Raw genomic sequence first — 72,089 nt, forward strand, 5'->3', positions numbered from 1 at the left:
CAGATATCCTTGGCCACGGAAGACCAGGAAAAAACTGCCTTTGTCACCCCAATTGGCAACTATCATTACAAGGTGATGCCTTTTGGCCTGAAGAATGCCGGTTCGACCTATCAAAGGATGATGACTAGGATGTTTGAACAACAGATGGGAAAAACTGTCGAGGTGTATATAGACGATATGGTAGTAAAAAGTAAATTGGTGACCGACCACATCAGGGACCTTGACGAGGTGTTTCACATTCTGAGAAGGTACAAGCTGCGACTGAACGCATCCAAGTGCTCATTTGGAGTGGGATCGGGGAAATTCCTTGGCTACATGGTAACCCATCGGGGGATCGAGGTTTACCCTGACCAAATAAGGGCCATTCATAGTATGCAACCTCCTCGGAATCCCAAAGAAGTCCAGAAGCTTACCGGCATGATAGCAACTTTGAACCGTTTCATCTCCCGCTCGGCGGACAGGTGCAGACCTTTTTTCCTCCTATTGCACAAGTGGAAGGGTTTCGAGTGGACTGAGGAGTGTGATGTAGCATTCCAACAGCTCAAGGAATACCTCGCCCGACCTCCGATCATGTCCAGTCCCGAGGCCGACGAGGTGCTTTATGCATACATCGCAGTCGCCGATCATGCGGTTAGCCTAGTACTGATCCGAGAGGACAACGGCACGCAACGGCCCGTGTATTACGTAAGCAAGTCGCTACAGGAGGCAGAGACCCGGTACCTCCCCCTCGAAAAGGCAATATTGGCTGTCGTGCAAGCTACAAAGAAGCTTCCCCACTATTTTCAGGCACATACAGTGGTTGTTCTAACCCAACTTCCATTGAAATCAGTCCTCCGTAGCGCTGACTACACTGGGAGAATAGCTAAATGGGGAACCATCTTGAGCGCCTTTGACATCAGATATATGCCACGCACTGCCATAAAAGGTCAAGTCCTCGCCGATCTGGTAGCTGAATTTGCGGAGCCAACCTTGGAAGGGGTGGAAGTGTCGGAATCACCGAATGACGATAGGAGATTGGTCAGCGCGATTTCTGTGCAAGAACACGATAAGTGGAGAGCATACATTGATGGTGCAGCAAACCAAAAGGGCTCCGGAGTGGGGCTCGTTCTAATCTCTCCCGAAGGTATAACCTTGGAGAAGTCGTTGAGACTGGGATTCCCAGCAACGAATAACGAAGCTGAGTATGAGGCACTGCTGGAGGGGATGTCCATGATCCGGAGGTTGGGTGGGAAATGCGCGAGCATATTCTCAGATTCGAGACTCATAGTGGGGCAAGTAAGCGGGGAATTAGAGGCGAAAGACGAAAGAATGCAACGGTATCTTGCCCGAGCTAAACGCCTACGTGCCCACTTCGACGACTTCCGTTTAACGCATATACCCAGAAGCGGGAATACTCACGCCGATTCTCTGGCAACACTGGCCACATCCTCGGCTCAGCCCCTTCCGCGGGTTATTTTGGTCGAAGACCTCTGCCGCCCCACGGAAGAGGAGGCTAACGGTATTCGGGTACACAACGTCGGTGAGGGACCAAGCTGGATGGACCCTCTTGTCCGATTCTTGAAGAACGATTCCTTACCGGACGACAAAGTCGAGGCCGACAAAATCCGGAGAAGAGCTCCTCGATTCTGGTTGTCCGAGGACTCCAAGCTCTACAGACGTTCATTCTCGGGGCCATACTTGCTGTGTGTGCACCCAGGTGCTACTGAACTCATTCTGGAGGAGTTGCACGAGGGGATTTGTGGAAGCCATACGGGGGGCCGGTCTCTCTCCCACAGGGCTATGACGTTGGGTTACTGGTGGCCGAGCATGCATAAGGAGGCTCTGGAATATGTGAAGAAGTGTGACCAATGCCAAAGGTTCGCTCCGAATATACATCAGCCGGGTGGGGTACTTAACCCATTGTCCAGCCCTTGGCCATTTGCACAATGGGGCCTTGACATATTAGGTCCGTTTCCCAAAGCTGCCGGGAACAAGAAGTTTCTTCTCATCGGCACTGATTACTTTACGAAGTGGGTCGAGGCTGAGGCGCTGGCAAACATTAGGGATGTTGATGTCAAGAAGTTTATCTGGAAAAACATTGTCACCCGGTTCGGTACCCCACACACCCTAATCTCGGACAATGGCCTGCAATTTGATAGCAAGGCCTTTAGGGAATATTGCAGTGAATTGGGGATTGTCAACAGGTACTCTACACCAGCCTATCCGCAGAGTAACGGACAAGCAGAGGCAATCAACAAAACCATAGTGAATGGGCTGAAGAGGAGGTTGGACGACGCGAAAGGGAGGTGGGTTGAAGAGCTCGCCCATGTTTTGTGGACGTATCGCACCACGCCCCGCCGATCCACGGGAGAAACCCCCTTTTCGTTGACCTACGGGGCCGAGGCCGTTATCCCATTAGAGATAAACTTTCCCTCCCAGAGGACTGCTACATTCGACCCCATTGTTAACAACGGGCTTCTAGAAAAAAGCCTAGACCTCCTTGAAGAAAGAAGGGATTGCGCGATGGTGCATCTAGCTCAGTATCAACAAAAGCTCAAGCAGGGCTATGATGCCAAGGTGAAGTCGAGACCCTTGACGCCTGGGGACCTGGTGCTGAGGAAAGTCCTGGGCAACGCGAGGAATCCTGCATGGGGAAAGCTCGGACCAAACTGGGAGGGTCCATACCGTATCACCTCTGTGGCTAGCATTGGAGCGTACTATTTGGAAGACTTGGACGAACGTGTAGTGCCACGTCCGTGGAATGTAAATAACCTGAAAAGGTACTTTTATTAATGAAAAACACTTTACTTGATGTCGTTTTACTATACAATTCTCCGCAAGTGTTAAACAGAACCCAAGTCCTGCATGGCTCCTCGGACCACAGACTTGGGGGAAATTAACCACGCAACAATTCTCAGTAAGTGTTAAACAGAACCCAAGTTCTGCATGGCTCCTCGGACCACAGACTTGGGGGAAATTAACCACGCAACAATTCTCAGTAAGTGTTAAACAGAACCCAAGTTCTGCATGGCTCCTCGGACCACAGACTTGGGGGAAATTAACCACGCAACAATTCTCAGTAAGTGTTAAACAGAACCCAAGTCCTGCATGGCTCCTCGGACCACAGTCTTGGGGGAAATTAACCACGCAACAATTCTCAGTAAGTGTTAAACAGAACCCAAGTCCTGCATGGCTCCTCAGACCACAGTCTTGGGGGAAATTAACCACGCAACAATTCTCAGTAAGTGTTAAACAGAACCCAAGTCCTGCATGGCTCCTCGGACCACAGACTTGGGGGAAATTAACCACGCAACAATTCTCAGTAAGTGTTAAACAGAACCCAAGTCCTGCATGGCTCCTCGGACCACAGACTTGGGGGAAATTAACCACGCAACAATTCTCAGTAAGTGTTAAACAGAACCCAAGTCCTGCATGGCTCCTCGGACCACAGTCTTGGGGGAAATTAACCACGCAACAATTCTCAGTAAGTGTTAAACAGAACCCAAGTCCTGCATGGCTCCTCGGACCACAGTCTTGGGGGAAATTAACCACGCAACAATTCTCAGTAAGTGTTAAACAGAACCCAAGTCCTGCATGGCTCCTCGGACCACAGACTTGGGGGAAATTAACCACGCAACAATTCTCAGTAAGTGTTAAACAGAACCCAAGTCCTGCATGGCTCCTCGGACCACAGTCTTGGGGGAAATTAACCACGCAACAATTCTCAGTAAGTGTTAAACAGAACCCAAGTCCTGCATGGCTCCTCGGACCACAGACTTGGGGGAAATTAACCACGCAACAATTCTCAGTAAGTGTTAAACAGAACCCAAGTCCTGCATGGCTCCTCGGACCACAGACTTGGGGGAAATTAACCACGCAACAATTCTCAGTAAGTGTTAAATAGAACCCAAGTCCTGCATGGCTCCTTGGACCACAGACTTGGGGGAAATTAACCACACAATTTTTTCATCAAGGGTTAACCGTTTTTTATTATCGAAAAGCGTTAAAGGGAGCCCAAGTCCTGCGCGGATTCTTAGCCACGGACTTGGGAGTAATCAGCATTGTAATCGTTGTTGCCCAATTACAAAGTGTCGCAATTCTAACGTATTCATTCATTACTGTTTGACTTTCAGCAGTAAAAGGGAAAAACCGATATCCATTCATGATGAAAACAAAATAGAATAAAGCAGCGATATATGTAACGAAATAACTTTTGTCATATAATGTTCAAAGTAATTCAGTTCGGAAATATTAGCATGGATCAAACAAAACGAAGTACAAAAGCGGGACAGACGAATTCCTATTCTACGTCCCTAAGGGCCCTGAGTTGGGGCAGGCTGATCTTCCGCTGCTGGGTTCTCCGGGGCGATCTCCTGGGCCTGGGCAAGGATCTCGCTGATGCGAAGACTGTCCTCGGGTAACTGACCCTGCACAGCTTGCTCCATGCCCCCAGTCTCGGGAATGGTGGAATCTGCTGGAAGAGGTTCAGTGGAGGCGACCTCACCAGGAATCTCACGTATCTCCGCAGGGTAAAAGATGTTCTCAGCTTTCCTGAGATCAGAATCTGCGGGGATGGCTGCCCGATCCATGGCCAATCCCCAGGTCGAGGTGACGTATTCCCTGCAGACGGTGGCAACTTCCTCGGCCAATCTCTCCTCAGTATCGTGAACCCCACGTTCATACGAAGCCGCCACAGCCTTCTCGGCAACCTCCCTGGACAAGCGAGCTTCCTCCTTGGCCCTTGCAAGGTCAGCCTTAAGTTCCGAAACCGCCTGTTGCTCCGCTGACAGTCTTTCCTCAGAGTGTCGGAGCTGCTTGCGCAGCTCTTCGGCTTGCTTTTCAGCATTCTTCAGGCCAGCCTCTGCACTCGCATTGGCCTTCTTCACCTCTTTTAGCTCATGATCCTGACGATCAAGATCTCGTTTGAGATCGCCCGCGGCCCTCTCAGCTGTAGCACGGGACTGAGCCTCCCTATGCGCATCCTCACGAGCTTTCTTAGCCCACTCCTCAGCAACATAAATTTGTTGGGTGACCTGCACTCAGACGGAAATGGAGACGATACCAAGATAAGACAATAAGAAGTTTCTCAACACAAAGATAAGATAGAAGATTCCACTTACCACAGCCATGTCCCTCTTCAGTGACATGAAAAGCTCTGGCTGACGAATCTTCCTGAGGCCTTCCATATCACGGGGTAAGAGAAGAGGCTGTTGCAACGCTTCAACCATGAACGAAGCTTGCTCACGCTGGGACTCCCATAGGGTCGCATCCCAGAGGATTGGAGCGCCATCTAGCTCGATCCGAGGAGACCATGTTCGTGGTCCCCTCTGAGTGACCGCCTCATCTCGGCTCTCAGTGGACCTGGTTCTTTTTTCTCGGGGCTCTTTCGTTTCCTTGCCCTTTTTTTTAGGCCCGGCTTTCTCACGGGCAACCTCTCCCTCCTCTGCCTCTTCTACAGGCCTTTTTCGCCTTAGGTTAGGCATAGGCTTCAGCGCCGCACCCGACGAGGGAGGGGGAGGAGGAGCGGGGGCTTTGGAGACGACCTGTCCTTTAGAGATTTCCTTAGAGGTCTGCCCTTTGGACCTGTTGGACAGAAGACCCCTAAGACCAGTCCTCGGCTGGAGGTCCATTCCTTCTTCTTCTTCTGTGTCCTCGCTGATATCAGGTTGTGCGATGACCAAACCAATACCAGGAGCCGCGGAGGCACAGTCTAAATCAGCGTCAGAGTCGGAGATCTCTACTACTCTGACCGAAGCCTCCCCTTCCTCAGTAAATTGGAACTGGTCTATCTGATCCTCTAAGGATGAATGTGAAGAGCCGGCCTCCTCCTCTGGGATAACTACTGGGGGAAAGACGCGTTGGGGAGGTAACTGAATAGGAGGCAAGTCTGTATCAGTGAGGAACCCTGGAATGGACACGTCAATCCGTGCTAATCTCGGACTACCGGCCCTTATAGCTTGTCCGGCTTCTACCTGGGCTCGAGTGAGCGGAGTGTAATCCAAAATCAAAGGAGCCGACCGTAGTTGTCCGTCCTCGCTAACAAAAATCTCGGACCTCAGGAGGTAATTTAGGGCCGGGATATTGACTAGGCTCAGCCGAGGAGTTGTTAGTCCCTTGTCTGCAAAGGCCGTTAAAAGATTTATGTTAGTCCGAGGAGACATGCAACCAAAACCAACAAGTTTAAAATAAATAAATAAAAAAAGGGAAAAGAGGTGGAGGAGCTTGAAACCAAAGTCCTCCCCACGGCATCTAGTTCTACGACACCCCACCTGGCTTTCCCGCCCTAGTCGGACAGTGAGGGCCGTCATACCATGGCCCGGAGACGATCAAATGGTCGTCCTTCAAGCCTTTGCTAGACTTCGAAAGGCAGGATATCAACCTCACTTCGTCAATCCTAGACTTTAGATAGTATGTGTCGTCGAGCTTATGGCATTCATAAAGATGAACCACGTCGTGCCATGAGAGGTCGAGGTTCATCTGATCGTTCAGGGTTTCGACACACCCCAGGATCCGGAACAGATTAGCGGTGCATTGATGGGGGGCCAACCTATGACCACGTAGGTAATCCCTAGTTATTCTCCCCATTGGAATAGTCATTCCTCCTTCCACGAAGGCTATCATTGGAATTGCGACTTCTCCTGTTCTCCGTTTGAGCAAAATGTCCTCCAGATGACAGTACTCTAAACCTACCTCCGGTGGGATACGATACTTCGCCCTGAAGCCCGCCATACCGGTCGGAGAATCTACCATTTTCTCAAGCCTACCCATCCCCTCTAATCCTAAAAACAACTTGAAGGCAGTATGATTAATGAAGAATAATGGAGAAGAAGCGCGCACTTACGGGTAAGAGGCTCGAAGGATTCTTCAAGAGAATGGCAGCGGAAATAAGAACGGACTGAAGGAATAAGCTCTGAGAAGTTCTGAATATTGGAAGGCTCGTCAAAAGTGAGGGACGAACGCCCTTAAAGCCTATTATACTCGGTAGAAGTTGAACAGACGCACTCGCGTCTAAGGCATGTGAAGCGTTGTCCACCGTAGATCCTGCCTCCAACCGTTGGATTGAGCGAGTGTAAAACCTCGAAAGCTGCGGTTACTTTCCCCTGGGTCATTAACTGCCCACAACATTAATGAGGCATGTAAAGGCGTGCCTTCCCCCCTACACGTGTGAAGCAGTGGTTCACCACGAACCGTCTAGTGAGCATCAAAATCCCGCCTTTTCTCCTCGGACCCAGAAAAAGGCCAGCATTTTGAGGGGCTATTGTGGGGGGTAAAATCTGCCAGCTGATGTTGGGCCGTAGTTCATGTACCAAGCCCAGCCACGATAAGAAGAAAAGGCATGGGCGTAGGATGTCCCATCCCAACCATGATGGGTCGGGCCTGCTTAGGGGCGTCCGAGGAGGAGTACCTCCTCGGACTCGCCAAGTAAGTGTCCAATTCGCACTCCATACCTGGCGAAAGGTCACCCAATACGAAGGAACAGTGCGTGACGTTCAGGAAGGGAGGCAACCACAACTGCCGCATTAAATGCCAAGGAACTACTTTTCCAGCCGCATTAATGTGGAAGGGACAGGAACGCAGAATCATCTTGGCCAGTGCAACTCACAGAAAAGAGGAAGGATAACCTATGGGACAGGCACTCAAGTGGAGGGTCAGATGGTTGACAAGTGTAGGGTCATGATCTTAGGAAGGATGCTATATAAGAGAAGGAGATCCCCATGGAAAGGGGATCGCAAGCAGAAAGAAGAAAAAGATAGAGAAAGAGAAAAGAGATAGAAGTAGAAGAAACAGCCCCAGGGACCGTTACTCCAAAGGTTTGAAGGAATATCCTTACGTCCAACTGGTTGCATGGCTTGGTCGTAACTACGTTTCCTCTGTCAAAGACCTAGTTCTGTAACCTACTCTCTACAAATTCATTGTTGAGGGACTTTTGGGCCAGAACCACCCGCCTGTTGGGCCTGAGCCCCAAAATCGTGCCCCTACAGTACTGTTGTATTTTTACATGGTTATTATAGCAATTAATCCTTGTATATTTACATGATTACTATAACAACAATCTAAATTTACACAAGTTTCCATGAATTGATGTGAGCGATTTTTTAAGTTGGATGTGCAAAATTTACCCCTTATGTTATTATACATTTATTAATTACTAGCTATTATTGATGAGCAAAAATATAATTTCAATGATATGTTCATATCAGAATTAACAACAGTTTACCACTTAGGATTTGTTGTTAAAATATTATAAACGTAGCAATTTTCTTATTATTACCATATATTTTTATCAAACCCGCTATGACATTGTTTTTCAACCATCACTATGGTCTACAAACATTTTACAAACTGCTGAGGTGGAGTATATGTGGCATACTCCACCTCAGCTTTTTAAAAACCAAAATACCACATCAGATATTAACAAAGAAAATTAATAAAAGAAAAAAGAAACCCAGATTTGTTTTGCTTCTAAACCCTCTCAAGCATCTATGTTTTTCAGTGACATAGACCATAGATGACATGTCAAATGGATGTAATTTCTTTTCTTTTTGAGAACGAAATGGATGTAATATCTCGTAGGGAATGGATGCGTTGATTCTAAATAATCTAAACAACTGTGAAATTCACACGTGGTGACCGAGAGGGAAATGCCAACATTCATTGAGTAATTAAAGATGATTATTGGAGGGATTGGGTTTGACTTAGTGGTTCTGATATTCATAAAATTTTGAATTTATAACATTTTATCTTTGTACGTGAATCAGGAACTTCCTGTTATCCAATAAATAAACACTTAAAAAGAGGTTAAAATTCTCTTAAAAAAAAAAAGTAATATTAGGGACACAATTCTTTCGCACACAATTTATTATATGAATAAATTATGATAAAAGTTGTAAGGAAAGTTATGTCATTAATCTTAAAAAAAAAAAAAAAAAAAAGATTATAAGTGGGGAGCAACATGACAGCTGTAATAAGCCCGTACTTTCTCCAACATTAGGGGTCCACATATATTCTTCTTATTTTTTATGATAAAATTAAAAGTGGTCCTTATATGATAAATGTATTATCATGAGCCACTTGGCGTTGATTCTAAATAATCTAAACAACTGTGAAATTCACACGTGGTGACCGAGACGGAATGCCAACATTCATTGAGTAATTAAAGATGATTATTGGAGGGATTGAGTTTGACTCAGTGGTTCTCAGCTATTTTTAAAATCTTGGGATATTCATAAAGTTTTGAATTTATAACATTTTATCAACATCCTGAGGTCACTTTAAAAGAATTCTTATCTTTGCATGTGGAACGGAAACTTCCTATTATTGAAGAAATAAATACTCAAAAGAGGTTTAAATGTCCTCTTAAAAAAAATGGATAAATATTAAGGATACAATTTTTACCATAATTTTTGTTTCAATTTACTCACATGATAAGTTGTGAGTGATAGAATTATGGATCCATCAGTACTGCTTATAACTTACCATATAAGCAAGTTGTGATAAAAATTGTGGTAAAATTCATGTTATGAGCATTTCTCTTAAAAAATTGATTATTGGTGGGAAGCATCATGACAACTGTAATAACTAATAAGCCTCTACTTTCTCCAACATTAGGGGTTCACATATATTCTTCTTATTTTACTAGGATAAAATTAAAAGTGGTCCATGTATGATAAATGTATTATCATGAGCCACTTTGCGTTGTAGTGGTGTCGACATATGATATCATATATGAGCACACTTTTGACTTGATCCTCCATTGTCTCTCGTCGCTTCCACGAAAAAGGTATGGATTCTGAAAGTAAAACCTACGAAACATTTATATGAGGGACAATTATCATTGTTTCCATCGTTGGATTGGTTCAAGGAATTAGGATCCTTTGGATAATTTGCTAATTTCCTATTGCTTATTTGCATAGTCAGGGCCGGCCAAGATAACTTGAGGGTTTAGGCGAAAATTTTAAAGGGGTTTTTTTATATCTAAGATTCTAAACGTCACTTAAATAATATTTAGTTTATTTTTTTATTATTTTTTTAAAATTTGAAATCTATTATTAATTCATACTTATTAATATGACTAATTCACTCAAAGTGAATTAATGATACTTACTATATAGGTTTTACAAACTAGCATATCACTAATAAAAAAAATTATCTAAACATTCATTTATTATATTGTTTAAGTGACACCGATTATATTACTGTTACATTAGTTTGTAAGTTTTTTGTTGTAAAATTTGAATTAGCTTTAGCATTTTTCATTCACTTAATGGAGATTAGGTTGCATTTCTATTAATTCATATTGGTTTTTTTTTTTTTTGGAGAAAATGCTAAACTTACTATAAATTTTATTACAAAAAGTTAACAAACTGATGTGATAATGAGATCACACTTCAACAAAAGAATAAATGAGTATTGAATTACTTCATGTGATTGGTGACATGTCAATTTATAGGACTTATGTAATAAAACTTGTGATATACTAGCATAGCTCTAATATTTTAGGCATTGGGAAAAAATGAACATCTAACTCACATTTTTCTTTAATTAAAAAAAAAAAAAAAAAACCTTACTGCCCCCATATTTGGGGGCCTTTCCATGTTAGGGAGCCTTAGGCCATGGTCTAAATGGCCTAGGCCTAGGGCCGGCCTGTGCATAGTATTTATAAATTAGTAAATGTTAACAAGCACCATACGGTGTTTGTTAAGGTTAAAATAATGTAGATCTCACTTAATAAAAAAAATTAAATAAATAGGAGAAATGGTATAAAACTGACTTTAAAACCTATAAAGCTAACAAAATACTGACATAAAACTAAGCAATTGACAAAAATTTTGACATAAAGTTGAGTGTAACCGAACCTCACAATGTTTGTTAACACAACTTATAAATCAAAGCTAATTTATTTTTAAAAAGATAAAAATTAAATTATTTGAAAAAAAAAAAATTCAGACAAAAAACTAAAAAAAAATAAAACTTTTTGCCTTTACCCAAAATGACACTTAAAAGCTAAAACTTTTTGCTGTTAGTTTTAGCATTACGAGACCAAAGAACTATGCAGTTTCTATGAATGAAGAAGCTACCTGTAGTGTGTTTGCAATGTATAGAACATAATTAAGGTAATGTTAGGGAGAAATTCAAGAGACAACCACCTTGGCATAGAGAATGTTCCATATATATAAGCCATATGCGATTAAGCTAATCTTTGACATGGAGGAGGAGAAATGGGAAGAAGAGAGGGATTGGTGCCATATATTGCGGGAATTTCTCTTTCTCCATTAAAACTTCTTAATTTTTTTTTTGAAAATTCTTAATTGCTACACATATTAAATACCCAATTGTGTATATTCAGTTAAAAAAAAAGTTTTTAAAACATGGTTTCAAACACTTTTTTTCATTGCATTATGACTTATGAGTACTCTAAACACAAATTTTTAATACACTTTAAAAATAAAATAAAATAAATAAAAAATTTCACATTGTTTTGAAAACAAAAATCCAATACTATTCGCATCAACAAAAAAAAAAAAAAAAAAAAAAAAAAAAAACCAATACTATTGCCACCAAACAGGCCCTAGCTAGCATCCAAGATCTGCCATACATTTGTCAAAATATGAATGATGGTTAGCCATCTGTATTGTGCCCAGTAAACAATTTTGGGTATTTAACTACTTCTCCATCCCTATCTTTAGGATAAGCATTTACCAACTGAGGCTTTCCTTTATATTTTTCTTGCTTTGCTGCTTGGTTTCTGCATTGTTGAAAGCTTTGAACTACCTGTCCATCAATTTATTACGCATTAGTAATGAATCTTGGCTTGATTCCTGCTTTTCCAGATGGCCCATAAATAAGAGCAATGGTGCTTACAAAGGAGGGTTAAAATGCCTGCTATTTTCAATATATTGCTACCAATACTTTAACCAGAAATAGAACAGATCTTAAATTTATGGCTGACCCCAGCCATAGAGCTTTGGCAAAGCAGCAGGAAAGGAAAGATGATCTATATTCTCTAATGCTGAATGGCACAAGACACATCCTTTGTCTGTGGCAATGTTCCTTCTCTCTAAACAAACTTTAGTTGAATGAGCATTTTTCAAATCTTCCACATTATCCACAGAAAGATAATGAATTTGAATGGAATTTTCAGTCCCGATAAATTCTTCCAGATCCCTTCACTATTTATTTCTTATTTGCATATTCTGTTGGGTGGCTTCTGCAAGAAGTTGACATCCCTTGTTGAAGGTGTGAAGGGGGTATTCTTATTTTTATTTAAACTAGCTTCTTTTTACACGTACTATCCTTGTGAAAAGGCTTTTCTTTTTCTTATAAAAAATATAACATTTTAAAATTGTAACAGCAAATTATAGTTGAAGTATATAATGTGTGTCCTAATATCTGGTTGGAGACAAATGCTTGCAAACATATTTATGCTAATCCTTGCTGGGAAAAAGATGGTACCATTCAAGCTATATCTGCTCGCACTTAGTGAGCCATGATCGGAGCTTGCAGCACTTCTTGTCCAAGCAAGAGCCTTTCTATGAAAAGAAAGATGGATATCCAATGCATGAGATGATGATTGCACATATTGACCAGCCAAAATGTCACAATAGCACTGTTTAATGAAATATATATCAATCTACTATTGTTTTGAAAATATGTAGAAATCTACCATTTTTTGGATACTTGAGTTTAGGGAACTCAAGTTTTCCATGGTACACAAATTCCATGGAAAAATTTTCCAACAATTTTTTTAAAGAACTTGACTTTATAAAACTAAAGTTACACGGCAAACTCGAGTTTCACAAACTCAAGTTTCAAAAAAGTGGTTGATCCCTATATATTTCGAAAACAATGGTAGATTAATATATGGGTGTGTTTGGATAGAACTTATTTTGCTGAAACTGAAAACTGAAAACACTGTAGCAAAATAATTTTTAAATGTGTGAATAGTATCGTGGGACCCACTTTTAATGAAAAAGTGGCTGAAAAGTGTAATTTGTGGGTCCATGAACAGTGCACAAATGCACTGTTCATGGACAAAAATTCAACAAGTGCGGCTAAAAAAAAAAAAAAAAACTGAAACGCAGGAAACGCAAAACGTAGACGCAAAAGCTCAATGCAAACACACACTATATTTCGATAAACAGTGGTATATGGCCATTTTAGCCCATATTGACCATCATATTATGTAACATAATAGTTAATCAGATTATACGTATTCCTTAAACCCTATGCTATTTTTCAAATTATGTAACATAATAGTTAATCAGATTATATGTATTCCTCAAACCCTATGCTATTTTTCTTGTTTTGCTTTTCCTTTACCCGCTTTGTGTTTGGAACCTGCAAGAATCTTGAAATTCTGACTAAAATCAAAACACATATAGAATTATATAAACCCTGAAACCATGCATTCCCACTATATGTATTTTGTTTAAAAGTAAATAAATATGGCATTTCTTGAGGCAATGATAAATTTGACAGATTTGCGTACAGAGGACTGCAAAGGCAGACATAGATAATGAAAACTGAAAGGATGGCAGGAAGAGTAGTGCTATTGAAATGCCTTCTTTCCCTTAGAAGGTTCAATGTGCATGACTCTCTTCAACGCATTAAGGGTGCATGGCTATCTAGCATGGAATGCAGCAACCAAGGTTTTGTCTGATATTCCATTAGTAATTAGATTCTGTATTGCCTTAAAAATCCAGCAACATTGAATAGAGGCATTCCTTTTTACTTTAATCAAATTTTGATTCAATGAAGTTCTTCTGGAGGCCGACGTATCTTCACACTATAATCGAAGGGCTGCAGGGATTTATGGTATTTTGTTGTTGATACACCTGCCTTTTACTACAAACTTTCCTATTAAAGAAATCCATATAGGGGCAGAAGTTTGGACCCAGCACTTAAGGCCAGGCTAGTAAACTGCACATTTCATTAATGAAAATTGAAAGGATTATCCATCAAAGTTGCAGCATACAACACCAGGTCACCAATTTAATGCAGCTGATTTTGGCAATCCATCCAAAAAATCATTCATAACCATTACTCCAAAAAGAAATTTTTTTTTATAGGATCCATTACTCAATTTAATTGTGCTCAGACTGTAAAATGAGCAAAAAAAACATTTGCAAATGATAAAAATTTGAGCTCAAACTATGTAAAAGTAAAAAGACGACAGTTGATAAATTGAGACAAGGTGGGAATTAATGCGAAAAAATGAAGCATGTATGATTGACCCACCATCAGCTGTCACTCACTTTTTGCCACTGATGATTCAAGTATTTTTAACCAGTTCACATATTGACCTTGCTCCTTTTTATGTAGGTGGTGGAGGAGGAAATTGGTCAGGCTTTCTCCTACTCCCCTTGCAACTAGGTACTCCTTGAGTGCATCTTGCAATTGAGGGTCCAAAGAGCTGTACACAGATGTAAAAGAGAGAACAATAACAAAGATGATTATGGTTTAGATTTTAGAGAATCCAAATCAGGGGGAAAAAATCTAAACAATTAACATAATGAACATGATGTGAATGGAACAAGCATTTGCACTAATGTGTTTGAAGAACAAAAATAATTATGAAAAGATTTATCAAAATTAAAGCATACAGAATGACTTTGGGATTGAGAAACCTCACATATCCAGTAAAACTAAGATGTAAATAGTAGTATTTCATCATAGTCCAAACTTTGATATCATAAGCTAAATGCTGGAGTAAATATGAGGTTTTTGGATTCTGATTTATTTTTCAAGGATGCAACACTATAGTGTAAAAAGTATGGATCATAAATTCATCAGATAAGTACCCAGACAATGTAGACAGTGAAAATAGCACTCTCACAATCACACAGCCAATGATTTACAGATAAAAAAGGATGTGCTCAACGTACAAAGCTTCCACTTTTGCAGGGTTTGGGAGAAGTATAATTAAAACCACAAAGAAAGTAAAACTGTGTCCTGTCCTGATTAATAACTTTATTAACATGTAACAAGATTAGTTAGACTAGTATAACTATGAAACAACCTCATTCCAGATAACACCCACAAGGAAATCACCATTTAGCATACCTATAGTTGTCCTTTAAGAGTTAAGAGGGTCAACATCAAGCACAAAAGTATAAAATGTTTCTCCTCCCAAAACTCCAGACTTCCTCTCCTTTCAGATACCCAAACAGTAATAACAGAAGATATCAACATCCTAGAAGCAGTTAGATAAAAGGCAGAAGAAGAGAAAATTAAATATGAAAACCAATAAAGGAAAGGTGATTTACTGACCCCTTAGGATTAAAAGAAAACTAAACTACCATGTTGACAATGCACAGTGGAATATCCTATCCAATATGAGCCAAGGGAGGCCAACGAGTTCTAGCTCAAATGACACCTCCTTTCCATATAAGAGCAAGATGGAAGGGGAGATCATGGGTTTGAAACCCATCAGGTGCATGTGTAATTACTAATCAGAAGGGAGAAAAGGGAAGGGGGAGAGAGGGGGGGGGGGGGGGGGGGTGGACAGAACCTCAGTGAGTCAAATTATCCTAGATAAGGAAATTACGTCTGTAATAAGGAAAAGGAAGAAAATTAACAATTCAGTAATTGTTTAGATACCGTGTACATCTACCCCTCCGTTCTTTGGAGCAACACTAGAGAGCAACCTCAGTAGAATGGGGGCATCCATAATTTCCATATAAAGAAAATAAAATACAAGTTTCTCCTGAGCAGAGGGATCATAAATTAAGTTTCGCCTCGAGGCTTCCTCTTGGAAATACATGGAATTCTATCCAAAGGAGCTCAATTGACACTAAAAATCAAACGAAGGACATACATGGACCAACCTTACAGCTGCCATTTTAATTTCTCTCCCACAGGGAGAATACTTTTCAAATGGCTAAGTAAAGACACACCATCCCTGTGTAACTTATCAATTGTCCATGTATAAGTAGAGCAGCCTGCTTAAGAGAATCCAACTCAAAGCAAAACATGAAATGTAACTCTTTTAAAAGGCTCACTTTAAATAAGAAATAGGACACATCAAACTACATATATCTGGTTATTGTTGCTGCTATTTACTTTAGATCAAAGATTATATCTGACAGGAATATTTGCTATTTGATGGATTAAGATAAAAGTAGTAATATTGAAAAGTGAGCAACTTTCTTCAATAAAAACGTATGAGTATAAAATCTTACCTGAATAAGGGGCCTCTGTAGTCTGAAGGGCTCACACAAGTAGGTGATTGGATATAATAGGCATTATGGATGTCAAACTGAGACCCTTCATTACCTCCCTCAAAAACACCACAATCAAACTGCAACATTGAGCTCAGGCCAGGCTTTTTCAAACATACTTTCATCAAAACATCCCTTGGAAACACACCCTCTTTTCCGTAAGTCACTGGACCAAGCACCGCTGAGACTGCAACCTCCTCCCCCGACTCACAATTTCTTCGTAAAACCACATCTTGGGACTGTGGTGAGTCCCATTCCACCACAAAATCCCCCGGAGAACGACTTTGGTCATCCTATATCCATGTCAATACACATATAATTCAATAGGGAGCTAATCCTTTTACTTTTACAATACTAGGTACACAAGTGACATAGATTTTTGAAAAAGATGTTTAAATTTTACAGTCAAATGTAGCTATATGTTAATACCAGCTTTGGTCTGCATGTATGAATCATAATTCCTAGAGGGTGTAACACCAAAACAGGATGGTATAACAATTCCCAAAATAAAAGGAATAAATTTTTGTCAAGTTGGGCATGACAAAGAGTCATAATTTCATTAAAAAAAGCTCTTAACCTTGTCAATCTATAGCTTATACAAAAACCCCAAAACTCTGAGCTGAAAACTTAACAAATTTCCACATTCCACTTTTGTTTTTGAAGGGATAAATATTTACACCCAGTAATTTTACACTTAGTACAGATGAGCCACGAAGCCGCTGATCAATCTTTCACATTCACACACACTAGTCTAGTCCCATAAAACATTCCCACCACTAAACTTTAATGTTTTTGTTTTCTACATTTTTTTTTTTTTGGGTCTCTAGTGGATTTGAGCAAATGGGTTAGTGATGGTTTAGCTATTTGTGGTGAAAGTCATGCATTTCGATTACATTACATCCCAATTTTCAAAGCAAAGAAATATTCGACTATGTCAACAGGAGAGGCATGGAGGCGAGAGAGAGAGAGAGAGGACCTGAAAGGGAGTGGAGGAGAGCTCGTGTGTGATCTCAGACTGCAAGGCCTTGACCAAATCCGAATCTTGAAGAGCTTTACGAGCTTTGCGCAAAATCGGTGTCACCCTCGGCATTCTTCCACTTCTATAGGCTCTTTTTCCTCTAGCGGAACTGTGGAAACACAACAAGTGCTCAAATAGAACAATCCAATTTTCTCTCACTTTTTGTTGCTCCCTTGTATTTTTTTTTTTCGATTAGGTGTCTCTATAATAATTTCATGAATAATTTGCAATTTACACTATAGAAATTTGGGACCATTTCAATTTTTTCCCTCTAACGTTGAATACTATTTTGATATGTCTTTCAAAAAAAAAATAAATAAAAATACTATTTTGATATGAGCCATTCCAACTATGCCATGTATTTGTCAAGTTACATCATCTCTAAAAAATATTTATATATATTATGATATGATATAATGTATATTTTATTGATTAATTTTTTGTGGGAATATATTTGAATTTCAAATCTCTTTTTTCAAAAAATAATAAATAAAAATTTATCACTTGAGCTCAAGATACTGATTAAATTTTTGTGGATATGATTTGAATTTCAAATCTTTTACTTAAAACTTTATCAGTTAACTTAATTGAAACCTACAACGAATATAATTTTTAATAAACTATAATTGCATCATTTTATCCGGTAGAAAATAAAATGTAATTTACTTTGGTATTAATCATTTCCCCTTTCCTTCTCAACAAAAATTATTCCCCTTTTCTCAAAAACAATTATTTCCCCTTTTTTCTATGCTATTTTTTTCCATTCCTCTCTCTCTCTCTCTCTCTCTCTCTCTCTCTCTCTCTCTCTCTCTCTCTCTCTCTCTCTCTCTCTCTCTCTCTCTCTCTCTCTCCATGAAATCCCCATTAGACACATGCAATTTTACTCCATTCAAAATCCCTTTATAACCAAACCCCAAAAACCAATTTATTCTATTCTACCGCGCACGATGGCCTAGCCCTCCAATCTCCTTGGTAGACATCCCAAAATCCCAACTCCCACTAACACTTTCAATTGGTTAAAAGCCTAACCAAAATTCAAGATTTCAAATACTAAAACACAGCCACTACACATGATGGTTAAAAGAGTATCATTCACTTAGGCCTCACAACCCAACCACCCAAATTTCACCCCATGAGCTTGCCAATACTTGTGACTAATGAGCCCATGAACACACATAAAACCTATTACCCAGCCCCCATATGCCACCATATGTAGTGCCCCAAATCAAACCACAACCAAAATCTATCTTACCTTGATAATCGCTTCTCCAACAAAAACCCAACCTCCTTAAATCAACCACACCAAACCAAAATCCATTATCCCCATTGCTAATTTTTACATAGCCTTCAAAAGTAAAATTATAGATTGTAAAACCAAATTAGCTTCTACGATAATTTTTTTATGATAACTCTATATAAAATCATGAAATAAGTGATTTATATTTTTACCATGACATCATTATTTAAAATTTTGTGGATTAGAAATTTAGAATGAACTTAAGTGAATAATTTAGTCATTTGATTATTGGTAAAGTTTAATGTTGTCTCTCAAATGTTAATTGTGTCAATTTTAGACTCTTATTTTTTAAAATCAAATTAATTTTATCATTAAATCTTTTTTCAGTTATAATTTTAACAAAGTTAAATATGTAAAATGATCGATTTGTTAAAAGATTAGTATGAAAAGTGTATGGGCACAAATTGGGTAATAAGCCCAAAAGGTAAAATGATATAGGCCCAAAGAGCCCAATACAATGAATTTGTAGAGGATAGGTTGAAAAATTAGGCTCTAACGAGTTGGGTAACAATTATAGGGGATTCAAATAACAATGGGTCCGTTTGGATTGAACTTATTGTTGCTGAAACTGTAAACTGGAAACTGAAAACTAAAAACACTGTAGCAAAATAATTTTTAAATGTGTGAATAGTGTCGTGGGATCCATTTTTAATATTTTTTAGTACGTGAAAAGTGATGAACAGTGCTTGAACAGTAATTTTTGTCTCCTGCACAGTGAACCCATGTGAGGTTACTGTTCACGCGCAGGAAAAAAAAAGCTGGAAAACATAAAATGTGGATGCAGGATTCAGTTGAATCCAAATGGGCACAATAAAGTAAAGATAGACTGGTTTTATCTAAAGAAAATCGTCCTCGACGTAATCCGAGGAGATTAGTTCTTGTATAGATTTCTTAAATTTGATTACAAGTACAGTTCTTAGTGCTACAGTATTCTTCTCTCAATTCTCCGATCCTCTTTCCATGGATGGTCTTTTACATTATATAGCTCCCTGTAAATGATCTTGGTCCTCCATTTGTTGATCGTCCAAGTCACTACTTGAATGTTTGTCCCATTGGACATCCTCACAAGCCCACATAAATGCAACCAGAGAGTTAGTTGCAGAGTATTTAATGCGGTGGTAGCAGTTTTCTCTTAGATATATTATAATTCCCCTTTGTCCTTTACCTTCATGATACATATCTTTATCAATAGGACTTTCTAGAATGTTGCCCTAGATGGCAGACCATGCCTTCGGATCTCTGCTTTACTCCTCAAACCACCTTCTTAAACTCTTATGACCAAACCCCCTTTCTTCATTCATTAATGCGGACTTCTATGATATCGTTTAACCTTCCTTGGATTACTAGGCATCCTCAAACTGGGCTCCCAGCCCAATATATACTACTGGGCCTATTATCCCTACAAAAAATATACAAAATTTCAAAATAAAGTAAAAGTCTAATTATTAATTTTGTTAAAATTTAAACTAAAAGGAGACTGAAGGATCAAATTAAGTTGAAGGTTGAAGGATAAATAATTAATAGCTTTTTGAAAAACTATTATTGGAGAACCAAACTAATGTAACCTTATATACTAATTATTTTGAGTCGAGAGCTTGAATTCAAACCTGAACCCAACCCAACAAATTCAAGCATAGTAGCTCCACCAACATGATTATAGGAACACCTTTTATTGTGATTATTTAAACAAGTATTGATTATAATTTTTTTATTTTTGAGAATCTAGACCAAGCGGCCAAGTTTTATTTCGAGAAAAAGAATTACAATGCATCCCTCGTTGCAAGAGGAGCTAGTATTGATTAGAATTAAGTTCAATGATTAATATAGTTGTTTAATTATTGGTAAAGTTTATTTGGTCTCTCAAATACAGAGTATTAATTGTGTCAATTTAATCTATTACTTTTTAAAATCAAGTCAATTTTATCACTAGATATTTTTTCTATTGTAATTTTTTAAGATAATTATGTAGTTACAATTAGGAGTGAGATTTAAACAATTTATTTCTACACTGGAAATATTAAAAAAATGTCATTTGAGTAACAATCATCTTGATTTTTTTATTATAAATTTATGGAAATTAACTAACATGTAAGATGATACATTTGTTAAATAATTGTTATGAAAAATGTAAAAATTTCAAGATCAATTTTTTTTTTGAGAAACAATCGCACACACAAGAAGAGGGAAAAATGTTCTAACACAAATGTACATCACAACTTTACTCAAAATAAAAATTGAATGTAATTAATAATATTGTTAAGGTTTTAAAAGGATAAAATTGAGTTTGAATAGTTAATAGTCTGTTTGGTAATGTTGTTTAAATAACACAACATGTATTTTCAAAACATTTTTTCATTCATGCATATTTTCACATTATTTAAACAACATTACTAGAAATTTCTTCGGTCTTAAATGACCAAATCATTGTTGTAGAACCAAATTAATCTAACTTTATAATTACCTTGGGCTAACCAAGAGATCGGATCCGACCCGACCCAACAGACCCGGGCATCGTAGTAGCTCCAGCAAGCAATACAAGTATAGGATAGGAGCACCTTTTTCAAATTGTTATTAGGGCTTTTAAAAAGCTTCTAAAACCCTTTCCCTCTCTCTCTCTCTCTCTCTCAGTAGCCATAGTAGAAGTAGAAGAAGCAATGGCGACCGATCAAGACATGAGCGGTTGGACCGATCTGCTTCACTCTTCCACCAAGCTACTCGAACAAGCGGCGCCTTCCGCTCAGTTCCCTCCTCTTCAGGTCTTTAACCAAACCCTACTCTCTCTCTCTCTCTCTCTCTCTCTCTCTACATTTCCATTTGGTTTCCGAGAAAACAAAAAAAGTTTGGAAAATTTCTAAGATGTGTGGATTTTTTTCGCGAGGATAAAAGCAAAGAAGTAAATAGGAAATTTGATTGTTTCTGTTATTTAGTGGCTTTATAGATTTGGTTTCTGTGAGAGAAATTGGTAAGGGAAAGTTTAAGGAATCAAAACCTAGAAAAAGTTTTGTAATAACTTCGAGATTCAAGAATATAGGTTTAGGACTAGCTTTTATTTTTATTTCTATTTTTTTGTGTTCAGTTTCAGTTTGTTTTCTGAGAAAATGTAGGGGAAGAAAAGAAAATTAAAGAATATATATGTTAAATTTGTGCTCGCGTGGGTATATAGTGCAAACTACTTAGGTTCATCTCTCACTTCCAAGTTTGGTGAGATGCTTTGCTAATAAAATATAATGAGGAAAATTTTTAATAACGTAAAGTAATTTCTTGAAATGTTTGGATTTTTGAAGAGAGAGAGAGAGAGAGAGGAAAAAAAAAAGAAGGAAAGAGGGAAATTGTTCTTTTGTGTTATTTAGTGCTCCATTTTGTTTTCTGAGGAAATATGATTGGCTGAGGCTTTATGGATTTGGTTGCTGTGAGAGAAATGGTAAGGGAAAGTTCAAGTAATTGAAACCTAGAAAAAGTTTATAATGGCTTTGAGATTTGAAAATACAGGTTTAGGACCTAGTTTATTTTGGTGTTCAGTTTCAGTTTGTTTTCCGAGAAAATTTAGGGGAAGAAAAGAAAATTAAAGAATGTATATTTAAAAAATAATTGTGCTTACATGAGCATAGCACAAGGTAATTAGGTTAGTCTCTCATTTCCACTTTTGCTCTGGCGCTTTGCTAATAGAGTGTAATGAGAGGAAACTGAATTACATTTTGAATTAATTTTGACTATTGTTGTCTATGAACCTGATTAAAAAAAAAAAAAAAAATCAATCGAGCTGAATATGACTTTTTGTCTTAGCTGAAAATAAGTTTTAGTTCAAATCACAGCTCATCTCATCCCCTTGTAAAAGCAAGGTCAATGGTGAAGCCCAAGAGGTAGTACAAATGTACAGTTGGTTGGGGATCACGCCACTTGAAATGGAGGTCACTAGTTTTTATCTCATATTCCTCTTCCTTTGGGTGCTAAAACTTACGCATCATAAAAAGAAAAAAGAAAAACAAAAAGGGGAAGGTGAAGGATGAGTTCGTGGGTTCTAGACACATTGGTTGTGCATGTAATTTACGAATAAAAAAAATTGTGACTCTTTGTCTTTGACTAGTTGTGTATATTAGTTTTCAGAAAGGAGTCAGTATTGTGATCAAGATTCATTTGTCTTCCTTTGTTTCTATTTTTGTGAAATTTCTTGGCAACCAGTCAGTATTGGACAAATGATCCTCTGTTTGTTGCTGATAAAGCTGACTACTTACTCACCAATTAATAATCTAAGTTTGAGTCTTATGTTTTGTTCGATGAACATATTTTTGTATGAACTAGGTGAAATAGTAGTATAACAGTCAACTAGTTCAGGAAATAATTTTTATTTAATTAGTTAGTAACGCCTAAGGCCGAGCGCTTCCCTCTTGAGGAAGGGGTGGCGTGGTATTTCCACGAGAGAGGTTTTTGTAAAATCGTGGCGCACTATTTTTATAATGGTGCGATAGGCGCACATTATTTTGGGACACCATGGCTGCTCTACTGCACTAGTCTTTGCAATTTGAGCGAGAGGTTGTCCCTACATTTCTCTTTACCACCATTATATTTACTTATGATTTTTTTTTTTAATTTTTTTTAATTAAATTAATCTAAACAGAAGTGAAGCGTTCCTTCTTGCTCTTGGAATTAATTAGTTTTAGAAAAAATATTAGATGATATTTCTAAAAGAAATTACAAATTAGGAATTCTTATCATTAGAGAACATATTAGTTGATATTCCTAGGAAAAAAAAAAAACTCAAGTCTGCACATGGATCTATACGGTGTGCTTTTTCTTGTCTCTGAGTTAAATCATGTGTTTATTTCAGAGAAACTTAGATCAGTTAGAGGCATTATCAAAGAAGCTCAAAGCTAAAACCCTGCGAACTGAGGCTCCTTCTCAATCTATTGCTGCCACAAGGTACCTCTATGAATCCTATTGTTGGATTTCTTATGAATTTCATATGTATTATTAGTTATATCCATAGTTTCTTTTCAAGAAAAAGATATGGTGATATCTACTTTTATTTGTTTTATTCTCTTCTGTTGGATTTACAGGCTACTTGCGCGTGAGGGAATAAATGCGGAGCAACTTGCACGGGATCTGAAGTCTTTTGAATTGAAGGTGGAATATTATTTGCATTCTACTTAATAAAGTATACTAACCTAGCCTTATTGTCTTCAGGCTTTAAGTTATATTTAAATGTGCCTTGAATGGCTTTAGATATGAAGTTTTCAATATATTCTTCCTCACTTAACTTAATTTATGTAGGCTGTTGAACACATTGTATAAATATGAATAGAAAGAAAACTAATAGGTAAAAATATGTAAAATTTGAATGATTTATAAATAAATATCCTTTTTTTTTTTAATGTTGAATTTGATTAAATTCTAATAGTTTTTTAATCTATATTTAATATCTTGGACACATAATTTGTTGCAGACGGCAACATATATTCAGATTCCACACTATATAGTGAAAACCTGCTTCCATACATGCATTTCACCAAGTCAATGCATGAATGTCACTATTCTGCAAGTGAATTTGACAATTTTTGTGCTTTTGCGTCCAATATATTAGTGCTAAGTGAGAGGATTGAAACATTATGGTTAGTGAAATGCTCCCCTCAAGTGCATACCACTGATGTAATTTAAGATGCAAATAATAAATTTTAATTGTTGCTCTTCCTATATGTATATATATTTGAAGTTACTGCTCTTCCTCATGCTTTCCTCCAAAAATTTGTCACCTCGTGCTATGTTCTTTGTAAGTCATGCTTCACTTGCTTTGACTCTCAATTTCAAGTGCTCGTTTGGTAGTGCGTTATCAAACCACACTTTTTTAAAGTACAACCTTTTTTAACTTCACTTTTTTCTAGGTACAACTTTTTGAAACAACACCATTCTCAAAAAGGTGAAAAATAAGCTGTATCAAACAGACAAAGAAACTCTATAAAATCCATATCCTAATGGCACATCATTCCCTCATTCTCTTGATTTAGTGTCTATAAAATTTACTGTTGCTCTAAAGTTGCTGTCATTTTTGATTTCATGGTCTACTTTACCTTTTCACAATGCTTTTGTTGCAATATTTTACATGATTTATTTTCTATGAATAATGTGTCTTTGCTCACTGTTCACTCTTTATTGTTTTTTGTTATATTTTTATGTGAAGACAACGTTTGAGGATGTTTTTCCTGCTGAGGCAACAAGTGTCGAAGAGTATTTGCAGCAGGTAGTTTTCTATCTTTAAAAGGGCCTACTAAGGATCTGACAGATTTTCACTATCACCATTAGGGCTACTATCATGTTTTAATTGCTTTAACTTAGATTACTTGAAATAGTTCAATGTGTTGATTTTCTTTAAATTATGTGGCATTATCTGAAATATATATTTATTTATTAAAAAAAAAATTATCTGAAATATATATTTGATTATTTGTTACTGATTTGAAATTATGAATTGGGTGTTGTGTAAAGATTTGGTACAAATTTTACAGAAAGAATGCAACGTATAAAACTATCCTAAGTTATGGTGCTTGTGGCACATTCTTTTGCATCTATTTAAATTTTTCTGTAACATGGTCTAAAAACCAAAATTTAACTGGTTGTCCATAGATCAATGACTTATTGGGGTAGCTGTTTCCTCCATAGGTACACTTAGATTTCTGTTAGTTCTTTGTACTCTCAAGTGCTGCCAATTTAAAAGAGTCAATGCTCGTCTGCATTCTTGCTTGACTTTCTCCGTTAAGTGAAACATGATATTTATATTCTATACTTTGGTTTAGCATTCAGATCATTTCTACTAAGTGTTAAATCTTGGAAGTGACTGAAGATAAACCCAAAGTTCAAGTTTAGATTAATTTTTGTTATTATGGGCTTAGTAGAGATTCTTGAAAATCTACCATTTGGCTGATAAATGTTATAGTTGCTGGTTTGGTTGGGGTGTTTTGACCTGCTCCATTAATGATCTGCATATATATATATATATATTTTAAAAAATTTTATTGTTAGTGTTCTGTTCCTATATATGTACTTTTTATTTTCTCTGCATCACATTTGTGAAGTTGGTTAGGTATGAGGACAAGTAAATCTTGTTATAAATAGTAGGTTCCCACTTAATGTTTAGTTAAAGGAGATGGGCATAACCTTCTTATTCCACACAGTTAAGTTTCCTTTATTACTACATCTAATTATCTTGTCTACCCTTTACCAGTTTATCTAAATTTTCTCTTTTAACTTTAAGCAATAAATTTTAATCTCTTATGAAGAAGGATTGTTCCCCTAACTGGCACTTTGTGCTCCGATTTGTTTAGGATACATAATGAAATTGGTTTCCTGTGAAGATTTTGAAGTCTGGGGTTAGTGATGAGCTTACTATAACTATATTAAGTTGTAAATGTATTTCAGCTGAGTGCTTTAAGTGCAAAATTTGTAGACGACTTAATACTCTGGTAGCAAAATTCCCTGAATAATCAGGCTTTTAGATTACTCAAATTATGTTTAGCAGCTACTAGATGAGGGACCGAGGAGACTGCATGAACTTCTACAAGTCCAACAGCAAGTGAGATCTCTAGGTGAGTCAGAGTGGACTGCTTTCTTGAAAATGGGGGAAAATTTAGATTCATTGTAAATTAGGAAGATTGCGGTAGAAGTCATAAGCTAATTGCTGGTAATGAGAAAAAAGGATGCCTCTTCTTTAGGACGATTATTTTTATTCAATCTGCACTGCCAATGTGCATGTACACTTAGGGTCCCTCTGGGTCACATAAACTTGGTCTGAATCGAAACTATTCGGAGTCGTGGAATAAAGTTCTGGGTTATCTTACTTATATGTTAAAAAGGTTCTGGGTTATCTTTGGTTTGAAAAGACTTCTTTAACTCTTCATTTACATATCCAAATCATCCTTCCAAGATCAGAAATGATCTACTTTCTGTATAGTGTATATTAACACTTTGTAATGCCCCATGCATCTCTTTATTTGCTATAGTATTAACACTTTGGACATGGTAAACCAATATGGAAGGATCTACTGAGATATATAGTTGAATCTCTATCAAATACGCTTTTTTAGTTCTCCCCAATCTTTCAGCATACGGCTTTACATAAACATGTATTAAATATCATTCTATTGATCTATCTACTCATATCTGGTTGAAATTGCTATAGCACTGGCGTATTTCGGATGCTTGAAGGCCCTGCTGACCCAAAGAGATTTAGAAAGATTCTTTTTTATCTTTATCAATGGTGATTGGTCATGGTATCCATAACGTTGCTTCTTTTTCGGCCAAATCCTAAATTTGTTTTGCTTCTCCTGGTCGTCAAGCCTGATCAACTTGACTCTTTTCAGTTTTCCCTGCCCCCCGTCCTCTCACTTCGTTTTGTTGTAATGTGTGGTTTCACCTTTCTGTCTACTTGCAAATGAGTGGAACTGTGATAACCAAGCTACTGCCCATCTCTTTCTGCCTATTCCAACTTCGTAGTGTCTTTCCCCTCCCTACTCAAACATGCAGTTTGATTGTGCAGCTGAATTACAGCTTCTTTATTTTGAGCAAGATTTTTATAATTTGGTTTCATGATTGGCTTTCTTTTAAGTTCCTCACAAAGTATTCGGCAACTTTTATTGATATTACATGCAATTCATCTCAGGTTCATGAGATGGCAATGGTCTCTGCCATTCAGGAATCTCAGAAGGATAACCTCAGAAGCTATAATGATTACATGTTGAAAGTTTTGGAGGTCAGTGTGACTTATTGGGTTCATTGGATGTTGCTATGACTTGCTTTCTACCTTATTCAAAATTTTGGTTGTGTTTCTTTATATTTGGCATGTTAACCTTTTAAATATATTTACAGATATTTCTTGGTGCTGCATTTTAACTTTATGTCTTCCATTTTTTTTATCAGTTGAATTTGAATAAAATTTTGGACTCAATGTAAGCTACTTTGGGTTTAGTTTTCCTGTTTTTTGAGCAAAACCTTGTTAACTGATAAAGCAGTTCTTTGATTAATATCCCTATTGTTTAATTTTTTAAAGTTTGTTTTACTGTACTTGATTTTCTTTTGTTCTTCCTTTACAAATGAGATTAAAGGGTATTGTAAATTGTGTTGTAGATTTTTGAAGCTAAAAATTAAGTTTAATAGTGAAAATGCCCTAATATAAGATTGATAAGGATGTTGGTCCTTATAATACCCTTTGTGGAAGCTCTGCAAATAGAATGATCACACATGTTATAGAATTCCTTCCATTTAACATACAGAGATTTCTATTGGTTAAGAAGATCGATAATGGCTACGTGTTAGAACTTTGCTGCTAGACCACACTCCTGCACCTTATGTTGACTGCCATGCATGTCTTGGAATGTGGAAAAGGAAACCCCGTCATTAAGGGCTAGCACAGTGGGATAGGGCAATCGGTTTATTCCAATTTTCATTACATGGTTGGCAAGGATGATTTTATGGAGAACCATCTAGGCTGTGCTACCTTATAGCGTCCATTCAGGACCATCAATAATAAAATCCTCCACATTGAGCTTTTTAACCCTGATTGTGAGTTGATCTCTTTACTTATTGTGCTTTGAACCTTGACTCTGGCATATAATTTTCTTTATAACAGGAGGATTGGCAAAAAGAAAAACGTGATTTTCTACAGAGTTTAAGCCGAATTTCAACGTTACCCAGGACTAACATGATCGATAACAGCACTGGGGCTACTCATCCAGGTCAAATGGTGTCCATTGCATCTAGCCCTCAACGTTCATCTGGTCCATCTAGCATGGACCTTGTACCTCTAGCTAACAAGCCTATTATTGAGAAAAAGGCATCAGTCTATGCTGTAGTTGTGAAGAATTTAAATAATGCAAGGGAGCGTGGCTTACCATTTAAGGTAAATATAGTTATTTCCATTTAAATTATTCCCACATCACGTTTTAAAGGAATATAAGCTTGAGTTGTCTGATTGCAACTTTTTTGTTTGTTTAATAATCTGCTAAATTATTGATATTAATGGTAAAGTTGCAAATTCAACATGATAAGTTATCTTAACAGTTATTAGGGATTCAGTTCAAAGCATATTGATGCTCAATTTGTGATATGTGGTCTTATTCAGTGATATCCACCTTTTTTCTTTCATTGTGCTTTTGGTCTTAGATTCTGTCTAAACTCAAGTTAACTTTTGTTTAATGTATGTTAAATTTTCCTATATATTACTTGTAAAAAAGTTGGGTTTTCCATTATGTATGGTTTATTAGTTTATTTACTGTTTGATTTTTTGATTAGCCTGCTACAGCTTTCAAGGGTGCTTATGAAAGTTTGGGTCTTGAGGGATCCAGTGGAAAATCCGTTAACTTGCAGAAGATATGGCACCTCATTCAGGTGTACTTTCTTGGTTGTGCTTGGCTTGTCAAATATAATCCAGTTTGTGAGCTCGTTCTTGCTTAAAACTTCTTTATAATACAGTAATTCATATTTTCAATATTTGGATAGATGCTAATGGGTGAAGATGCAACTGTGCAACACAATGTATCAAAAAAGATGTCACCAGTCATTGGTGCAAGGCGCCACCTAGAATGGGGGCATGAGAAGTATATCATGGATACAATACAAAGTCATCCTGCACAGGTATTAATTTTGTCTAGTATTATATTGTCTCAATGCTGGTAGTTGCAAACTGAATTTTGTTGATGATGCTTATTTCCCTTGTATGTGTTAGAGAGAAAATGTCTCAATGCTGGTATCTAGAAGATACCATCAGTGATGTGTCCCTATGAGCTGTCACCGTCAGAATGTTCTATGTCATATTTTTAAATGCTTCTCCTATATATATATACATGGAATGGATTGGCTGAGGGCTGATTTAGAAAATAGTTCCTCCTTTGCTTTGTATGCATTAGAGAGAAAATGTTATGCTGTATCTAGAAGATACCATCAGTGAGGTGTCCCTATCAGCTGTCACTGTCAGAATGTTCTATGTCATATTTTTAAATGCTTCTCCTCTATATATATGGAATGGATTGGCTGAGGGATGATTTAGAAAATAGTTCCTCCTTTCATATTTTCTCTTATTTTCATTAACAGTATGAACATATTGCTTTATTTGGTTGTCGCTTCTAGTGTTCTACCTTTGTTGTTTGAATTCCTCAATCAATTATATCATGTTCATGTAAACTTCTGTTGCTGGTAATGACTAAAGAGTTTCACTTTTCCTGTATGTGTGTGTGTGTGTGTGTGTGTGTGTGTGTGTGTGTGTGTGAGGATCTTGCTGTTTAGCTATGTGTGAAAACATAAAGTACAATATCAGTTGGAGCTGCTTGCTTCAAAACACATATTTGGCACTGGTTGTTTCAATGCTTATGTCTTAATTTACATCTTTTGATCTCATGTAGGCTGCTCTTGGTGGGGTGGTTGGAAATTTGGAAAGAGTTCGCGCCTTTCTTCGGGTTTGATAACATGTTTCTGTTCAACTTTTCAGGAGTTTCATGTTGTGATGGATTTCATTACCCTCTCAAAGATTTATTATGTTTCCTTAGTTTTATTTATTTATTCATTTTTGCAGATTCGTTTAAGGGATTATGGAGTTCTGGATTTTGATGCAGGCGATGCTCGTAGACAACCTCCTGTTGATACCACCTGGCAGCAGGTCTTGGATACTTCCATCTGTATTTTGTAGTTTTAGCTTGCATTTCATTAATCAATCTACTTGTTTTCATTTATGATATGCAAGCAAGTTTGCTTCCTTTTTCCCTTATGATTTTATCATGTTTTCTCAAATTATGTTGAACTTCAAGTTACGTCTACAGCTGATTAGTTTCTAATACATAAGGCAACTCACAAGTTCCAATCCATGACTGATGCCAAATTTTTAAGCAATTCCATTGTATGACTGCTAAAGCTGGTCATGTTTTTGCTGTTAAGCATTTTCCTTTATAATTCAAAAACTGTTTGAAAGTAACACGTCCTAGTACTGTGTAATGGGTGAATAGCAACAATTCAAGATATAAGCAATATACACAAACAAATCAAGTAAAGTGTCTGTACTGGTAGTTTGTGCATGAATATGTATGATCCCACAAGCTTCACATAACATGTCTCATACATATTTTGTCCTTGGGTCCTCCTTTAGCTCCTTCCTTTCAAGTAATATCAAACGGCATTTTTCTGTTCTGTATTTTATATCTATTTTTTGAAACTTTTGACCTCTAATCTTGCTTTGAAGGGTAGTACTAACTGAGTCAGATTCAGATGCATCTCAATTGTTGAAGTATTTTGTGTGCTTTAGTTTTTCCTCTTTGTCAACATAGTCGGTTTGGGCCTTGTGCGGCACATTCTTCTGGTCCTCATTCTTAGATGTAATTTAGGGAAGATATGGACTTGCTTTTGATTTGTCTTGATTTCTCACTTTTGAAGTCATAATCAAGTGTAGAACTTTCTGAAAGCACAAATGGATGTAGAAAAGAAGTAACAATTCCTTTTTCTCAAAACTTCTTTTGATACATTTGATTGATATACAAGATGTTAAATTTATACGGATAAGAAGTAACAATTCCTTTTCCCCTCTTCAAATAATTATTTTACATACTAAATCATACTTTTGTGTAACAGATATATTTTTGCTTGAGAACTGGGTATTATGATGAAGCAAGAAAGGTTGCTATGTCATCCCGTGCTTCACACCAATTTGCTCCCCTGGTACAGACTGTTCACTGGTTATTAATAAGACTATATATTTTATTCGGTCGTAGTCATTGTTCCTTTTTGACAGCTTACAGAGTGGATAAATACTAGAGGTATGGTGCCCGCTGAGACTGCAGCTGCCGCCTCAGAAGAATGCGAAAAAATGTTAAGAATGGGTGATAGGGTGGGCCGAGCTGCATATGACAAGAAAAAGTTGTTGCTCTATGCTATGATATCTGGTTCTCGCAGGCAAATTGACCGCCTGCTTAGAGATCTACCAAATTTGTTCAATACTATAGAGGATTTCTTATGGTTCAAACTGTCTGCTGTACGGGACTGCCCGAGTGGGGGCTCATCTGTTGTTCTGAATGAGGGGTTGGTACCATACAGTTTGGATGATTTGCAGGTCTACCTGAACAAATTTGATCCATCATATTATACAAAAAATGGAAAGGACCCTCTGGTATACCCTTATGTTTTGCTTTTAAGCATCCAGTTGCTACCAGCTGTCTTATACTTGTCTAAGGAAACAGGAGGTGGAGGATATAACATTGATGCTGCCCACATGTCAATTGTGTTAGCAGACCATGGGGTCCTTTCTGAAGGTATTAGTGCTGGGCAAAAACTGGGAGTGATGGATGCTTATGCAGAGGCATCTAGCATGATTAGGCAGTATGGATCTATGTACTTACGAAGTGGTGATCTATCAACAGCATTAGAATATTATGCACAAGCTGCTGCTACTGTGGGTGGTGGACAGTTGTCATGGACTGGAAGAGGTAATGTGGATCAGCAAAGGCAGAGAAGCTTGATGTTAAAGCAACTCCTTACTGAGCTGTTGTTACGGGATGGTGGGATCTATCTCTTACTTGGTTCAAGAGGTACCGGAGAAGAAGGTGACTTAGGAAGGTTTTTGACTGATGCGAAAGCAAGACATCAATTTCTGCTTGAAGCTGCTTGTCAGTGTCAGGAAGCTGGGCTTTATGACAAAGTAATTTTCTTGCCTTATTTTGATACCTTTGGAGTTTAACATGGAGAAATTGTGACTTGTGTCCTTTTGCATGTTCATATTAAATTCACTTTATTGTTCCATATTACATGCTTTTCACTAGCTGCAAAAGAAAAATTCATTTTTTATTATTATAAGTAAATAAAATGTCAAGCAAAAAAACCATCATTTCGTATTCTACTCCTTGGTGTTGGTGGGCCTTATCAGCCATATCTTTTTAACTGTGTAATACGTTTTGGGAGTGGGACTAACGTAGTAAAATTTGGGGAAATCTGTCTGTGTTTTTGTGGTAGGTCTAGGGTTTGGAGAATTTGGGATCTGGATTTACGACTTTTGGAAAGAAGGGATAAGGTTCAAAATTGACTAGAGTTTGATAAGATGGGGAAAAAGAAAAACATTACTATTTCTCGAAGCAAACAAGTTGTTAGAAAATCTGATTGTGTTTAGGAACAAAGGGTGGTTAATGAGTTTATTTGATGGTTATTGGTAGGTAAAGTAGGTGGGGTTTTAGGGTTTTGATAAGTCAGAGAAAGACTTTGTTACGGGTTGTAAGGAAGAAGGAAAAGAGAGAAACTAATGGTCTTCAAGGGCGCTGCATGAACTGTACCTAATAAAGAAAAGAACAAAGATAGAAGAGAAAAGAACAAAAAGAACAATTAGGCTTGCATGCCTTAGTACTGAAAATACTCACTATTTTTATCAGTCAACTCTCTCCTATTTGAGTACATTGACATGGTTATATATACTATAAATTTATTTATTTATTTATTATTATTATAAATTTTTTTAATTAAAATTTTTTTTTTAATAGAATTAGGATTCCTATTTTGACTAGCAAATGAACTCCTAGTTAGACAAGTGAACTAAAATCCTAATAAGGCAATAAAAGAAATAACTTGAACTCAAAAAATACACCTATGATACCTAGGATCTCCCAGAAAGTTCTAGACTCAGCGAAATTTCCAAAATAATCCTAATTCCATATGAGTTGAGGAAATTACAGTTTTGCCCATGAATACAGAGCTTACCATAACTTGTAAAGCAAAAACCAAAATTAAAATCATTGTTAACCCAGAACTAGTATAACTATACTTTTAAAGAAATATGATTGATAGTACATGTGGGACCCATAAAATAAATCTTGACTAGATGAATTTGCGAAATAGTAATCTTCCATGGTTGGATCACTTACTATTTCATTGTGAGATGGCTTATTGGTTGTGGAGGTTTGTTTTTACAACTTTTGGATTTTTGTGGGTCATACCTAGATCAATTCCAGATTTGCTCTTTGGCTGTTGGAATTGGTTGGGGAAGTATTCGTCTCATATTTGGAATTTAGTTCCATTGTGCTTACTATGGTGTCTTTGGAAGGAGCGGAATCGGCGGACTTTTGAGGAATTGGATAGTTCTGGAGATTGCTTCTTTTAGTGGAACTCTATTTGATTGGTCTCGGACTTGGGGACTCACGACTAGTGATTCTCTCCCTTCTTTTCTTAGCTCTCTTCTCTTTTGTAATTAATCTGTTGCTTGGGTTTCTTTTGTTTCTTTTCTTTTTTCCTTTTCTTGTAATTTTTGGATTTGCTATGTGCTTTTCCTGCATAGATTAGCCCTCTGTATATATATCATTCTTATCAAAAAAAAAAAAAAAGTAATCTTCCATGGCTGCATAGTCTACCCTTAGTTGAGCATTTTTTTTTTTTTTTTTTTGTTTTTGGGTTAAACTGAAGTGCTGATTATATGTTGATATTTTTGAGATTATAAATCGTATAAGATTTTTTCAATATGAAGTATTCAGAGTTGGCACCTACTTCTTTCCCATGTCTTATGTTTCAAACATCTTTACTTTCTTTTCTTGTGCTTACCTCTCTTCTTATTTCTAGTCTTATTCATTTTCTGCCAGCTTCAACTATTAATATTTCTTTCTTTCAAATGGTGTTGCTTCAACTAATTTCTTTCTTCTTTCAGTGTTTAACCTTATGTTTTGTCCCTTTATTTTGTCATTGAACTTCAGTCAATAGAAATTCAGAAGAGAGTTGGGGCATTTTCAATGGCACTGGATACTATCAATAAGTGCCTCTCTGAAGCAATATGCGCCCTCTCACGTGGTAGATTAGATGGTGAGAGCCAGACTGCTGGCCTCATTCATTCAGGCAATGAAATACTGGAGACATACAGATATTATCCTGAAGTCAGGTTATTCCAATACTCAGCATTTTCAAAATGTACTTTTCATGTATGTTTTTAGCTAGTTTTGGCTGTAGTTCTTCTATTATTGTAACCTAAGTTCAATCATAAACGTTAGTAGAAGAAAATTTCAAGTAAGACAAACCTTCTGACACATTGAGGCTTTAATTGAAAAGCTCATATTCTGGAGTATGTGGGAATTTTAGTATTCCTAAAATTATGAAATTTTTTTTCAAGTCATTATAGTATAGTCATTAACTACATCCTGGTTTAATTTATAAGCAAATGAATGTCAAAACTCAAGCTGGCCCAAAGTAATTGGGATTCATGCTTAGTTGAGTTTAATTTGGCGTAACTCAGTTTATCTGGTATAAATTTATAGTTAGCAAATTATTCTTCATCACAGTGAATTTTGAAATTACATTCTTAATCTTCTTTGAAATACCTTGAAGTTTACAATTTTCTGACAAAGTTGTTTTGTTTTAATTTTTAATACCTCCACTTAAGTTGTTCCACACAATTTTGTTTAGAATGTATGTCGGAAACTATTGGTGACTTATGTTGCTGCTGCTGGCTTCTTTGCACAACACACAACCCACCCCCTCCCCCTGTGCGCATGCGCTGTAGCAACTAGTTACAAGGCTTTTTGTTGTTTTTATGCTTCAATTGGGCAGTGCTTAATTACTGGGACATTTGTTATTGTTTTCAAAAGTCAAAATTGACAACCAATGATTGTGAATCTTTAACTATGGTCTTGGTCCTCTTGGGCTGTTAACTACCGTTGTTAATGATTTCCATAATGTATTTATAATATGTTTTGCATTTATATGCTCTCCATTCTATGTAACTTTTTCCCTAAAGATACTTGAGCTAACTGTGCAGTCCTCAAGAGAGAGAGCATGTTTTAGCGCAACAAACCGTGTTAAGACAACTTGAGGCAATATTGTCAATCCACAAGTTGGCAAGATTGGGCCATCATCTAGATGCTTTGAGGGAGGTTGCTAAACTTCCATTTCTTCCATTAGATCCACGAGCACCGGATGCTACCATTGATGTGTTCCAGAATTTATCACCTCATGTTCAAGATTGTGTTCCAGACCTTCTGAAGGTTGCTCTTACTTGCCTGGACAATGTAACGGATTCTGATGGATCACTTCGTGCCTTGAGGGCTAAGGTATCTTAAAATAAGTTACTAAAATTCTTCTGTTTTCCTTCCATTATTCTCTCAGTCGTGATCTGCAACTATTTTTTTCTTATAGTCTCTGCATAGCTTGAAATTTGACACTCAAGCATTATAAAGTTGAAAGCAAATGGGATGCTGAAGTAATTATTTAGGTATTCTTGATGTGATCACATCGTCAAGTATACCTAAATAATTACTTCAGCATCCCATTTGCTTTCAACTTTTATGATACAAAGTTGATAGGATTGCCATATCAACCTGGTATTATAAAAGTTGTAAGAAAATTATTGAGGTATACTTGATGTTATCTTTTTGTCTTTGCAGATTGCAAGCTTTATTGCTAATAACTTGAAAAGGAATTGGCCTCGCGATTTGTACGAAAAGGTTGCCCGAAGCTTGTGAAGCATACAACAGATGTCAGATTTAGATGCCTCATCTGGCTGCGCAAATGTAACAGGGTTATGTTGTGTTGAGGTATCAAGTATGTAGCTTTTCTGTAAAAAAAAAGCCATCAAGATAGGCAGTCTTACCATACTAACCAATGTGGTAAGATATTAGTAGAAAATTTTTAGATGCGTTAATGATAAATTTATGAGCACTTTCTTTTTGCTAACTAGAACCTGTGTCTTTAGCCCAAAAAAAAAAAAAAAAAAAAAAAAACTAGAACCTGTGTACAATCTGTCATTTCCATTTTCTTCAATTGGTTATACTTGTATGATAATGAGAAAATGAGAATGCTGAAAATAGTATATCTATCTTGCGTTCGTAGGCTGGAGCGACTTCCATTGGTTTTATGAGGTTACCATGGTTATTTATAAATGAAAAACAAATAAATGGCTAGATATTTTGTGAATCTATACATTACTTTACATTTAGGGCACGTTTGGTACATTGTAATGATTATTACATGGGAATAGAAATAAGTATTACAATGAATACATTAAGTTGGAATGTAATAAGTATTACTATTCATTAGTTTGGTGACTGTTTAGGAATAGAATCTTGAATGCATATTCACAATTTAATAGAGTAAAAAGGTGTAATTAAATCATTTTTAAGTCAAATTTCTTAAAATACACTTATTTTAGGGTGTTTAAAATAGAGTTAATAATTAATAATAAGGAAAATTTATTTTCTTTTCTTTTGAAGATGTGGCAACTAATGGCTTTTTAGGAAAATTTTTAAAAAAGTTATTACATAAGGTGAAGAAATAAATATTCAATACTTTTGATAATGAATTTTTGATAAGGAATAATTATTCCTTATTTTGAAGAATAATTATTCATAAGGAATAACTATTCATTATAATAAAAACATAACCAAATAACCAAATAGTTATGCCATAGGATACTAATTACGTTATAGTGTCTATTTCAATCTATCAAATGTGTCCTTAATTCTAAAACTTGATTAATGGGATGACCTAATATTACAGTCTAAATTAGACCAGAATGTAGTTTTTTGAAATAGAATAAGGTACCGCAATAGTCATTCTTGCTTACAAAATTGTTTATACAATTCTAGAGGATTTTGTGTAGCATAAGCCTTCATTTCTCTCCTCTCTACTGAGTACTGACTCTCTCTTTCTTCTCTTGAAAATGCATAGCCGAAGCTTCCATGGATGAGTTCCAAAAGCTCGGCCTCATATCGGCCATCACCAATGGTCACCATGGACCACTAAACACCACCATCATCACGGTAGTGATTCTCCATCTCTCTCTATATCAAACCTCCACGGCTCCACCACAATGACCACCGTGAGTGAGCCTTTAAGACTCTATCCCTCATTGGCTTCTCTCTCTTCTTGCACAAGCCCAACCATGGCCTAAGCCATATGGCCAACACCATCATTGAGGTGGTTGTTATCCCCCTTTATCTATTTCCCTTATATATCCCTTTTCCCTTATTTTTTAGATTTGTTTTTGGCTAAAAATCTCCTTTTCCATTGTTTCCCTTTTTTTTTAGATTTGTTTTTGGCTAAAAATCTCCTTTTCCCATTGTTTGTGGGTTTGGGGATTTGTTGGAATGGGTGTGGTTGTTTAGGGTTTGAAAAGAACGAATTTTTGGGGGTTTATTTTAGGTCCGTGAGTTTGGGTTCCTTGATTTGGTTTGAGGGTTTGGATGTATGATTTGGGTTTGGGTTAATCTCAAAGAGAAATTGGATGTGAGTTTTGGGTGTGGTTGCTTTTGATGTGTGGTTTTCTCCATGGCCATAGCCACTTTGCTTTGCAGTGAATTTCTTAGATTGGTGATGGAGGTTTTTTATTTTTTATTTTATTGTTTAGGTTTTGTAATGGGTTTTTGATTTGATTTGGGTTTTGTGTAAGCTGTGACGATGAGTTGCAATTTTGGTGGTGGTGGTAGATTTCTATTGTTGTTGGATTTGGGTTTTACGGTGATCATGGTGGTTTGTGGGTATATGGTGGTAGAGGACCATGGGGATGCGGTTGTTGCTGTTGGAGAGAGAGAGAGAGAGAGAGAGAGAGAGAGAGAGAGAGAGAGAGAGAGAGAGAGAGAGAGAGAGAGAGAGAGAGTTAAAAAAAAGGGAATAGAAGTGAAAATTAAGAGGTGTGACATAGAGTTAGTTGTAAAATGGTGTGTTAATAGATAAAGTAGCTTTTTAATGTGTCAAATGCTAAATTTTTAAGAAGAGTTGATACTAATGCTTTAAGGGTCTGTTTGGTTGGGAAGATAGAAAAGTGAGGAGATAGAAAATATTTAAATTTCCTTTATTTGTGTTTGATTGGAGAGGTGAAAAAGTGGAAGGATGGAAAACTTTTTTGTTTGATTGAGATGAAATATAAGAGAATAAAAAATGAAGTTGGTATAAATTTACCATTATATCTTTACTAAATATATAAACAAAAAGTAACACATTTTTTAATTAAAAATTTTTATATGGACACTTTAATATTTTTTTATTTATAAAATAAGCAAATCCCAAAAAAAAAAAGATAAAAGGAAAAAAAAGAAAAAGATAAAAAATGTGAGATGAGCACCCAAAAAAGATAAAGAAAAAGAAAAAGAAAAAGCCCAAAACCAACGTTTCGTTTATAAAAAATGGAAGAAAAAAAAAGGGAAAAGTAGAAAGAAGACAAAAAGTTGGTGATGACACTTTTGTCATTCACCAGCAATAGGCGTGAAAATGCCTGTTTTCTCTTCATTTTGGAGAGGCAGACTTTTGTGGGTTTGGGTGGAAAATGTTTAGTCTTACTCAAAATTTTTCTCTTTTCCTTTTTACTAAACAACACCACTCCTATTTTCTTTTATATTTTCTCATTTTTATTTTCCATCTATCCTATTCTACCTTCAACTAAACACACCCTTAGCCATACTGTTGTGACTGCGATTCTACCTAACGTGGAATTCCAAAATTATTTGGCAATAATTATGACATACGAGTGTTAGCCTAATGATTGTGAGGTAATTGAAAAAAAAATTAAATGTTTAATATGTGAATTTTTTTTGTTCTTTGTCTTAGAGACTAAGTTGGTTATAAAGACCAAATTGATCAATTTTGAAATGATCTAAACCTAATTGGCATTATCTCAAATATCAAGGTAAGTTAATGAAATTTATCAAAAAGAAAAGATGGAAGACAGCAATTCAGGCAAACTGGTAACAAACGTACATGCAAAAAATATGAGAGCAAAAAGACTAAACATGATTTCAGTGTTCACATGGTGGATACAAGACAAGACATTAGCTACGTAGATGTTGGGCTCCACAAATTTGGCAATGATGTTAACGTTGTCAAGGACAGTTTGGCATTTTTTTACCCGATCACATGATTTATTTTTTGAATTAAAATTTTTATTTTAAATTATGATTTCTGTATAAAAATTGAAATTTGTGTAGATTGTGTGTAATAAGCCGTGCATAATTGTCCTTTTTCTTTCTTTGCTGAGAGAATTAAGCATAACATACCGTTAAAGAGTAATGTTTATTTCACACATATTCTGTCAAGAGTAATGTTTATTTCACACATATTTTGAATCATGTCTATTTCACAGATATTTTTCATACGGTATCATAAAGCTCCTTGCACTCATCTAGTAGCAGTAGTTTGAAGCAGAGATGACACACATTCGCTTCATATCCACCAGTACCATTCAGGCAGCATCGAGTCCCAAAGAGTTAACTCGAAGGATTGACTTAACTCCATGGGATCTCCAGCTGCTCTTAGTTGATCATATCCAAAAGGGTCTCCTTTTCTTCAAACCTACACCTTCACAAGAAAAAGAACTACAAGCTAGCAGTGTGATTGATCACCTAAAAGACTGTGTCCCGCACATTAGATATATTCTACCCTCTTGCTGGTCGCCTTGTCATGGTTGAAAACGATGATGACAAGACCACCTCTTTCTTTGTTGATTGCAATAACCTTGGAGCCCAATTTGTTCATGCGGTGGCTGATGATGTTACTGTGGCAGATATCCTTGATCCCATATATGTTCCAGACATTGTCAACTCCTTCTTTCTGATGAATGGCGTATTGAACTACCAAGGCATTTCCAAGCCATTGTTAGCTGTGCAGGTAACTGAGCTTGTTGATGGTATTTTCATCGGCTGCACTTAAACCATTGTGTAGTCGATGGTAGTCCATTTTGGCATTTCTTTAACACTTGGTCTGAAATATCTAGAGGAAATAATATTGATCCCACGTCACAATCTCCTCCAATTTTCCAACGTTGTTATTTTGATGGTATTATCGATTTCCCACTTCATATTCCTTTCCATCAGAATGAAATCTCTGATGAGAGGTCCTTTCCTACACCTCTCAAACAAAAAGTTTTTCATTTTTCCAAGGAGAAAATCGCACAACTCAAAGCAAAAGCCAATGCTGAAATGGGCACCACCACCATCTCGTCCCTTCAAGCAGTAATGGGTCATCTTTGGCGAGCTGTGGTTCGCAGCCGGCATTACAAGGATAATCAAGAGGTTCATTACAGTTTACTTGTGGGAGTGAGGCAAAGAATACAACCACCATTGCCAGCTGAGTACGTAGGAAATGCAGTTTTATATGGGAACATAACAACTACCGTAGACAATCTTCTTGATCATGGACTAGGCTGGGTGGCTTGGCAAATAAATACGGCAGTTGCTTCTCAAACGGCAGAAGAAGTGAAGAAGTATATAGAGGATTGGGTAAACTCCCCAAAGACATTTAAATTTAGTGCCGTAACAAGTAATGCAATGATCACTGGAAGCTCGCCGCGATTCAATGTGTATGGTAATGACTTTGGCTGGGGAAGACCTATTGCTGTGCGAAGTGGTGTTAGCAATAAGTATGATGGAAAGTTAACAGTGTTTCCTGGGATAGAAGAAGGAAGCATGGATTTTGAAGCTTGTTTTTCACCAGAGACATTGTAGGCTATGGGCCTATGGCAAATGATGCAGAGTTCATGGAGGCTTTAGCCTCATAAAATTTTTGTTGTGAACCTTCTTTAACACGGAAATGTTGGAAATGCAATTTGAAATTACAAGCCTCTAGATGTTGTTGGTGATCTTCAATGTTCTTGAAAAATATGTGATGCAAAACTTAATGGTAGTGTTGTCTATGTAAGAGTTAATTGCTTGAATGTCATAAATAATTCAATGAGGTGATTTTGTCTCATTTTTCTTGCGAATATCATTGTACTAAAATATAATAGCAATGGGAAACAAAAAAAAAAAAAAAAAAAATACTCAGAGAAGGACAAGGATGCCAAGAACAACTTTAGGTGGTCACACCCATGTAGAATTTGTTACTTGAGATACTTGCAGATGAGACTCTTCATGGAAATAAGAAATTCAACACATTTAAAAATGCATCATTTGCTAAAGTAGCTAAAGCAATTAGAGAGAAATTTGTCATTGAATGTACACCAAAGCATGTAGAACATTGCTTTAAAAAAAATTGGACTATTATTGTAGAACTTTGTAATAGGAAAAGCGGGTTTTGATCAGTGGCAGAGCCAAAATTTAAGCTTAGGGGAGGCAACATTAAAAGAAAATAATAAAAATATTGAACCTCATATTCATTGAACCATGTTGAATTAAATCAATTTAGCCAAAAAAAAAATGTTGAATTAAATCAACACTTTATTTTTTCAAATTCTCTTTGTGGAAATGTATGGTCAACTAGTTGACATGGTTCACATTGTAGATACGTTCTTCAAACTTGATCTCTATTATTAGGATCGTAAAAAAAAAATTCCTTCTTAAAGAAGGATCCGAAGGAAGATTGCAAAATCTATCTTGATATGAGCTTGTTTAGAATTCCCCGGACTCCTTATTACATTTAGGATTCTCCACAATTTTAATTAACTACAAATATTTATTTTATATATTAATTTTTAAAACAAAGAAGCAAAATTAGCCCATCCATAGTTTCTCACAATCAAAGTAAGAGATTAATCAAAAGACCAAAAGTTTAGACATCTAATTTGATTGTTCAAAATAACTTATGAAAATAATTCAATCTAGAAGTGTTAAGGGTATAAATATACTTAGAAAATTACATCTTTGCTTCCTTTTCAACATTTCTTTTCTCTATTCTTCTAGGTATTAAAATTTTGGATATAGCAAAAATTCATACTTTGAAACTGTGAAAAAGTAAGAGATAGAGGAGAAAAAAAATATAATGGTTGTGGTAAGGTTTTGGTGCCTCACAAGCTTGTAAATTTTATTATTATTTTGCTTAGAATTTGAGTCACACTGACAAGTTTAGCTGTACAAGAGATGTATTTTTGTTCATATATTGTATAGAATTTGAGTCCCAATGTGAGTGAAAAAAAAAATTGGATAAGTAAAAAAAAGTGGCATGAATGGGGTTAAAAAGTGTGTTAGGTATAACAAAAAATAAGGATGAGTCCCGCGTGGGGGTGGGGGGGGGGGTGGGGTGGAATTGCCCCCTCTCGAGCCCCCTCGCTTTGCTTATGGTTTAGATGGAATGCTGATTTGAAAATGATCACTTGTGATAGGATAGTGTATGACGAAGAAGTTGCCATAATAAACTTCATTGTTTTTTTTTTTATTGGTAGAAACTTTGAGTTTGTATCATTGTAAATTAAATTTAAATCTTTTCACTATTCTTATTGGTCTCATATTAGTTTTTGACTCTTTTTTTTATTGTTTATTTCCCCCTCCTTAACATAGGCACATTCTAGTCATGCACAATTTCTGAAGAAGAAAATTGAGATGTTAGATGAGATGAGTTTGGTTGTGGGGTAAGGATATGGCTACAATAGCTTTTTCCAAGGGAGTTGGTGATATAGGTGTAGAAGCATTGGATAACTGATGTTGACAGTGATGTTGATGGTTTATCCAAAAAGAAGCAAGTTGATCCCTTACATGTTGCCATAAATGAAACAAGGTCTCAGAGGAAATGAAGTTATGCTACTATGATTGAAGTTGCTGTTTACCAAGATTTGCCTACAAAACTTGGTAAGGTTGAGGATGGATGGGTTATGAAGATGGATAGGTTTGAAGAAGGATGAGTTATGAAGATGGACGGGGTTGAGGAAACTATGCTTGTGTCTACATTTGACCATTTGAATGGGAATGAAAAGCAAGCTGGGTCATTCATGTTGAAAAATGACAAGCTCCATAGATAATAGCTGTAGAACTTCTTTAACAACTATTTAAGCCAATTTTGTTTATGTTGATGCATTTTGTTAGAATTTGGATGTGTCTATTTGGACAATTTGGCAATTTGGTATTTTTGGTTGAAGCTCTTTCCACAAAAAAATATATATGTAGACATTCTTACATGAGTAGTGTTTATTACACACACATTTAAACACATAAAAAAACAATTGAAATTGTGATTTGAAGTCATGATGATTTGAAGTCATAGTTTCAGTTACTTTTTTATGTGTGTGTAAAAGTGTGTATAACAACATGTGTAATAGTGTGTATGACAATGTATATGAATATTATTTCATTTTTTCCCTTTTAAGTGGCTATCAATATAAATGCATCTGCAAAACTTATAAAAGTTTGCCTTTTGATCGCAAATAAGAAGATAACAATGTATGTGAATATTATTTCATTTTTCCCCTTTTAAGTGGCTATCAATATAAATACATTTGTAAAATTTAAGAATGTCAGGTTGGAGTGATTTTGAGGAGGATGGAAAAAGGAGAGTAAAATAGGAGAGAAAATGTATGTGTAGGAGTGTTTGATTGGAAGGGGGAGGGGTAGAGAAAATTGGTGGGGCTTGGCTATTTTCTCTCCTGGCTAACCAAAATTCAATCTTCCCAAATTGGAGAGAAAACATAAGAAAAACATAAGGAAAACAATGAGAAAAAGTTCTTGGGTATTTTGAATGAAATTGCCCCTAGCAATGGTCATTATTATGCCCCAGCAAGTTTGCTTCTTACCTCTTTTATTTTTTTTTTTGTTTAATTTTTTTAATGCCCCAAGCAAGTCAGCTACTTTCCTCTTTGTTTCCCATTTTGTTCATTTTTTTTTACATTGTCTTATTTTCTTCTTGGTCATTTTATGATATTTCATTTGCTGTGTTGCTTTTTCTCAAGAAAAAAGTTGGCAAAAACATTATTTTAATCCTTACATTTTGAGGTTATAGTCAATTTGGTTCTTACATTTTGATAGTAGTCAATTTGGTTTTTGATATTTTCAATTAGGTCTTTATAGTTGGAAAAGTTAGATAATTTTAGCAAATTGAAGAAGAAGAAGAATCTATATGTTTTCCTCAAAATCTGGTTTTTGAACTCATTTTGAGGGTAATGGCCATTGCTGGTCCATCACCACCATAAACTTCTGGCAACGTTAATAGTCTGTTTGGAGTGAGGGGAAGGGAGGGGAAATAAATGAGAGTAGAGTAGACTCAGTAGAGTTGGCTCAAAATTAATTAGTCCATTTTCAGCTAACTCTACTCTACTTTCCTACACTTCTCCTCCCTTCCTTTTCAATCCAAACAGGCTCTAAAGGCAAGAGACTATTATTACCAACCTCACAGCCACATTCTGATTGGACTCATCAGTTTTGTCATCGTATACTACGCTCCTCGAAGATGTTAGTGGCAAGAAGACGACAAGCAAACAGAAGTGGTGGGCGGTGATCAGGGAGCGAGTGGATTTGACAACAATGGCAATGGCAAAGCACTAAGGATCCCACCATGCAACAAGTGTTTCTCACGTTCGCAAAAAATCACAAGCCCATCTGACGATTCACAATCCACCATGTTTACTTTCTTCAACAATATCTAAACCAAGAAGAAGTGTTTGATCTGGGATTTCAAAATGAAGCCAAAATCCAAATTTGGGATTTTTTTTCCCTCAAATTTTACCTTTTTTTCTTAGATGTTGACATGGAATTTGTAAATATCAAATAATATTTATTTTAGTACCACATAAGAGTATAGTATGCCAATTGTGCAACCATTAGCCACATAAACATTTTCTATTAGTGAGTTAATGGTAGAAATCAAATTCACTGCAAGTTGTAAATAATATGGACCAAATTGATTGCTACTAATTGATTACAACCCCAAATGTAAGGATTAAAATGATATTTTTGCCAAAAATGTTTTGGGTTCTTGAATTAAAAAAAAGAAAGTGTACATTCAAACAAAATTTTTTGACAAAAATATAATGTGTTAATTTTTTTTTCTAATAGGGATATGATGGTAAATTTATACAAACTACATTTTCCATCCTCTCATTTTTCTTCTCAACCAAACAAAGTTTTTTTTTCAGTCCCTTCACTTTTCTATCCTACCAACCAAATACTTATGAGGGAAAATTAAATATTTTTCATTTTTTCATAATTTTCTATCCTCTTATTTTTCTATCTCCTTAACCAAATGGATCCTTAAATGATCAAAATAATTGGCACCATTGTGTCAAGTATTTTGATCATTTGAAGAGGCCGGCAGAGTGTGATTTGTTGAAAATTTGGTATAAATGAATCTAATTTCGCTAACCCAATAGCAGAGCCACTGCCGGGGAGCCATCCCCCAAAAAATACTCATGATTTTTTTTAGTAAATATAATAGACAACATTTTTCCCAAAATACAATAGTCTACAATGAGTCCTATAAATCAAAATTTGAAAGAGACCACGGATTTCTAGGACCCAACTATTATTTTATAGAATATAATATTAGGTTATATAGTTTTAATGAGGGATTGATTGTGTCAAGGATGGAGATAGGACTTGGAGTTATGGAAGGCAACTCTGACCATTAGCTCTGTTACTTCTTAGTTGTTGCGGTTTTTTATTTTTTTATTTTTTTATTTTTTTGATGCGTGCATCTGCTGTTGGAAAAAGACAAAATTATTTTGTTTAAAACTTTTTAAAGGGCCGATTGTTTGTTTTGAGTAAAATTGGTTAATTGGATTTTATTTTTTTTAGCTTTGCTATTAGTGATTTTTGTTGTTGCACTAATTTTTTTAGGCTTGTATATATTGTTTTAGATTTTAGAACTATAAATTTTTAATGACCTTTAAAATGAGGAAAATGTTAGAGTTACAAACTTTTTATTATTATAAATTGTTGATATGATGAGCAGTTATTAATAAATAAAAAAATGATGTAAGTAATAGGCCCAAATGCAAACTAGCAGTAATTATCTGTATCTCAATGATTTGTAAAAATGTTGTAAATAAGTTTGTGATTGTAACATTACTCTAAAAAAAAAAATCAAAGATATAGTTAGGACGTAAAATTTAATTTTATAGAATAAAATTGCTAAAATTAATATATATATATATATTAAAAAAAAAAAAATCCACCCCCCACCCCAGATTTTTATATGATACAACTTCAAATCAATTGTATGGTGTCATATCATATTCTTATATAATCTGTGAATAGGGTAGGAATTATTGAGAGGTCGGTGTAGGTACATCATCATAATATCACGTAATTAACGTTGAAAGTAAAGTTTCTCAATAATTACGTTCACGTGTACAGTAGATATTCAATAATGGTGGTTTAAAAAAAAACTTTTGACAATGATGATTTTGGAACGTTTATTTGCATTGCCTTGCCTTGAGAGAAATGAGAACCAAACAGGGTACCTACTGTGTTCTCACTTTTATAGCCAGTGTCTTTGCTCTCGTCTAGTAGTATTACTACTTTGAAGCAAAGACGACACAAATTCGCTTCATATCCACGAGTACCATCCAGCCAACAGCGAATCCTAACAAGAAAACTCAAAGGATTGAGTGAACTCCATGGGATATCCAGATGCTCTTGGTTGATTTTAGCCAAAAGGGCCTCCTCTTCCACAAACCTACACCTTCAAAAGAAAATGAACTAAAAGAGGGTAGTGTGATTGATCACCTAAAAACCTCATTGTCTAGCACATTAGAGATATTCTACCCTCTTGCTGGTACTCTTGTTAAGGTTGAAAATGACGAAGACAAGATCAGCTCTTTCTTTCTTGATTGTAATAGCAATGGAGCCCAGTTTGTCCATGCAGTGGCTGATGATATCAGCGTGGCAGATATCATTGAGCCCACCTATGTTCCTGACATTGTCTATTCCTTCTTTTTGATGAATGGCGTATTGAACTACAAAGGTATTTTCAAGCCATTGTTGGCTGTGCAAGTAACTGAGCTCGTTGATGGTATCTTCATCGCTTGCACTATGAATCACTGCGTAGTAGGTGGCACTTCATTCTGGCATTTCTTCATCACTTGGTCTGAATTCTCTAGGGGTAATAATATTGATCTCCTACCACAATCTGGTCCAATTTTCCAACGTTATTTTTTTGATGGTATTATCGATTGTCCCATTCGTATTCCTTTTCATCACAATGAAGTCCCTGATGAGAGGTTCATTCCTCCACCGCTCAAACAAAAAGTTTTTCATTTTTCAAAGGAGAAAATCGCTCAACTCAAAGCAAAAGCCAATGCTGAAATGAGCACCAACAACAACATCTCGTCCCTTCAAGCTGTTTTGGCTCATCTTTGGCAAGCTGTGGTTCGTAGCCGACGTTCCGATGCTAATCAAGAGGTTCGTTGTCAGCTGGTTATGGGAACAAGGCAAAGAATTCAACCACCAATACCATAAAAGTACTTTGGGAACGCACATTTGAATGGGAATGTAACAACTAGTGCAGGTAATCTTCTTGAACACGGACTAGGCTGGGCGGCTTTGCAGATAAATAAGAACATCTCCAGCAGATTAGGCAAATTTTTGTACTGTTTGGAGAATGAATAGCGACTTTTATCTTTTAGCTACATACTTTTTCAAATATACTTTCTAACAGATTCTCTATCTCATTTAAATATTATTTCTTCATTCATTATTTATTCATTTTTTAACAACTACACATCTTTCAACTTTTTTTTATTCAATATCTTATTATTACAATAGAAAAAAAATATTTGAAGAATGAACAGTAGTCCATCAGACTTGATGAGCTATTGTTCATGAGCCAAAAAAAATTTCAGGTATAAAGAGTCTATTGGAGACTTATTTTGTGAGTTTACTTTCTATAATAGAGAGGATTTTGTGTTTAGAGAGCCTATTGGAGATGCTCTAAGGTGATTGCTTCTCAAGGGAGCGGCTCACCTCCAGTTTTTATTTCTCCTGTTTCCTCCCATTTTTAAACAGATGAATGACATCTGGCATACCAACCATCCAAAGGTAAAAAAAAGCCCATGTCTCTCTCTCAATTTGTGCGTTGCTTTCCCTTTTCTTTTTCTATCTCTTTCTGCAGCTACCCATCCTTCTAATGGAGCTTTCTAGGCTATCACAATCACACACCTCAATCTCCCTTCTCTCATTTTCCCTTTCTCTTTCTCTTGTTTCACACCTCCCTCTCTCTCTCAAAAATCTTTATTCAGATTTTTTTTATTTATGCTCCGTTGAAGATTTAAAGATTGAAGGGGTTTTCAAAATTCACAAATCTCTCAATTCCTCAAGTTGAACATCATTTTAAAACTAGAGAAATAAACACAACAAGAAGAGTGAAAATCATTCGATTTTCACCATCTGAAAAGCAAAAAAAGAAAAGAAAAAACACATGCAGATCTGAAAAATTTCAACGATGATAGATTTCAACTGAGAGGGGGATGCGAAATCTGAAAAATTTTGTGGGTAAGCTTTTAATAAAAAGCATCTGAGATTTGAAACCTCAATGACGAAAAAGCTCACTGATTTCGAACTTGATTTGAAAATCGAAAATGGAAAACAATTTATTTTCTTGCAAGCACATGATAGGGTCGTCAATGGTGAGATTTAACTTTTCACAGATGGTTTGAGATTTTAGTTTGACTAATATGGTCGGTTTTGAGCTTTCCATTTATGCTCTACATTTTCAGTTTGGCGTTGTGATGCTGCATAGTTGCAGAGTGGTGTGGTGATGCTGCACAATTGCATAGTGAGAGGAGAGCCAGAGAGAAAAGGAAGAGGCAGGTAAGTCATTGTTGTATTTTTCCAAGTTGGCTTCTTTTTTTTTTTTTTTTTTATCGTTGGATTAGTTTGCTTCCAGGTGTCATTCATCTGTCTAAAAACGGGAGGAAACAGGGGAAATAAAAACTGGAGGTGAGCTGCTCCCGCTTCTCAAACAACTGAAGAAAAGAGGAAGAATGTAGAGCATTGGGTGAAGGATTTTTTTTAAAAAAATAACTATAAATCCGAAACAATATTATTAGTTGGGCAACTTTCCAAACTATTTTCATTTCTAACAATTCGAGTCTAATAGACTCGATTTTGCCATTTAAAAATGCACTTGAAAATCGAGTGTCTCACACTCGATTTCCAAGTGTATTTTCAAATGGCAAAATCGAGTCTAACAAACTCGAATTGCTAAAAACAAAAATAGTTTGAAACGTTGTCTTACTAATAAAATAGTTTGAAGGATTTAGTTATTTTTAAAAAAAATCCTTGGGTGAAAGCCCCAAAGATATATAAACGCCCTAGGTTAACAAGTAATAATAAATTTATTACTGTGAGCTCGCCACGGTTTAATGTGTATTGTAATGACATCGGTTGGGGAAGACCTATCGTAGTGCTGACTGGTCCTAGCAACAAGTTTGATTGGAGTTTAACAGTGTTTTCTCGGGCAGAAGAAGGAAGCATGGATTTTGAATCTTGCCTCTTACCTGAGACCTTGCAGGCTATGTTGGAGGATGCAGAGTTCATGGATGCTTTAACCTCTTAGTTAAATATCTTGTCATCCCTCTTTTTCGTTCTCATAAGTTATGTGATGGAACTTAATGGTAGTGTGGTTTATGTGAGATATATAAGTACTAATTAAGTTTTATTTTTATTTACGTTTTGTTAATATATCCTTTTATTTAATAATATCCTTTTATGACATGATCGGTATTATGTAGGATTTAACAATTTTACTTTTGGGAAACTTATTTAATAATTCAAAAAAAAATTATTAGTAGAAATTTGTTTTAGTGGGAGTTTAATAATTTATCTTTGGATCACCACGCATTTTTAGCATAATGGTCACTCCACAAGTATAAGTACTTGTGAGGTGTGGGGATAAGGGTTGGAGTTCAAGTTTCTAGGAGAGAGCTTCACACATATACACTTAAATTAGATTAAAGTAAAATTTCTATTATATATATATATATGTATAAATTTATCTTTGGTCACAAGTAGACAAAATATGTCACTAGTTAGATTAATGATCAAGCACAAGTAGAAAAAATATATTAGTGCAACTTCATTTTTACAAGTGATTATTGATATAATTTTTATGAGACCGTACTAATCACAAATTATGGCATCACTTTTACTAAACACCAATAACAAATTATCTCCTTAATAATTATGAAAAATGTTGTTAAATTGGATTAAGATCCTCTAAATTATAGAGTTCTTAAAATTTTATTCATCAAATATGAAATGAATAGATTGAATATTTTCACATCATTAATAATTTAAATAGAAGTCAAAATGGTAATAATTAATATTTTCTAGATCTTAACAACCTAATTAAATCTGATCCATTTATGAATGTGAATAGGGTTTTAAGAACTTTATAATAAAGTTACTTTTTATTTTTTTGGTTGAAAATATATGATAAAGTTACTTATCTCCCCCATGCTTCAGATCATCTTCCTATTGTTCTTCAAACAGACCAATATGGGAAGGATAGATTACAAGGTTGGAGAGGATTCAAATTTGAAGAAGCTTGGCTGTTATGGGAGGATTGTGAGGAGGTGGTTAAAAAAACATGAGATGCTAGAGAAAATGGTGGGCACGGGTTTGAGCTCATAAAACAGAAAATACTATAAGGACCTGGGGATTTTCTAAAGCCAATCCAAATACTAAAGGGATTAAGCGGCTTCAAAGAAGATTGGAGGTGTTGAATACCAAGGAGACTACTGAGGAGTCGAGAGCAGAATTCTTAGGGGTGAGCAAGACCTTGGATGACCATTTGATGAAACAAGAGATTTATTAGGCTCAAAGATCTAGAATTTCTTGGCTGAAGTATGGGGATAAAAATCCACATCTTTTTTACTCTAAAGCATCACAGCGAAGGAGGAGAAATCACATACAGGGAATTAAAAATATTGATGGCAATTGAGTGGAAGGGAGGGAAGATATAGCTGAGGTGGCAACTAATTATTTTGATAGCTTGTTCAATGCAGTTACATGTTCTCAGATTGATGAATGCCTCAACACAGTGTCACACAAGATGACCCCAGACATGCAACAGATATTGTTCAACGATTTTACAACTGATGAGATCAAGGCAGCGTTGTTTCAAACGAGACCAATAAAGGCACTGGACCTGATGGTATGAACTAGAGAAATGTTGTGGTGGACGGAGGACAATTGAAGGATCCACGTAACGTTGGCTGAATAAAAGAGCTGACAGTACCTTGAGGAGTATAAGAAGGCCCAAGAAAGTCTTGTAATTATAGGCACGGTACCAAGTAGAAATGTATGGCAGCCTCCACCGCCAGACGTGTATAAATTAAACTCTGACGCTGCAATCTTCTCGGACCTGAAATGTTCTGGTTTTGGAGCAATAATCAGGAATACAACAGGCGAGGTGATGGCTGGAATGTCAGGCTAGGGACCCTATGTGAACAGCAGTGAGGAAGCAGAAGCTCTGGCATGCCAAAAGGCTATAGAATTCTCCATTGAAGCTGGTTTTTCTGAGCTAGTCATCAAAGGGGATAGTCTGAACGTGATGAGAGCAATTTCGGCTTTAACAGCTAACAATTTTCTGCTAGGCCATATTTACAAGGATATTTGTTGCTATATTAGCGGATTGCAGGTTGTTTCCATCAGGGTGGAAAGAGGAGGAAATATGGTGTCTCATTCATTTGCTAAATATGTTAAGAATATTGTTGATGGAATGTATTGGTTAGAAGATACACCACCACCTGCGGTGGATGCCTTGTACTGGGATTTTCTACGTATCAATGAATGATTGAATCTTTTCATTCTCAAAAAAAAAGAAAAGAAAAAAAGGAAGTTACCTTAAGGACTTTAGTTAAATTAACCAGTAAAAAATATCGTGTCATAAGCTTATTGTAAAATTTAAAGCAACGTATCCACCTTTATGGCACTGAGGAGCCTGTAAGGAATATAAGTACATACACTAAAAGCATATATCTATTTAATGCATGTATATATGGATGATGCCTCTGTTAGGTGCCGTGCACCTAATGGTAATCCAGCCCACTTAGACTACTATTGCAAGTGGAAATAGGTGAAGTAGGCTTGCATGAGTAAAACTCCTATTCCTAATTATACTAGGAGTGTCAGGCGGTGGTAGGTGCATTATATAGAAAGCAATATATTGTCTATAAGTGGTTTTTGTAGGTGCCGCACAATAAATAAAAAAGGGGTGCCACATAGTGAAAAAGAAAAAGAATTGAGAAAAAAGATTGTTATTTTTGAGAAAGATAATTTTTGTGTGTGAGAGTAAAGAAAAATAAGAGAATTTTTTTTTCTTTAACCGTGAAGCATACATAAGAATTATTGAAATTGATTTGATAATAATAAAATTATTCGGAGTTTGTCCCGTGGTTTTTCCCTTCAAAGACAAAAGATTTTTTATGTAAATATTTGTGTTCTTGTGTGTGATTGCTACTTTGGATTACTAATATTTGTGATAATATTATTTGGTACCCAACGGTCTTTACGTAACCATTCACACACACACATATATATATATATATATATATATTTATCATTCAGCAAAAAAAAAAAAAGAAATATTTCTTTATCTTTTTTTTTTTTTTTGGTGAAAATGTATTTATTTATCTACATAATCCTTAGCACTGACTAGTATTAGATGACGGCCTTTTTTTGCTACTTATTTGATTTTCAAAAATAATTTCGTTAAGTAGCAATGGGAAAAATTAAGAGTCTAATAAGAAAAATTGATTAACACATTTTTTTTTTGAGAAACAATTGATTAACACATTGATTTCTCAGTTGCGAAATGAATCAATCATTCAATGAGAAAATTTGATTAACACACATTGATTTTGTCAGTCATAGACAAGAAAACATAACCATGTAGCAAGAATAAAGAGTTTAATAAGAGGGAAAAAAAAATTACAAGAAAACAAATAATGCAGAGGGACAAATGAAGAGTTTTTTTTTTTTTGAGAGTCTGGACAAATGAAGAATGAATGGACAAAATAGGCCAAAATGGGGTTTTACCTAGGGGTGTTCACCAAACCGCATAAACTGCACAAACTGCAAAAACCGCACCAAAACCGCCCGCAAAATGGCATAACCGCACTGCAACGCAAGTAATAGTGCACCATACCGAACCACACCGCATGGTGTAGTGCAGATTGTGGTTTTATAATAAGAAAACCGCACAAACCGCACTGCACCACATCTTCTCTATATATTAATATATTTAATTATTTTTAATATTAAATATATTATTAATAGTTTAATAACCCTAGTTTTCAAAAAAAAAAAAAAGTTTGATAACCCTAGCAAATGTTGATTAGGAAAGCCATCCCAAAATAAAGAAAAACTAACTCAATAGTTTAAAACTTGGACCAAAACAAAGGGAAAAATAAGTTTTGGGCTAGGTAGAAAAAGCCCAAAATTTGAAAAATATACCAACTTCAAATCATTCAAACCACATCTTATATATCGCACCGCATATGTGATTGCAAAAATGAGGTGCGGTGTAGTTATGATTTTAGCTAAACTTTAAACTGCACCTTACCACACCGCATTGCACATGTGACCGCAAAAATAAGGTGCGGTGCAGTTATGGTTTTAGCTAAACCGCACCGCAAAGTGCGGTGCTAAAAATGGCCCAAAACCGCACCGCACCGCGAACTCCCCTAGTTTTACCCATTTATCACAAACTTTCCAGCAAAATGCCCTCTATTTGACACTATTTAGAGATATGACTCTGTTTTGAAACTCGATTTTTAGAAAATTGAGTTTTAAATGTAAAACTCGATTTTTGGGAAATCGAGTTATAGTGAAATTGTACTTAGAAACAATTTTTTTTTTTTTTTTTTTTGGAACTTGAGTTCTATTCAAAGAACTCGAGTTCTAGAATTTTTTTTTTATAAAATTTTCAGTTCGCTATAACTTGATTGTCCAAAAATTGAGTTTTAAATTGAAACTCGATTTTTAGAAAATCGAGTTTCAAAACAGGAGCATTTTCCTAAATAGTTTTAGACAGAGAGCATTTTACTGGAAAGTTTTGGCAAAAGTGACAAATGCCCATTTTGGTTGGACAGAATATATATGACCAACTTGAGCATTTCCTTATTTTCTAAATATTGCACACGTGGTGTACCCATAATTCCAGCTACTTCTACTATTTCTGGGTCTTCCTCAATAGCAATTTCAACAAAATGTACATTCTGATCGAATTCATATATCTCCTGCCACAAGAAGTTAACCAAAAGTTTGGTACATTCGTAGGGCCAAATTGAGTAAAAGTCATTAATTTTAAAACTACGTAAAAAAAAAATGACATTCTTTTGAAACAATTTAAGAAAATGTCTTTATTATCAAAAAAAAAAAAAAAAAAAAAAAGAAGAAAAAAGAAAAAAAAGAAGAAAAAAAGAAGAAGAAAATGTCTCTCTTTTAAAACTCGATTTTAGATAAATGCCAGGTCAGTGACCTCCACCATGGCTGAAAACACTTGGAACTCGAGTATAAGAAAATCGAGTTCCATGCAAAACTTGATTTCCCTAAAACTGAGTTTTAAAATAGAGGAATTTTGCTAAATAGTTTCAAAAGAATGACATTTTTCAACATAGTTTTAAAATTGAAAGTGTAAGGGCGATGTTTGGGTCCCTAGCCCAAAAGACAAATGAACGTAGGCCCAAAAAGCTTAATACAACGAATTTGTAGAGAGTGGGTTGGAAAACTAGACTTAAATGAGTTGGACAACAAGTAAAACAGGTTCAGATGACTAGAAAAGGAAGATAGATTGATTTAAACTAAAGAAAATTGTCCTCGGCACAGTCCGAGGAGATCAGTTCTTATATATTCTCTCAAGTTTGGTTACAAATTCAACTCTAGATTGCTACAGTGCTTTTCTCTTGATTTCTAGATCCCCACTTTCAGAGTCTCTCTTCCATTTTATATTATCTTCCCCTCTCATCTCTACCTTTCACATGCAGATCAGATTGTAGGTGTTGATCCTTGTCCCATCAGCACCTTCCTAAAGTCTTTAGGTAATAGTTGTAAGGTTAAAGTTACTGTTCATGTATCATTTCCTCATTAATGCGGCCAGAGAGTTAGCTGCAGAGCATTTAATGTGGTGGTAGAAGCTTTCCTTTGAGATATTTTATGACATTTCTCTGTCCTGTTCCTTCCTGATACTTATCCTCATTCATGGAATGATCCAGAATGTTACTCTTGATGGTAGATCACACCCTCTGACCTCGGCTTTGCTCAGTCGAGGAGAGATTCCTCCTTGGACCACCCTTCTGGATGACCTTAACTGGATTTCACCTCTTCACCTACTAACATGGATGAAAGTGTTTACCCGTCCTCGGATTGTTTAACGTCCTCGAATTGGGCCCCTGGCCCAATATGTACATAAATATGGGCTCCTGGGCAACCCCTACAAAAAGTATTTATCCATTTTGTCCATTCTTAGTTAGTCATTACAATATATAAAGCATGAATCCCAGTAATACTCTTTATTTGGTCTCGAGTTGACTTGGCTATACCATATTCTATGCAATTTTATCAGAGTATGTGAACCACTTAGAAGATGCAACTCCACTCACAATCCATACTTAACCAATTGCAATAGTGGTAATGTTCCAAGTGATATGTTGCCCATTAAAGATTTTGTTATTGCAAGTTTGCAATTTGCCACATTCTGATTTAAGATTTTTTTTTTCTTTTTTGATAGGTGATTTAAGAAATAAGATCACATTTTATGCATGAAGGGTTGTAAAGTGAATCAAAATCATCTATCCCACTCTCCCTATCTCACTCCATGCTCCATAAATCAAAATATGCCACATGTCCACTAATTCCTAATTTTTGTTATTTTATTTAACTTACCTAAAATAAATTTAAAAAAATTCCACTACATATTCAATCCCCCATCCCTAATGACCAACCTCAGCCCAACGGCACTGACATGAGTTCGTCGTCACCATCAACTCTAGTCACGACCACCAAGTTAAGGTAGATTTGAAGTTGATTTGAAAGCCCACTACCACCATCATCATCCAGCGACACCACACCAAAATGGACCGAGATCGAAATGGACTGAATAAAACTGAAGTGGAGCAAAAGAGACCAAATGGACCGAATGGATTGAACTAGACAATAGTAGACCGAATGTGACCAAATTAGACTGAATGGACCAAAATACTATGCTAATGATGTGGCTTACAAGGAGTGTAACAAAAATTAATGTCGTGCTTCAACTTTTAGATATTACTAGTCGAAGACCCACATGATACGTGGGAATATATAAATATTATGTAATAAGGTGTAGTATATAAAAAGCAATAATTACTTCAAGTATTGTCTTTCTTCTTTTTTTTTCAAAAGATTTCTACAAGTATTTTTTTTTTAATCTTTACAAATATATCATTCTATTATTTTTGATGTGTTTGATTAATATTTTTTTAAGGTGAAGCATATTCTTTTAACTACTTTTATAGTCTGTTATATTTGCCTAATATACAACTAAACTTTATAAGTTTCAAACTTATTATTCAAATTTCTCATCTCTTAACTCATAAGGAAAAATAAGATTATCATGATAATCAAAACTCATCACAAAACTGTAATGTTATCTCAACCAAAATTAAAATGAAACCATAGGAATAAAATATAGACTTTATAATAATTTATTACTCAAACAATTGGTAGGCACATTCGAATTCATACCCATGTACATTTTGTTTTGATATAAACTCAAATTCCTATTTCTAGAAAATACTAAGTATTAACCTAGACCAAAATTCAACCAAAGCTATAAGAGGGATTTGTGATGGAAAAAAAACCACAACATCAAAACACATATTATAATTAAATTAAAAAAAAAACCATCGAACTAACCTAGAACAAAAATTTAGAGAGAGAGTACTCACAATTTTTGTATGGAAAAAATGATATCAAATTTATACAAAATAAGATGTATAAAAGAAGAGTCAAAATATAAGAAAGAGAAAATAATAAAGGAATTTTAATGGTCAAGTAAAGAGTAGTAGAGAGGCAAAGAGAGAATAAAAAGTTGGAGAAAGTGTAATAGTAGATGTGGACTAATAGAGAGAAGAAGAGTTTTTTATTTTTTATTTATTTATTTTTAAGAATAGGGAGAAAAAAAGTTTAAAAAGAGAAAAAAAGATGTTGAAAATAAGTGGATAATGTGGCACAATGACAAAGTAGCGAAATTTATTGTATACATTAATATTTATGTATATACTTTTTAAAAATAATGACATGACCGCTGATATGACTCAACAAAAGCGTAGTAACAATATATATGATGTTTCAAATTTTAGATATATATATATATATATATATATATATATGTAAATGAAGAAGATCACACTATTGATGATAATGAGTTGATCCCTGATTTTTGTAATTGGAATATTCCTAAAGTTGATACTAAAACTGTTTATAAAACTAGTTTTGTTGAAAGTACTTTTCATTCGGCTTACAAAGCTAGAACCGTTGAACAAATTTTCTCTATTTCAAAAGTTCATGAAAAAGGTTGTTTGTTCACTAAAAGAAATATTAATGACTTCCTTGCTGCTAAAAAATTCAGTTATTTGCATATTGGTATGGTTCAAGTTGCTATTAAACCACTTACCCGAAAGGGTATTAATGCTTCTGTTCTCATGTGTTTAAGAGATGTTAGATTTAAGATTTTTAAAGATAGCATTCTTGGTATGATTATTGCTTCTAAAATGGGAAACTTCTGAGAACAATATGGTTTGCCTCCTATTGCTCCTTTTAGGCAAAAAAGTAAAAAACATGATAAAAGCCATAAAAAATATAAAAAATACAAATACAGAAATAACTTTGTTGAACCTAATGATTTCTATGCTAAGAAGAAAAATGTTTCTAAAAAATATGTTAAACAAAGATCAGGTAAAGGTAAATGTTTTAACTATGGTAAACCTGGACACTTCAGTAAAGACTGTAAAGAAAAACTTGGTAAGTTAAAAAACAAGTTCAACATGTTAAATATTGATGATAATGTGCAAGAAGAATTATTTAGACAACTCGTCTGATTCCTTGGAAGATGATTTTTCTTCTTCATCTGATTCTTGCTATCAATCTGCTGATGATTCTTCTGATTCTCCTAATATTAAAATTGGTTGTAGAGATTCTTGTTGCAATGTTATTAAAACTATTATTGCTCTCACCAAGAGTGAAGAAGATGAAAAATTAATAATTCAACTAATAAATCAAATTCAAAACCCTAAATTGCAAAAAGAATATTTGGATAAATTTAAGAAAAATTTGATAAGAGATGAAATTGGTAAAAAACCAAAATCAACCATAAGCTTTGAAGAAACTTTGGAAAGATTTAATAAAAAGAAATCTAAAGAATTAACTGTTAATGATCTCCAACATGAAATTAATATTGTTAAACAAGAGATAAATGATTTAAAACATGAATTTAAAAGCATGAAAAGTGATACAATAATCTTAAACAAGAATTGATAATGTTAAAAATTGATAAAGATCTTAATAAATCCGATAATGAACAAGATGAGCACAACGATGGAGCTGAATCCAGTCAACAGACTCTTCTTTTTGATAAAGGTATTCCTAATACTTTCACTGATCCTCAACTTGTTTTTGTTAATAAAATACTTCCTCCAAAATGGTTTACAAAAGTTAAAATTGTTGTTTTTCCTGATTATCATTTCATTGTTGTTGCTATGATTGATTCTGGTGTGGATATGAACTGTATCCAAGAAGGATTAATTCCTTCAAAATATTTTGAAAAATTTACTGAAAGATTGGTTTCTGCTAATGGTTCTCAAATGAAAATTAAGTATGAATTGAATAATGCTCATGTATGCCATGATAATATTTGTTTCAAGATTCCTTCTGTTCTTGTCAAAAATATGACTGATAAAGTGATTCTTGGTCTGCCATTCATTAATGCTTTGTATCCCTTTCTTGTTGAACATGATGAAATTACTACTGATCCATTTGGACAGAAAGTAAAATTTAAATTTGCTTCAAAGTTTGAAATTGATATTGATAATCTGTCTTATAAGAAAGATTCTCCCATGAATGAACTTATTCAAGAACTAGTGATGAGTTCTTACTAATATTTCACTGATAATTTTAAAGGTAATTTTCATAGTACCAAAATGTTAAATACTATCAATTATCCTAACAATATCAATGATTCTTTGTAGGAATCGGACAATGATGCGTGGATAAATACCACTAATAAGTGGGATAATAATAATAATATTCATATTTATACCACTAGTAAGTGGATTATTATGGAAAAGAAAAACAAGGGAAAAGTCCCTACACAAGACTATTCTCAAATCAAGAGACTCCCAGCGGGTCCTTTTGCAATGCATGAAGGTGCATCTTCTGGGGTAAAACCCAGCGGATCAACATCCCTTCAGGGATATGTCCCAACTGAAATGACACATTCCAATGGTGATATGATAATTGCTTTACAGGAAGTCTCATCTAGATCCTTACAATTTCATAATGGAGTCTATAGTGAATTACCAGATTCCACAAAATATATTCTTGATAATCTCTATGCTGCTTTTACTAGAAACAATCATTCCCTGTTTGAAAAAACCCTCCAGGCTCTTGAAATCCACCTTGTTAATCTTATTGCTCAGAATGAAGCTTATATAAGCCACTATGCTAACCTTATTTCAGAAAAAATCCTTGCTTTGGAAAATGACCTTGTTTCAAACCTTGTTCCAGGAAATATTTTTAATAAGGCTTTTAGAAGCCATCTTGTTGACCATCCAAATATTACAATTGACTCTTACATTAGTCAACTCTTTGGCAAAGAGGATATCCATTCAAAGGATAAAATGACTATAATGGGCACTGATTATGCTAAATTAAGTCTTAAGACCCAATCTATGATAAGAAGCACTTTTGCCAACTTGCCACCAGATATACAATCCCGTATTCTGAAAAGCAAGGCTATGTTTAGGTCTTTCGACCTATGGTTCAAATGTTTTAAGAAACTTGTTACAACCACTATTCCTGATCCTGATGAATTAGATGAAGGTAATAATGTCTTTGTTCAGCTTGATTGGGAAGAACACTTTGGGAGTACTCTCAGAGTATATGAAAAGAAACACCCATTTCCTGGCCTCTTGATAAATTATGATGATGGTGCAATTGTTGCTAATGATTCAGATGATGATGATGAAAGAGACCCTAACTAGCTTTCACAAATGTTTGAATATGGCTTTATTAGATCTATAAAATTAACAAGCCAGCAAACTCCCACAAATTATTCAGGATGCTATTAAAGAATTTAACAGTCCTTTTGTGTCCATCTATATATATATATTTATATAAAATTTTAGATATAGATTGGTGTGGGGGGTAAAAGACTAATAGGCCCATGTTAATGTTTACACTGGGCCAGGGGCCCAGCCCAAGGAAAAACCCTTCCTTGGTCATGGGAAGGAAAAGCTCCTCCTCGGCCATGGAGAGAATCCTTCTCGGCATGGATATAGCCGAGTATAAAAGAGGCAACCTGCCACTGGTAGTGACACTCCATATCGTTCCACAGAGCAGGAAAAGCACTAAAGCAGAAAAGGACAACGGAGAAAACAGAATTGTCTAAGGGAAAGACTGCCATTATTACATTCAATGCCTTGTGCCTGACATGACCATACTTCTCTGTCCTTACAACCACTCCCAACAACTGGAGGGAAGGGCTGGTGGGACAAGTACCTACTCTAGGGACCCCATTCAGGAGGAAGGGAACTATTATAAAAAGGGAGTAAAGAGAGACAGAAAGGGTGGGGCTGAGACCCCCCATCACACCAGAGGCACCAGAAAAATCTCCCCGGACCGTACCGAGGAGCAATCCCCTCTGGTAAACTCGATCCATAAAGAACATCGTGATTATCGCTGTCCATAAACCAAAAGCCTAGCTCTTTGGCCCACTCTCTACAAATTTATTGTACCGGGTTCACTGGTCTAAGGTCCCAAGCATCTTGGCCAGGGCCTGAAAAACGTGACCCTACAATTGGTATGTTAAAAAACTTATTATTTTTTTAAAGGTATAGTTTTTTTAATTTTATTCAAAACCAACGTAATACATTTTGGAGTCTAAGGCGATAAATTTTAGTAAATTTTTTAATATTTAAATATTCATTAAAAACTAAGTATTCAACTCTTTATATATTTATTGTTTAAAAATTGTTCTTACATTTTGAGATACAAAATTGCTATTACAGTTTTTGTATTTTGGTTTTATTAATATCTCTTTTACATTTTGTTAAGAAATTAATGATTTCAATGATTATTTAGCACATTCATAATAACTCATAACATTTTTTTTATGTGAAACAATTTAGGATTTCAATTATGTTCGTTTTTTATTTTATTCAAAACTGACTTTATACATGTAAGGACACAATTTGTGACGACCCATAATAATGTTGGGTTCGCACGTAAAAAGGCCCAAACAATATCATTTATAGAGCGTGGGTTTGAAAGGCTAGGCCTTGGTCACCAGACGGTGGTTTTTTCGTGGTGTTCATATATAATTAAATCGTGTTCGCTCTAGGAGTCTTTCTTCTGGAGACGGGCTGGGAGGCTCTGGTTTTTGGCCATTTTTCCCAGCCCTTTTTTGGCGCATTAACCTTCACATTATATAGCCCTTCCTAGTTGATCTTAACCCTTCACTTGTTGATCAGGCAGGTGCCTACTTCTGTGCCCGTCCCATCAGCTGTCACTCCTTGCTTTCTGTTAGTTGCGATGATCGAAGTCACCCTGTCCAGGCATCTTTTCTCATTAACATGGTCAGGACGCTGGCGGGTGCATTTAATGCGGAGGGGATGTATTTACCCTGAACCAGTTTCGCACCGTACCCCCACGTGGGTCCCATTCTACTCGCATCTCCTTCAGGGGGCTTTTTGGGGGTAGCCATCATCGAGACGTTGCTCTTCACCTTGAAGTCCTGGAGTGCCGAGGACAGGGTCACCCTTGGCTGTTCCACTCGACACTTCGGCCTTTCCCCATTCGTCCTCGGCAAATACCCTCCTCGGCACGGGCCTCGGGCCTTAATAGAGCGTGGGCCGGATCATAAATTCCCCGGCCTCATAATAGCCCCTCAAAATCTTGCTATCCGACTCCTCGGACGGATAGGAGGGTTTTGATGACATCAGATACCTGTCAATGCCTGTCAATCCTTGTCACCTATCGGTTCCCGAGACTTTCCGTCTGCTCGAGACACGTTCCTGGAGCCCTTGGAAGGTGAAACGTGGCCTTATTAAATACGGGTAGCTCTGTGTTTCCCACGTTCTACGGCATGATGAAGATCAAACGGTGGTGATTCCTTGGTCTTTATGGGCTAGAAAATTTGTGCAGTTACCCTAGGAAGTATAAATGATTTTTTGGAACGGATCTGTCACTTCAGTTTTGCACTTAAGAGTTCTAGCGCGTATACCCTGGGTTCATCTAAACTTTCGTCCAAACTCAAGTCTATCTCCAGCACAAAAAGCCTGTCCGAAGCGTCTTTCCTCTTTTATGTAAGTTCCCTGCCTCCATTAACTCGTGCTTTTTCTTTTCTGGGTTTATTTTTCTCTGGTTCCCTTTCTTCTCCCGTCGCTGGTTGAGTTTGTTTAGTAAATTATAGAGATGGCTAAATCGAGACTAAGGAAATTAGTCGATATTGAAGAGGCGATGACAAAGTTCATCGCCGATTACAGGATTCCTCCCAACGTAAGTCTGAGGCATTGTAAGATGGGGGAGTGGCACTATAAGAGGGAAACGGGCGAGGTAGTAATTCCCGTCCTCGCCTTCGTAGAGGGGGCTATGAGAATCCCTATGGGGCTGGTAACGAGGGGTTACCTCAGGCACTTCCGATTAGCCCCTACCTAGTGCACCGGCAACATGTTTAGGATTTTGGGTTGTGTGGATGCTTTAAACGAAAAGATGGGGTTGAGACTGACCCACCATGACGTGAATTGGTGCTATAATCTCCAAAATTTGAAGGGGAAATCCTACTACATGAAGACGAGAGACGAAAGGGTTCGACTAATTCAATGCCTCCCTGATTCCAACAAGGGATTAAACAAGGATTTTCTTATCGTCTTCGGTGAATGTCATGATGGCAATCCGTGCCCCATAGTAGAAGGAGAACCAAATGGAATAGGGAATGGAAGGGCGTTGACACTTTGCACCATTCTAATCTGATGTGGTTCGGTAACTAACTATGCATATGTGTTTTTCTTTTGTAGATCCACATGCTTATCAACGGCATTTTCACTTAGTTAACCGGGTGGACTTGGAGACTGTTCTACAAGCGGCAGTTTTTGTAAATGACGAAGATGATCAAGTCCGAGCCGCTCACAAAATATTAGGGTACGCTCCCGTTCAGAAGTCATTTGCCGACCCTAGGCACGTGATTAGCGCCAGCTATCCTCGGCTTCCAAAAATTACCGTGGTCGAGACAGGATTTTTAATCTCCGAAGTATCATCTGTCCCAGAGAGCATCCCACTGGTGGACCTCTCCTCATCTCATCAAGTAGTGGAGGACGAAGACGAGTTAGATCAGCCCGAGGAAGGGTTTGGGGTATTTGACCTAGCCAACCAATCCGAGGATCCTTCTGGTGATATAGGTGACCCAGCCTTGTCCGAGGCGAAATTGTCATCGGTAGGCACATCTTCTCAAGCCGAGATGGGACTCAAGAGAAAGCCCCCGACCAGCTTATTCGAACTCTTCGAGGGTCAACCAGGGAAGGGTGCGCAGGGAACGCCGCAACCCAATGCTCCTTCCCCACCACCACTGCCCCAGGCTATCCAGACTAGGTCATCCTCCACAAAGTCACAGCCACAATCCCCCCGCCCCAAACTTCCTGCTCCTTCCCAACCAGCTCTGCCTCCTCGGCCGGAGAGCACTGATTCAAAGAGAAAGAGGAGTCCCAAGGGCAAGGAAACCATGGATGGGGGAAAATCCCAACCTTCTAAGGAGAGGGAGGAAGCCCCGCGTGCGAAACAATTGAAGATTGGGCACCAAAGCAAGAGTAAGGAGACCGAAGCCCAACCTTCCCAAGGTAAGGGAAAGGGGATCGAGGCCCAATCCTCGCCAAGCGCCTGACTTCCCGCCCTAATGCTCCACGGGGGTCCACTGTTGGAAATCGCGTCCATGAGGGACCTTGGAGATGGCGAGGGTGGTTATGTGGCAGACGCATTAGGGAGAACCATGCTGCTTCCCACCGACATGGATGGGTTGAAGAAAATGAGGATGCAGGAGGTTTTCCTCAGCACGAAGAGGCACTTGGGCATGGTAAGGCTGTTGAACCCTAAAACTTTATTAACTCTTACTCCCGGTCTGTCATTCACGATGTATTTATCTCCATTGACAGGCTTTCCAGACCACCTATAGGATGGAGGAGGAAGTGAACAAGCAGAGTAAGGCGACCGAGAATGAACGCTCCAAGCGCATAGAGGCCACGCAGACTCTTAAAGCTTCAAAGGACGACCTCGCCAAGGCCAAGACTGCCCTAATAGATGCTATCCGAGATAGGGATAGCGCCTCGACGGGTTTAGCTAGCGCCCAAAAACAGGCCGAGGACCAAACAAAACGTCTGCTAGAAGCCGAGGATCAGTTGAGAATAGCCAAGGAGCTGATCAATGATTTAAATAAAAGACTGATCACGGCAGAGAATGACAAAGGTGTGGCGGAGTATGCCCGCGACGAAGCCAGGAGGGCCAAGCAGGAGACCGAGTTTGCCAGAAACGAGGCTGAGGCTGCCAAGGAAACGGCCGAGGATGAGGGTTATAACGCAGGGTTAGCTGAAACCCAAGCCATCCTTAAAGCCCAAATTCTCGGAGTATGCAGGCTTTACTGCTCCCAGGTTTGGAAAGAGGCTTTGAAGCGAGCTGGGGTGGATGCTTCATCCGATTTGTGGAAAGCGGAGAACATATTCTACCCTACAGCCATCCGTGAGGACACCTCCACCAGCTTCAAGGCTGTGAGTGACCAACATGAGGGAGGGGTCACTCAGTCGGATTCTGTACAGGTCGGCGCCTCTCCTGGCGAGCCGCTTAAAGGGGGAGAGCTTCAAGATGTGATAGTAGCATCTTAGCGCACGGATCCCGAGGTAGCCAAAGAGGTTGCTGAGCCTGTGGTCGGCACTCAGATGCCTAATGCGGAAGAGCCAGCCATACTTGCCCAGCCCCTACAGGCAATTCCCCTTGCTATGGTCCCAAAGAGTACCGACACCGATCATGCTCAGTCTACCCCAGAAGGGACTGTCCTCCAGCGCGTCGAAGCTGATCCCGTTTCGCCTTCCCAGGATGTGGCCGATGCAAACTTAAAGAAGTAGAAACCCCGGCCAGGCTTCGTATTTGTTTTTAGTTTAGTGATTAACTAGTTTTTTTTTTTTTTTTTATTGAAAAAACTTTGTAGTCTGTTGGTAATTTGAACCTGTTGAACGCGTATATGAAATTCTTTTCTTCTTCTTTCCTTTTGGTTACTTGTTAGTTGCCCTTGTCGATACTTACTATTGTTTATGAGTTTTGAACTAATTATCCTAACACGTATGAATAGCTGTGCACGCGATATATTTAGAATCACGTTTTAGAATGTTAGCTTACCCGCACCTGTAGAGCCTTGAACTCATGTTTGACCCTCATTCAATGGAGATATAGGCATCATCCGAGATGTCACGTGTAGTGCTAGGTCCTGCTTAGTATCCAGATTTCTTTGAAGTAGTTGGCTTTCCCATATGTTTGAGTAGTTGGTTTCCCCATTGGTTTAAGTAGTTGGTTTCCCCATAGGTTTGAGTCCAAGGACCATGCAACACCTTGGTTCTGTCCAAAACTTGATTTTTGAGTAGTTGGTTTCCCCATAGGTTTGAGTCTGAGGACCATGCAATACCTTGGTTCTGTCCAAAACTTGATATTTAAGTAGTTGGTTTCCTCATAGGTTTGAGTCCGAGGACCATGCAATACCTTGATTCTGTCCAAAACTTGATTTTTAAGTAGTTGGTTTCCCTATAGGTTTGAGTCCGAGGACTATGCAATACCTTGGTTCTGTCCAAAACTTGATTTTTAAGTAGTTGGGGGAATTAACCCCTCGACTGTGGCGTGGGACCTTGGTTTAGGGGGATTAGCTCCTCGGCCAAGCCCCTAGAACCATCCACGTTGCTGACGCTACGAAGCGCAGCCCCTAGTGGAACTTTATGCTAGAACACTATATCCGGCTGTTGGAAATGATGTGTGGGACTGTCTCAACCCACCACCTGTGCCAAGACACAAGCCTTCCCGACAGACGGCGCCAATTGTAAGGACACAATTTGTGATGACCCATAATAATGTTGGGTTCGCACGTAAAAAGGCCCAAACAATATCATTTATAGAGCGTGGGTTTGAAAGGCTAGGCCTTGGTTGGTGGTTTTTTCGTGGTTTTCATACATAATTAAATCGTGTTCGCTTTAGGAGTCTTTCTCCTGGAGACGGGCTGGGAGGCTCTGGTTTTTGGCCATTTTTCCCAGCCCCTTTTTGGCGCATTAACCTTCACATTATATAGCCCTTCCTGGTTGATCTTAGCCCTCCACTTGTTGATCAGGTAGGTGCCTACTTCTATGCCTGTCCCATCAGCTGTCACTCATTACTTTCTGTTAGTTGCGATGATCGAAGTCACCCTGTCCAAGTGTCTTTTCTCATTAACATGGTCAGGACGCTGGTGGGTGCATTTAATGCGGAGGGGACGTATTTACCCTAAACCAGTTTCGCGCCGTACCCCCACGTGGGTCCCATTCTACTCGCATCTCCTTCAGGGGGCTTTTTGGGGGCAGCCATCATCGAGACGTTGCTCTTCCCCTTGAAGTCCTGGAGTGCCGAGGACAGGGTCACCCTCGGCTGTTCCATTCGACACTTCGGCCTTTCCCCATTCGTCCTTGGCAAATACCCTCCTCGGCACGGGCCCCGGGCCCTAATAAAGCGTGGGCCGGATCATAAATTCCCCGGCCCCACAATACAATTTGGAGCATAAGACGATAGATTTTAATAAATTTTTTAATATTTAAATATTCATTAAATACTAAGTATTCAAATTTTTATATATTTTTTGTTTAAAAATTGTTCTTACTTTTTGAGATACAAAATTGCTATTATAGCTTTTGTATTTTGGTTTTATTAATATCTCTCTTACAATTTGTTAAGAAATCATTGATTTCAATGATTATTTAACATACTCATAATAATTCATAACAATCTTTTTTTTATGTGAAATAATTTAGGATTTTAATTATGTTTGATTTCTATTGGTTCAATATTTTGAGACCTTCTTGAAGATGGGAAAGAATTTGAAACACATGCGCATTTTTTTCTTTCAAAAAATTAGTTATCATTCTAAATTTATTTTTTCCAATTTTGAGGCCTTTTCTATTAACTATATAAAAAGCGACAATGCAGCTATAGTGCTTTTGCACTATACATTTCGTTTATTCAACCCTTTTTTTTTTTTTCGTCGTTTATTCAACTGGCACTGTAGCTACAGTGCATAAAGTTTTTTTTTTTTTTCCCAGTAATCGGTTTGTGTCTTTTTTTTTTCTTTTAAATCTTTATGTAAGTTGACATTTATATTGTTATATTGAAACAAAAAATTTCACAATATTTTCACAATTATTAACGTGTCAATTTCTTATAAGTTGAAATAAAATAATAAAATATGAGACTGTAGACAACCACAACTGAAAATAAATGTTTTGAGAAAATGTTACAACACTTATTGTTATCACAATATTTTCACAATTGTTGAGATATCAATTTCTTATAGATCAAATAAAAAAAAATGCTAAGTCCACAATATTTTAACATTAATTTCTACAGTGCCTAATTTTTTTTTTTTTTTTCATTTAAATATTTATATAAGCTGGTATAACAATTTAAATATTTATATAAGCTGGTATATATATTGTTATACCGACATAACAAATTTCACAATATTTTCACAATTATTGAGGTATCAATTTCTTACAAGTCAAAAAAAAAAAATGAAACTATGACCAACCACAATTGAAAATAAATATTTTGAAAAAATGTTACAACACTTATTAGATCACAATATTTTCACAATTTTTGAGATCTCAGTTTCTTATATATCAAATAAAAAAAAATCCTAAGTCCACAACATTTTAACATTAATTTCATAACAAATCATAGGTAAGCTATTATTGATGGATAGCACTGTAGCTACAGTTCTTTTGGTTTATTCAATTGGCTTTGTAGCTATAGTGCCTATTTTTTTTTTTTTTTTTTTTTTTTTTTTTTTTTTTTTTTTTTTTTTTTTTTTTTTTTTTTTTTTTTTTTTTCAGTAATCGGTTTGTGTTTTTTTTTTCTTTTAAATATTTATGTAAGCTGGCATACATATTGTTATACTAACACAACAAATTTAATAGTATTTTCACAATTATTGACATGTCAATTCCTTACAAGTAGAAATAAAATAATAAAATATGAGATTGTGAGTTTGTGACCAACCACAACTGAAAATAAATGTTTTGAGAAAATTTTACAACACTTATGATTATCACAATATTTTCACAATTGTTGAAATCTCAGTTTCTTATAGATCAAATAAAAAAAATGCTAAGTCCACAACATTTTAACATTAATTTCTATAGTGCCTAATTTTTTTTTTCTTAGTAATCGGTTTGTGTTTTTGTGTGTGTGTGTGTGTGTGTGTGTGTGTGTGTGTTTTTCCTTTTAAATATTTATGTAAGTTGGCACATATATTGTTATACCGACACAATAAATTTCACAATATTTTTACAAATACTGAGTGTGGGGTCAGAGAGTTTGAAACCCCAGCCCATTTCATGTTAAGGCCCAAGGCCTGCGCCGAGGAGACACATGGCCGAGGATACATCATGAGAGTCATGGACGGCCTAAGGAAATGGCCGAGGATGAGCTCCTGCTCGGCATGCCATAAATGCCCCTAAAAGGAATAGCGACCACAGTGCGGAAACAACACAATTAAAAGGCTACCAAAACTGCAATAAAGCATTCTGCACCTGACAGAGCCATGCTCTTAAACTTTTACAACCACCCCTAACCACTCTGGGAATGGACTGATGGGACAAGTATCAGTCTTGGAAAAGTCGATCCTACACGTGGACGAAGGATAAGGAATACGGACTAATATAAAGAGAGGAACAAGCAATCCGGAGAAAGAGGCTGGGAAAAATGGCCAAAAACCAGAGCCTCCCAGCCCGTCTCCAGGAGAAAGACTCCTAGAGCGAACACGATTTAATTATGTATGAACACCACAAAAAAACCACCGTCTGGTGACCAAGGCCTAGCCTTTCAAACCCACGCTCTATAAATGATATTGTTTGGGCCTTTTTACGTGCGAACCCAACATTATTATGAGTCGTCAAAAATTGTGTCCTTACAATTGGCGCCGTCTGTGGGGAGGGCTTGTGTCTTGGCACAGGTGGTGGGTTGAGACAGTCCCACACATCATTTCCAACAGCCGGATATAGTGTTCTGGCGTAAAGTTCCACTAGGGGCTACGTTTCTTCACTAGGGGCTGTGCTTTGTAGCATCAGCAACGTGGATGGTTCTAGGGGCTTGGTCGAGAAGCTAATCCCCCTAAACCAAGGTCCCACGCCACAGTCGAGGGGTTAATTCCCCCAACTACTTAAAAATCAAGTTTTGGACAAAACCAAGGTATTGCATGGTCCTCGGACTCAAACCTATGGGGAAACCAACTACTTAAAAATCAAGTTTTGGACAGAACCAAAGTATTGCATGGTCCTCGGACTTAAACTTATGGAGAAATCAACTACTCAAAAATCAAGTTTTGGACAGAACCAAGGTATTGCATGGTCCTCGGACTCAAACCTATGGGGAAACCAACTACTCAAAAATCAAGTTTTGGACAGAACCAAGGTATTGCATGGTCCTCGGACTCAAACCTATGGGAAACCAACAACTCAAAAATCAAGTTTTGGACAGAATCAAGGTGTTGCATGGTCCTCGAACTCAAACCTATGGGGAAACCAACTACTCAAAAATCAAGTTTTGGACAGAACCAAGGTATTGCATGGTCCTCGGATTCAAACCTATGGGGAAACCAACTACTCAAAAATCAAGTTTTGGACAGAACCAAGGTATTGCATGGTCCTCGGACTCAAACCTATGGGGAAACCAAGAACTCAAAAATCAAGTTTTGGACAGAACCAAGGTATTGCATGGTCTTCGGACTCAAACCTATGGGGAAACCAACTACTCAAAAATCAAGTTTTGGCCAGAACAAAGGTATTGCATGGTCCTCGGACTCAAACCTATGGAAAGGTCAGCTACTTAAGAAGAATTCTAAGTTGCTCAATCCTCGGATCAAATACCAGAAAAGGTTAAGGCTATGAAAGTTATTAGGAAGATGGTGAAACTCCTTATTACTCAGCAGCCTGTTGGGGCTGTTCATTTTTGGGTTATATGTCCTCGGATGATTACCTCCTACACCGCACCGAGCATTCAACTGTCATCTCGGCTATTTTTGGGTATGTATCATTTTTTCAGGTCGGCATTATTGTGCCAAACAACTCTATTAAGTTCATAATAATATCTTTTTCTTAGCAAGGGTTTCGACCCTAAGTGTCATTTGTTCAGGTCGGCATTATTGTGCCAAACAACTCTATTAAGTTCATAATAATATCTTTTTCTTAGCAAGGGTTTTGACCCTAAGTATCATTTGTTCAAGTTGGCATTATTGTGCCGAACAGCTCTCATAAGTTCATAATAACGTCTTTTTTCTTGGTAAGGGATTTCGGCCCTAAGTATTGTTTTATCAGGTCGGCGTTATTATACCAGACAGCTCTAATAAGCTCATCATAATATCATTTTCTTTTCTTCTTAGTAAGGATTTCTGCCCTTAGTATCATGTGTTCAGATCGGCATTATTATGCCGGATAGTTTCAATAAGCACAGAGCAAGGACTTTTTATTAACTGGGATTTCGGCCCTAAGTATCGTTCATAGTATAAAAATAAAAAAGAAGTCGCAGGGTAGTACGTTTATTCACGGCATAACTATTTCAAAAAGAAGAGATAGAGTATACGAAATAAAGTAATGATGACTTTTATTAATATAAAGAGGTATTACAGCGTACAATGAAGGGCTTAAACAAGCCTATATAGAAAACGAATTACAAAAACAATAAAAAACAAAACAAACAAACAGCTAGAAATCTTTTTAAGATCTGCTCCCAAGTCTTTCCAAATTTTTCCCCAGTAGCACCCATATTGAGAGGAGGACCTTCCTTGGTGGAAGAGGAGAAGAAGAGGAAGAAGGAAAAGCACCAGGATGGTTCTGGTGATGGGAAAGAAGAAGAAGGGGAGGTAAAAGGAGGCGCCAGTGAAGGAAGAGAGGAAGAAGTAGGGTTACTTTGTCCCTGCGTCAGTCCTGACTCCTAACACGCTGGTGTCATATTAGCTATGCTCATAAGAGAGCGGCTGGTACTGAAAATGGGTGACCCTAGCTCAGTCGCACCAAGAGTTTGACGCGATGAGCCCCTGCTTCGGACTTTGGCTGAAGGGAGGATGAGAGGTATCTTGAGTCTCTGCCATCCCTGCCCTGACTGAGCCATTTTAAGCTTCAGAAGAACATAGCATTTCTGGGAAGGGTATGGTCCCTTCATTCCCGCTCCTATCTCGAACGTATCACAATTCAAAGTATAAACTAGCGGATAAAGGAAACTCTGGGGGAGGCTAAGGGTTTCAGACCTTAAAAGGATTAAAAGGTCTCTGTGTAAGAGAAGTAACCTCTTGCCTTTCTTCTTATATAAAGGGCAAATTGGGAGGCATTTAATCTATCCAAATTTCCAAGAAAATCTGTAAACGAGAATGTACCCGCTCCACTTCCCCGCGCCGTCAATAACCGTCGAATTTAAATGGTCTCGTAAAGGGAAATCAT

The 72,089-nt window shown here is 36.7% G+C and overlaps 2 protein-coding genes and 2 pseudogenes across 3 annotated transcripts; 3 read left to right on the forward strand and 1 right to left on the reverse strand.

Annotated features, from left to right (window-relative positions):
* Window positions 1-14,019: 14,019 nt before the first annotated feature.
* LOC126693704 (uncharacterized protein At2g39795, mitochondrial) lies at window positions 14,020-17,427 on the reverse strand. Its single transcript, XM_050389843.1, has 3 exons — window positions 17,176-17,427; window positions 16,161-16,492; window positions 14,020-14,392 (listed from the first exon to the last, which is right to left on the reverse strand). The coding sequence occupies exons 1-3, from the start codon at window positions 17,287-17,289 to the stop codon at window positions 14,227-14,229; spliced, it is 612 nt and encodes a 203-aa protein (XP_050245800.1). The 5' UTR covers window positions 17,290-17,427; the 3' UTR covers window positions 14,020-14,226.
* A 3,666-nt stretch (window positions 17,428-21,093) lies between these two features.
* On the forward strand, window positions 21,094-36,414 carry LOC126693705 (nuclear pore complex protein NUP93A). Of its 2 annotated transcripts, XR_007645470.1 has the most exons (16): window positions 21,094-21,270; window positions 23,340-23,431; window positions 23,569-23,635; window positions 24,687-24,746; window positions 27,162-27,251; window positions 28,128-28,397; window positions 28,790-28,885; window positions 28,997-29,131; window positions 29,896-29,949; window positions 30,066-30,149; window positions 31,112-31,198; window positions 31,272-32,174; window positions 34,204-34,385; window positions 35,259-35,550; window positions 35,884-36,105; window positions 36,329-36,414. XR_007645470.1 is itself a non-coding variant. In XM_050389844.1 (15 exons), exons 1-15 carry the CDS (start codon window positions 21,169-21,171, stop codon window positions 35,959-35,961), a joined length of 2,592 nt encoding a protein of 863 aa, XP_050245801.1. In that variant the 5' UTR covers window positions 21,094-21,168; the 3' UTR covers window positions 35,962-36,178. The 2 variants fall into 2 exon arrangements, 1 of the variants encoding a protein (XP_050245801.1); XM_050389844.1 differs by lacking the exon at window positions 36,329-36,414 and having other exon boundaries at window positions 35,884-36,178.
* Window positions 36,415-39,494: 3,080 nt separating this feature from the next.
* Window positions 39,495-41,107, forward strand: LOC126693706 (uncharacterized acetyltransferase At3g50280-like; annotated as a pseudogene).
* A 4,603-nt stretch (window positions 41,108-45,710) lies between these two features.
* Window positions 45,711-49,684, forward strand: LOC126691516 (uncharacterized acetyltransferase At3g50280-like; annotated as a pseudogene).
* The last annotated feature ends 22,405 nt before the right edge of the window (window positions 49,685-72,089 follow it).

This window comes from Quercus robur, chromosome 7, assembly GCF_932294415.1.
Source record: "Quercus robur chromosome 7, dhQueRobu3.1, whole genome shotgun sequence".
Lineage (NCBI taxonomy): Eukaryota > Viridiplantae > Streptophyta > Magnoliopsida > Fagales > Fagaceae > Quercus > Quercus robur.

What these genes read in the sequence shown, in the direction of transcription:
- LOC126693705 (XM_050389844.1), top strand. Translation starts at nt 21,169, where the DNA reads ATGGCGACCGATCAAGACATGAGCGGTTGGACCGATCTGCTTCACTCT. An exon ending in ACATGTTGAAAGTTTTGGAG is followed by an intron (nt 27,252 to 28,127) that starts GTCAGTGTGACT and finishes TCTTTATAACAG; the next exon opens with GAGGATTGGCAAAAAGAAAA. An exon ending in AGATATTATCCTGAAGTCAG is followed by an intron (nt 34,386 to 35,258) that starts GTTATTCCAATA and finishes CTAACTGTGCAG; the next exon opens with TCCTCAAGAGAGAGAGCATG.
- LOC126693704 (XM_050389843.1), bottom strand. Translation starts at nt 17,289, where the DNA reads ATGCCGAGGGTGACACCGATTTTGCGCAAAGCTCGTAAAGCTCTTCAA. An exon ending in TCTCCTCCACTCCCTTTCAG is followed by an intron (nt 16,493 to 17,175) that starts GTCCTCTCTCTC and finishes ACATGGATATAG; the next exon opens with GATGACCAAAGTCGTTCTCC. An exon ending in TACAGAGGCCCCTTATTCAG is followed by an intron (nt 14,393 to 16,160) that starts GTAAGATTTTAT and finishes ATCTGTGTACAG; the next exon opens with CTCTTTGGACCCTCAATTGC.